The sequence below is a fragment of the Magnolia sinica genome, chromosome 6 (genome assembly GCF_029962835.1).
Source record: "Magnolia sinica isolate HGM2019 chromosome 6, MsV1, whole genome shotgun sequence".
Lineage (NCBI taxonomy): Eukaryota > Viridiplantae > Streptophyta > Magnoliopsida > Magnoliales > Magnoliaceae > Magnolia > Magnolia sinica.
The window spans coordinates 80,373,473-80,445,561 of record NC_080578.1 but is presented as its reverse complement, the minus strand read 5'-3'; the positions used below and the strand labels follow the sequence as shown (position 1 = coordinate 80,445,561).

Genomic DNA, 72,089 nt, shown 5'->3' with positions numbered 1-72,089 from the left:
TTAGGCATCACATAGGGGGACTGATTTAATGTTTGGAATTGAATTGTATATGATGTACTTTTGAAATTTTGTAGTACCCAGTTTACTTGTATACAGATATTACTTATCTTGTCTCTGATGTTCCTCTTTTGTGAAGAATGAATGGTGAGATTTATCCTTTATATTACCCTGCCGGATGCTAAGCTTGGGACTTAGTGTGTGGGCATTAGGTACCAATGCCGGAGTTTGGCTTGTTGCGCGCCAGATCTGGTAGATATAGCAGTAGTATAAGACTATCGGGTCTGGGGCATGACATGAACCACCTTGTGTGCTGTGATGTTTATTTTCTATTTAAACCAATTTATTGTATAAGCACACTTGGATGGTGAAAATACACCAAAAATTGATGTAATCCAAAGCTCTTGGCCCCACCATGAGTTGGACATTCAATTGGATGGAGTGGATTTCCTAGGTGGGCCCTACCTCACCCTTGAAACACAAGAGAAGGAGAGGGGCAGTGGTACTATCCCTGGATGCAACAATGTCCAGAGACACTCTCAGCACCATTTATCTTCCAAAGCCACCACGTGGGCTTCCCTCGTGGGCCCCATCATGATGTATATATATCATCCACACCATCCATCCATCTACTGGATCATTTTAGCCATGGAGCCCAAGAGTCAAGTCGATCCAACCATTGGGTGGACCACACCACAGCCCACGGTGGGGGTGGGAGCACCCCTCACGTTAACCATGCAGATGTGGGGTGGTGGCATCTTAGCCGTGGACCCCACCTTAATGTATTTATTTAATCCACACCGTCCACCACCTTCTCCATATCATTTTAGGTTATGAGCCGAAAACAAGATCGATCCAACTCCCGAGTGGACCACACTAAGGGAAACAAAGTCCCACTTTTGGAACTTTTCAAGGCCTACTTTTATGTGTGTATATGATGGAACCTACCCAACATTCCTTTGGTTCACAGAGAGCTTTTCGACATAATGGATGGAATGGATTATCCATTGTTGACCCTGCTTATCAGGAAAAAAAAAAGATAAAAGGAAAAAAAAAAAGGAGGTGTCACTGGATGTTATTGCCTAGTGACACGAGGGCAAAAGCCTCCTTGGGTTGCCCCCACACGTGGATCCCACCATGATGTATGTGTTTGATCCGCACCGTCCACCATCTCCTCTAGATAATTTTAGGCCATGTGCCAAAATTTGAGGCGGATCAAAGTCTCAAGTGGGTGATACTAAGGAGAATAATGCCCATCTGTTGAAACCTTCTAGGGCCCGCTTCGAAGTCCTTGATCATCCAAATAACCCAAACCAGAGTCTATTGGACTCCACTCGATCTGGCTAAGATGGTGAATGGAGTAGATCATCCACTTGCCCACCTTAATATTGTATGTAAAACATAAAACAAATATAATAATAATAATAAAATTTATAAATGCCATGCACGTGGGCGGTAATCCGTTCTTGGCCAATTTTGGGTCTCACAAGTGGGACCCCATTTTGATGTTTATATTGAATCTGCACCGTCCACCGACTTATCAAGATCATTTTACGCCATGGGCCGAAAGATGAGACAGATTCGAGTCTCAAGTGGGTTGCAATGAGGGAAACAAACCATTACTATTGAAATCTTCCAATGATCAATGTGGAGTCCCTGTTCGTCCAAATCAACCCAAATCAGAGCCCATTGACCCGCTCGAGATGGACTATGCGGTGAATGGATTAGAACATCCACGTGGGGCCCACACTGATAGTGTATTAAAAAAGAAAAAAAAAGAAGGTAAGATAACTGCCAACACCCAGTGATAACAGCCAACACCCAAACCCATAGGCAGGCAGGAAGTGGGGCCCACACATGGGACCCTACATGATGTATGTATCCTATCCACTCCATTCATCCATCTTATCAGATCATGTTAGGCCATGGGCCCAAAACTCAGGCTGATCCAGATCTTAGGTGGGCCGCGCCACAAGAAAATGTGGGGGTAGAAACCTCTTGGACATGGGATTTCTTGGTTTTGAGATCCCTTGGACTTAGGAATCCCTAGATCCGGGATCCCTTAACTCTTTGGTTATATTTTGCATCTTGGATTTAAATTAGTAGGTGTGTGAATGTTGAAACTATGGTTATATTAAATCCATTTAAGCATATACTTTGCCTGAATTGATGAAATCCCAAGACTCAAATGGGTCATGAGCATAGGATCACATCCTAGTGACTAACTGATGATATGTATTCGTTGATTTACATTAGCCATGATTGGACGGTGCAGATCATCCTACTAGAGTTATTATAGTGATGCCATTGATAATCTAATTATTTTGGGACATCGTTAGTGGGTCGTGTGCCTAAATGGATTGCTAGCATAGTGACACACGTGTTGTACACGTGGGTGTCCATCCGGGTCACTCTTAATGGACCTCACCTTGTTATATATATTTTATTCATGCCTTGCTGATTGCTTACCTCCAAGTGCAGAGGTTCATAAGTAATATCCTGTGAATACAGGGTCGATCCCACAGGGAGATGAATTGCGAAAAGGAGAAAATCAAATGCAAAACAAACTAAGTAATAAAAACTAAACTGATGATTTGATTTTGAAATTTTTTTTTCAATGGATGTAATTCAACTGAATTAAAATAACACCTAAGCTTTAAAGTTCCACACATAGGTTAATGTTCCAAAATCATGATGACTTGGATAACACAACTAGGATCTGAGTACTATGGTCAGCCTAATCGGAAAATAAAACAGTTTAAATATTTTAATAAATAATATAAAAGATTAGAAAATTATGGATTTGCATCATTGATATATATTCTCAAGTAACAGTGATTTTAAGAATTCAATATCAATGAGATAATAAAAATCAAAAATATATAATAGGTTGAGAACCTCTCCTATCTTGGAAATCTGATTGATTTAGGGTAAGCCTATCCATCAATGTAGATCTCATATGATGGAAACATATGGATCTCACAAGAGAATCAAAAATAAAACCTAAATAATAGATAACATACATATACCATTCTTCTCATCATTAAAACAGTCAATCATCATAACTTAAAGAATTATTAAACCCATGTGCTTCCCTTCAAGCTTGGGCTAGAAGGAAACTAGAAAAACATAACTAAAATAGAAAAAGAAAGCAACAAGAAAGAAATAAATGTAAATAAAAAAGATATAAAAGCAAAAAAAAATTATAAAACTTAAATAAAATTGAAAACCCTGTAAAAACCCTAAATCTTACTCTTGAATGCTTTTAATGATGCTTAGGAATACCCTAAGAAGCTCTATTTATAAGTGAGGAACTCCAATTTTCGTACAAAGTTGGAAAACTCTAGAAATCGCCTCAAATTTATGCAGTTTTTCAAAATAGACTTCTCGTTGCACAGTTTGTTTAAAATAGATTTTCCTCTGCGTAGTTTCCTAAAATAGACTTTAGAGCTACAGAATATATTTTTTTAGGACAATTTCAGGATTCTTCACTTCAAATCTTCGATTCTTTTCATTCCTCACTTGGTTTTCTTGGATATTTGGCATATGAATTCTTCAATCTTGGTCTCCTAAGATCCATCATTTGCCTTAGTGATTCTTGAGCATCAAATCCATGCCTTTTAGCACCCTTTTTCAATCCAAGCTCTTAAATTCACCTTGCAACACATACATGAATAAAATAGAACATTAAGTTGATTCACATGTTTATAAAACCAAGATGTAAATGGGGAAAATTATACAATATTTGAGTCTCAACACACCTCCAACCAACATTTTGCTAGTCCTGAGCAAAATAAGCGAAGAAAAATAAAAATAAGAATAAAAACTAATTTTTGAAACAAAATTAAAACAAAAAAAATTCTAACTACACCACTTTCGTAGGTAATCTCAATTGCATTTAGCATATACAACAAGCCTTTAAACCCCTATGTTTCCCTTACTGGATGAGTTATAGTCTCGTGAGGGTTTCCAGAAATATTACTCACAAACATTGAAAACATGAAAAATAGTTCAACACTTAGAAATTTTTACAATTATACCTTCATTCATCATATGAATTTCAAAACAAAACAATACTTACCCTAAGTCTGAAGTTAGTTAGAATCTTAATTTCTTAATCCATTATATCCTTAAGTTCAGAGACCTAATCAAAATTTAGAATAGTTATGATCCAATATACTTAGGTGCTACGTGACACTAGTCTAACTTTGAGAAATATGCATGTTCTCTAGCCTAACTCCTTTCAATCATTCCAAGAATATGAAATCTCTAGTTATCTCATTTTCTTTATGTCATTTCTTCTTTTATCATCATATCCTCATTATTATAAACCACCCTTAGATGAAGATTCCCATCGGGTTTGCTTCATAACTTAAGGTATCATACTTGTAATGGTAACAATAATGAATACTTAGGTATCCTTACTCCGGTTACTGATACGATTGTTATGGTCATTGCATTTATGCTCTATAATAAAATTTTCTTTTTTAATCACTTTATTTTCCTTCAATATTCTCTGTTTTAAGCATATATCAATGGTATTAATTCATTCAACCTTGTTTGAATCAAAATTTGTTATTCTAGATCACATATCATATTCCTCACTTAGTTAGCTAGGGTGTATTGTGAATTTAGTACATCAAATTGCAACTCACTTTAAACTAGTGATTAGATAATTGAACTCAAGTCTATAATTTTTAGTTATGAGAATTCTGACTACTATCAACCTAGACTAAGTATTAACTTTGCCTTTGGAATTCGCATAATATCATGTTCACATTCCTATATATAAATATATTATTTTGAAAATGTTGAAAAAAATTCCCCATAAACCTTTAAAAAAAAAACTGAAAGCTAAAAAAAAAAACCTTACATGGATGACTATCCACGCCTCCAACCTAAAATCTACATTGTCCTCAATGTAATGATAATGTAATGTAGAGAACAATAAAAATAAATGAAAGGGTGGATAGTACCTACTATGAAGAACTTACCTGCTATTGTGATACAAAAAAAAATTGAATATGATACAAATCCTACATAAATGCTCCATCAAACTAAGAGCATAAATTTGAATATTTTGACTCATGAAGAGGGACGGACTCCTCTCCCAAAAGAAAGTTTTCTATATAAGACTTCAATCTCTGATCATTAACCTTACACATTGTCATTACGTGGATTCTCAATTTTAACAGCCCTATAAGTTTAAAAATTCTTCACAATGAAGGGGTCTGTCCATCTTGATCTTAACTTTTCCGGAAAAAACTGGAGACGAGAATTATACAATAGGACCTTTTGCTGATGTTCAAAATTCTTCCTCATGATATTTTTGTCATGAAAAGCTTTAGCTTCTCTTTGTAAATTTTAAAATTTTCATAGGAGTCCCTCCTCAGCTCTTCTAATTCAGTCAACTTTAATTTTCTTTGTTCACTTGCTTAGTCCATATCAAAGTTTAATTTCTTTATTGCCCAATAGGCTCTATGTTCCAATTCCACATGCAAGCGGCAGGCCTTCCCATACACTAATCTGTATGAGGACATTCCAATGGAGGTCGGATAAGTAGTCCTATAAGCCCATAAAGCATCAGATAGTTTGAGGGACCAATCCTTCTTATCTAGCCTTATAGTTTTCTTTAAAATGTGTTCGATTTCCCGATTAGAAATCTCAGTTTGCCCACTTGTTTGTGGGTGGTATGGGGTGCTCACTTTATGCTTGATGCCATATTTCTTCATTAAAGCCTCAAATATCATATTGCAAAAGTGACACCCGCCATCACTAATGATGGCCTTGGAGTTCCAAATCTAGAAAAAATATTTTTCTTGAGGAATCGTATGATCACTTTGTTGTCATTGGTCCTACTCGAAATTGCCTCAATCCACTTGGAAACATAGTCCACACCAACCAATATATAAAGAAATCCAAAAGACGATAGAAATGGGTTCACAAAATAAATACCCCAACAATCAAATATCTCCAATGGTAAAATTAGGGATAAAGGCATCATGTTGCGCCGAGACACTCTTCCCAACCTTTGACATCTATCACAAGCAACACAAAAAGCATGAGTCTCTTTAAACATGGTAGGTCAGTAAAAACCGTACTGCAGGATTTTTACAGTTGTTTTCTTAGCAGAAAAATGGCCACCACATGCTTCCATGTGGTAAAAAGAAATAACACTCTGAACTACATCCTCTGAGACACAACGTCTAAAAATCTGATCAGTCCCATATTTATATAAATACGAGTAATCCTAGAAGAAGTTCCTAACCTCAGTTTCAAAATACTTCCTATCTTGTGACTTCCAATGATATGGCATTTTTCCCGTTACAAGATAGTTCACTATATCTATATACCAAGGTAATTTGGAGATCGCAAATAATTGTTTATCAGGGAAAGTGTCCTGGATATGCATCTCCTTAGTGGAATCATTTAACACCAATCTGGAAAAGTAATCGACCACTACGTTTTCTATTCCTTTCTTATCTTTTATCTCTAAGTCAAATTCTTAAAGTAGGACGATCCATCTCAAAAGTCTCGGCTTTGCATCCTTATTAGATAACAAATATTTCAAAGCCGAGTGGTCCGTGAAAATAACCACTTTGAATCCAAGCAAATAGGACCTAAACTTATGCAAAGTAAAAACTACTGCAAGTAACTCTTTTTCAGTTGTTGAGTAGTTCACTTGAGTCGAGTTTAGAGTTCTAATCACATAGTGAATAACATAGGGCAGTTTATCTTTTTTTAGGCCCAAAACAACCCCTATGGCATAATCACTTGCATTGCACATTAGTTTAAAAGGAAGTGTTCAATCTGGTGGACTCATGATAGGTACAGTGGTAAGGAATGATTTAATTTTATTAAAGGCACTTACACACTCATCTGTCTACTTAAATGGAACATCCTTTTGAAGAAGATTAGTCAAGGGTCTGGTAATGGCACTAAAGTCCTTGATGAATCTTCTATAAAAACCAATGTGCCCTAAAAGTGATTTAATATCTCTAACAGTTCGTAGGATAAGCAGATTAGCAATAATGTCAAGTTTTGAGTGATCTACCTCGATTTCATTTTTGGAGATAAAATGGCCCAAAAAAATTCCTTTTTGAACCATAAAATGACATTTCTCCCAATTTAAGATAAGGTGTTTTTCTTCGCACCTAGACAAGACAAGAGATGAATTGTTGAGGCATTCCTCAAAACTACTCCTAAATACAAAGAAGTCATCCATGAAAACCTCAAGAAACTTCCCAACCATATTTGAAAAAATACTTAACATACACTGTTGGAAAGTTGTTAGGGAGTTACACAATCCAAATGGCATCTGTTTGAAAGCAAACATGTCAATTGGACAAGTGAACGTGGTTTTCTCTTGGTCTTCCAGGGCTATCTCTATTTGGTTATATCCGGAATATTCATCAAGAAAACTATAGAAGGAATGACCTGCTACCCTTTTTAAAACTTGATCAATGAATGGTAGAGGGAAATGGTCCTTCTTTGTAACCTGGTTCAATTTTCTATAGTCAATGCAAACACGCCAACCTGTGGTGACACATGCTGGTATGAGTTCATTATTAGAATTTTGCACAATAGTTATTCTAGATTTCTTTGGGACTACTTGAGTTGGACTCACCCAAACACTATCGAATATTGGGTAGATGATTCCCACATCCAATAATTTGATCACCTTATTTTTTACAACTTCCATCATATTTGGATTGAGATACCTTTAAAGTTGTCTAATTGGTTTGGCATCCTCATCGATGTGGATCTGATGGGTGCATATGGAAGGGCTTATACTCTTGATGTCAAAAATGGTCCAGCCTAAGGCTCTTTTGTGGTCCCTTAGAACATTCAACAATTTAATCTCTTAATCCTTGTCTAAAAATGAAGAGATCACCACAGGATAAGTTTTATTTTTACCTTAGTATACATAGTTAAGCTCATTTGGTAGTGGTTTTAAATCAAACTTTAGAATATTGGTTGGTGATGACAGAAGTCGTGAGTCCTTAATAGATAGGATTTAAGTCCGCGATATCCATTATTACATACCAATGTCCTGGGTGGTAGTGCTCTCCTTATCATCACAAATTTCAGCAAACACTTTTTCTAAATCAGAATTTTTGAAGTCCCCAATGACTTGAATCAATTCCTCAGTCAGACTAGGTTCCAATTCCTCTTTTTCTATCAAGCAGTCCATGAAATTCAGCTCATGGATCTCATTATTATCAATGGGCTGCTTACATAAATTAAAAATATTTAGCTCTAGAGTCATGTTACGAAAAGACAAGTTCATCATTCCATTCCTGCAATTTATGATTGCATTTGAAGTTGTTAGGAATGGGCGGCCTAAGATGATGGGAACTTGAGCGCTAGCATTTACACATGGTTCAGTGTCTAGTATAATAAAATCCATGACGAAGTAGAATTTCTCCACTTGGACTAGCACGTCCTCTAAAATTCCCTTGGTACCTTAATATGGCGGTCAGCAAGTTGGAGTGTAATCGTGGTTGGTTTAAGCTCGCCTAACCTCATTTGTTTGTAAATCAAATAAGGTATTAAGTTGACACTTGCATCCAAATCTAGCAAAGCATGCTCAATTTGAAAATTCCCAATAATACAAGGAATAGTGGGACTTCCCGGGTCTTTGTATTTGGGTACAGCCATTTGTTGAATGATAGCACTGACTTTCTCAGTAAGGAAAGCCTTTTTGTGCACATTTAATTTCCTCTTTATAGTGCACAAGTCCTTGAGATATGTAGCATATGATGGAATTTGTCTAATGACATCAAGTAGAGGAATATTGATAGTAACTTTTTGGAGCACATCCAACACCTCTTGATATTTCATGGGGACAGTTGGATTTCGAAGTCTAGATGGGAACGGAACTGGAGGCTCATATGACTTAGTCTCTTTATCCTTTTGTTGTTGCGGCTCTTGAACCATAGTCGGTTCATCATTCTCTTGAGATAGTGGCTCATCATCCAGTATTTCTACCTATTGCATTATCTTGTTATTAACCTCTTTTCTACTTCTCAAGGTAATGATGGCCTTAACTATTCATAATGTAGCTCACTTAGATTTGAGTCTCCAAAAAAATGTGTGTTTCTAGGGTTGGCACAGGTTGAGAAGGAATGGTGCCTTTTTCCCTAGCATTTAGTTGCCTCTCAATCTTGGCCACGACCGTCTTTAATTCCTGATTTGATTGGATTAGAGACTGATTTATTTGAGCTTGAGAGTTCATAAATGCGGTCAATGCATCCTCCACAAATGATTGCTTTGGTGGGGGCACATATGGTGCATTGTTAAGTGCCCTAAAGAAGTTTTGTAGAGGCATTTAAGGTACATTGGGTGAGAATGCTATCTTATCTAACTCGTAGATTTGTCAAATTTTGTAGTGCCAAAACCTCTTGAAATCTATATCTTATGTAGCTCAACTTTATGTCATACTTACCTACATTCAAGTATAAGAACAAGAGTCTCTACATTAAGAACTTCAAGTACAAGAATAAGAGATTCAAGTACACCATCAAGTGATAGATCAAGTTTTCAAGTTTCAACTATATCAAGACAATGTGCTTTACTTAAAGAATTCAAGCTCAAGTAATCTTCTTAAGTTAGAACTCAAAGTTACGAGGTCACTACTTCAAGCTCATCTTCGAATATACAATGACAAGCTTCAAGTACTTCAAGATAGACTATCGAACGAAGCGAACGATGTTTCAATGTTCAATTTTTACCTATAAGGTATGAATGACCCTAGATTGACTGTAGGTTAGGTCATATTGATTACATTTTTATTTTGGGTCATGATATAATTTTATAAACTTTTTCTTGACTAGTCCAAGCAGATGTTCGACAGTCCAAGAATTTTCTTGACCAGTCCAAGGTTTGTTATGTAATTTTCAGATTTTCTATTGGATTAGACTGTTCGACCAGTCGCGTGAACAGTGCTCGACCAGTCGAGTAGGCTCGACTTAAAGTCCAGCAACCTTTCAAGGTTCCACTCAACTAGTAGAGTGCATGGCTCGACCGGTCGTGCAGGCCACTCGACTAGTAGAGTGGATGGCTCGACCGGTCGTGCAGGCCACTCGACCAGTTGAGCCAGCCACTCGACTAGTCATGGATCTATCTTATCATATCGCACCTAAAATTTTGTATTCTTGTTGGTCCTTCGACCAGTCAAGCTGACCTCTAGGCCAGTCGAGTGAACAGTTTTTTCTCCCATAAATAGATCACAAATTTCAGAGTTTGATAAGTCATTCAAGTAAAATCAAGACATTACTCTAAGAGATAAGTTTATGATATTCTTAAGCTATTTAGTCCTCATTTAATATTCTCTTTTAATTAGCTTTTTGTATTTAATTTTGAGTTCTCTATTCCAATCTTATTTGAAGAAGGGATTTAAGTTTTTCCCCTTTCTTGGAATCAAAATCAAATCAAGCTAGCCCAAAGTGTTTTAATTTGAAAATAATTTACAACCCTTTCATACGTGAGTGTGGACATTGAACATCAATATGCAAATAAATATATTTACATTTTTGTGTAAATCTCTTTTTGGTTTTTAAGGTTGTACCAGGAAAATCTCTATTTGGTTTGTCTAAGGTGATCTAGAAAATCTCAGTGTGGGATTTTTGAATTATGTAAGCCCACTTAAACGACACAATTGTGAAGGTTTTAGGTGAACTTTGAAAAACTTATTTCATAGTGAAAACCAATATCCCGAGGGAGAGGATATTGGGAGTAGAGTAGTTGTGTGGCTGTTTTTCTAAACAGTTGATGTATACACAAGCGAACCACTATAATATCTGGTGTAGTGGTGGTTGGTTGAATGTGGCTTTGTGTGAATGTTGTAAATTCTTTTTAAGCCTTTATAGAGAATGTTGTAATCTCTTTTATACAGTTGTGGGAATGTTGTAATAGCTTAGTTTACTTTCTTTGCTATTTTTATTCTTCTCTATATTGGTTTGGGATTTTGATACACAGACCATTCTAGAAATCAGGTTGTCCTACCATAAGCCATTGGTTTTTTAGTGTAAGGTTGTTCTTAGAACAACATCTATATCAACCTCTCAATACTTGTACATTTGAGGTTACTATTCATTTATGCTTTGTGGTATTGTTAAGTGCTATCTTTATTTATTTCTTTTTAATTCTGCATTTAAAATTTTAATTTTTCTTATTCCTATTAATCCTCCCCCCCCCCCCCCCCCCCCCTCCCCTCTCTAGGATTCTTAGCTCGGCCTTTTCATTGGGCACATTAATTTATGGTCCATTCCTCCAACTAAGATTAGGATGGTTATGTCAATTTGGATTATACGTGTTTCCCATTGGTTGTATAACTGACCTTTAGTTTTATAGCATTTGCTTGCTTATGCTCATGCGTGATATTTTATACAACTAAGATTATTAGACAATCCTTTGTGTCATGGTCTGCACCACCAAAAATGCTACAAAAATTACCTAAGGAAGTGTTTGCTTTAACCATATCAACCTTCCTAACTTTCAATGCTTCGACCTTTCTAGCCATTGCAGCGAATTTTGCATTAAGGTCGTCTTCCTCTCTTAGGACATACATCCTCGCTTTCTCTCTAGGAATGGGTCTAGTTTGGTCGAGTTTAGCAGAGACATCCCATGTCTGCATATTCTCTAATAATATATCTAGAAAATCCCAAGCCTCATTATGATCCTTGTCAAGAAAGGTTCCACCACATATCATCTCTATGAACTGACGGGTATCCATGGTGAGCCCCTTTCGGAACGCATCAATCACGTGTCATGGTTCATAACCATGATGTGGACAAGTAAGTAGAAGGTCTTTGAAGCGCTTCCAAGCTTGGAAAAATAGTTCATTCCCCTTTTGGGAGAACAACATGATTTTCTATTTAAGTGCATTTGTTTTGTGCTCGGAAATTTTTTTTTCTCAAAAACTCTCTACTTAAGGCTTACCATGTAATGATGGTATTAGGACTTAGAGAGTTGAGCCATGCTTTGGCCCGATCCTTTAAAGAAAATGAGAATAACCTAAGCTTAAGTACATTCATATTGCCATTGTTTGCTTGTAATGTTGCAATTACTTCCTTAAAGTCCTTGAGGTACAAGTAAGGGCTTTTAGAATCCAAGCCATGAAATTTAGGAATCAATTGAATCACACCTGGTTTAAAATCAATGTTACCTGTGTAAGTAGGGAACACTATGCAAGATGGTAAAGTTGATCTCTAAGGGTGTAGATGTTCACATAAAGTCCATGGTTGGTTTAACACATTCCTATGAACTTCATTTCCATCCTCAAGAGGAGGATTAGGTTGATTTTCTCTGTTTTGATTTATAGTTGGATCTGGCAGATTTGGATTTAGATTATCAAATGGGTCTACCATGGAATCCAAGTTATGTTGAGTACCTCTTCTAAGTGAATGATCAAGGCCTGGAAGTAGTCCGCCTTAGGAAGAGAGTCGATTGTTTTGATCCATATTCCAACGGGACAAAAACTATCCATACCACATAACAAATACCACTAATTCAAATAGTAAGTATGATATTTAAATAAAAATAAAAACTTAACCAACAACCTAGGCAACAGGGCCGACCATGAGGATTTAGTTCACAAAGAAAAATAAATCAACAACCTAGGCGGCAGGGCCGAACATAAGGGTTCAGTCCACAAAGCAAAAAAAATCAACAACCCAGGTGACAGGACCTACCATGAGGGTTCAATCCATAAAAAAATAAATAAATAAATAAATAAATCAACAAAAGTAAAACTAATGCAGAAATTAAACTATGTTAATGTAGAAAATAGATTCAGCGGATGATCTTTGTGATCAAACAGCAACTATAGGACAACCATAGCACTTGGGTGACAAAATCCCAAGCAGGGCTACCTTATGTCACAGTTAGTGCTTGAAAGACCCAACTAAATTTACTTTCAAAGAAAAAAATCTACAGAAAATTTGAAAGGTTTAGAAGAGAACTTACCTTTGAAAAGAACTTACCTTAGCTATTTTGCACAGATCTGATCTATCAAGTTGGGTCTAATCTTTAGAACCTAGTGGAGAATGAGTTCATCTTCAACATTGAGGTTGGAATCCTTATTAGAGTGGTAAAGCTTCAAAAGATGAATCAAATCTCTTGAAAAATGAGGCTTAGGGTGTGAGATATTATTGGGGATCTACCTTAGCTTTAATTGCACCAAAAACCCTCTCGAATACCCAAAGACTGAATCTTCTATATAAATGAATTGGGTTCCAATGGTCATAAAAATGAGCAGAAGTGACTAGTCTTTAGTCACACCGAATAAAGGTTCGGTGGCATCGAATTAGACAGGAAAGTCGTTGGACAAACTTGGGCACTTTCGATCCAATCAAATGTGGTCTTTGGTCGCACCCAATGTGGTCTTCAGTCGCACCAAACATGGTCTTCGGTTAGAATGAATGTGGGCTCAATGGGACCGAAGGTTGATAAAATTGTACAAATTTTCTTGTAACTCGGGACATTTAAAGACAATCTAAGGATGATTAATTAAGGTTCATATGCTTAAGGGATAATTAATAAAAGGTTTACCTATTATGGTTAGGACATCTAGAGGTTTAGGTTGTTTGAGTAAAGGGTTAGGGTCACCGAGGCATCTCATATACCTGTTCTTTGTTCCTTAATGCTCCACCTCCACTTGTGTCTTCGATCATTAGCTTCTAAGGGCTCAACCAATTATATGACGCATGAACTCAAGTGATTGACAAATAAGGTGTATAAATTAGTGCACTAACACATGAGTCTACTACATTATAATTCATTAGGTTGAGAGTTATCTCAAGCTAAAGTCACCTGGGTTGTCCGTTTACCAATCGATTTTTTAATTCTAACATTATGGTCTTAATAGACTTTTTTATGACTTGAGGTACAGTTGCGCTAACTGGAATATACGTAGTTACTCATTCCAAGACAATCAGACCATATTCCACTTATGATTTCGAAGAAAACCAATAATTTGAAGAAGACAAACTAATTATTAATGTAGTGTCAATACCTATAAGGGAGTATGGTGGATTTTCAAGTGCCTCAAATATTGTGTATTTGTATTTTTTGAAATTTTTGAAGTTTTTTTAAAAGGTCCCCACTTGTAGAATATCTTTCCATGGTATTTTTATTATAATTTTTTTGGAAAATTTCTCTAGACTATATATTTTGAAAAGATCAATCCGATTTCACGCGGAGGCATGGTTAACTAGTTTTTATATAACCTTTCTTTTTTTATTTTTTGAATAAGCCTGACTTGTCCTTCCATCTCCACTAGGGATTTCAATGGTCACAATCGAAGTTGGTTCTTATTAAAGAATTTTTTTTTTTTTTTATAAATGATCCAGTCCATCGTCTCACGATTTGACAGCTGTGATTAAGACATGTTTTTTATTGAGTAGGTGCACTACACAGTGTCATCCATCTTTTGATGCACTTTTATTGGCATAGTGATCATAAGAGCCATGGGATATTGCTTTGTTTGAAAAGAGATTGAATTCTTAGTAGAGAGAGAGAGAGAGAACCTCAATAAAATGTGAACAGGTGAGCTATTGATGTCTCAAAGGGGGGTGAATAGGACAATGCCAAATAATCAAAATAAAAGCGGAATATATAAAGAATATAAAATCTCAATCGCCTAAGTATTGAAACCTTGATTCTAAATAATTTGTATAGGACAACCTTCACTTAAAATATTAAGCAAGACAACCTTATTTCACGAATGTCTTTAAAATTAATCTTTCAAACCAGTAAGAGAAGATACAACATTCACCACAAAGAATGAAATAGAAATAGCATTCACCACCAAAAAGGAATAAAGCATTCATCATAAGGCATAAGGAGTTATAATAGTTCGGTACTTAAAACCACCACACCTACTCCACTATCAAAATTACTACCCTTGTAATTTTGACTTTCATTATTTCAATGTTTTCACAGGTTCACCTTAGCAACCTTATGCAGTTCCTTGTGATTTTGACAGGCTATCACAAACAAAAACCCATTTTGTAATTTTCACAAGATGTCACAAATCAACTCACTGAGATTTTTACAAGTTATCTCAAAAAAACCTAAATAAAACAAAATAATAGAGTACTTATCTTCAAATGTAGATTTGAAAATGGAGTAGAAGCTTGTAGCAGAGATCTTCTTTCTTGTATGTAGATGAGGCAGTATTTGTTCAATAGAAAGATTATAGGGTTCTAAAGTATTTTAGAAATTAAAAACTCAAATGCTACTGATTCAATTATTTTAAATCTCAAAAGGAGTATAGACTACTCTTTAAAATGAGATTGAAATAATCTTGAGAAAGGGAATTGAATTATCTTAAAAGGAATTTATAAATACCACATAATATGTTTGATGAGAACCTGAGCTGCTCTCTCACTTGCAGAGGTTTTAGAGTGATTTTTCGTTTTAGTTTAGAATGAGAGAAGGCCTCTATTTATAGCCAAAGGGTTTGGAAATTCGGCTAGCCTAAGAATAGGTTCGGTTGGCCGCCGGATTAGTTCTAACAGCTATCGAATTACGCAAGATAAGATTTATCCAAAATTTGGCTAGCCGAATTCTCGCGAAATATAAAAGATTGTATTGTTGGAATTTAACACGAACTTCACTTGAGCTGGCCAAATGTTAAGTATAGGCTAGCTAAATCAAAAGTTAGGATGACCAAATTTTCAACAGATTTTGATTTTTAGCCTAAACTTGAAGTTAGGTTAGCTGAGGAAGTTAGGCTGACCGAACTCTAGAGTAAATACACTATAGATAACTCAAAATGAATGGATTTTTTAAAGCACCTAACCTAAGGTCTTTTTAGGGTTATATCACCTATTGTTTAGCAAATACAGAGTTCAACTAGTCTTGAAATCGACCGATGTCTTCTTGAGATGATAAGCCGATCTTGAGCTGATCTTTAGACGTGTAGAGTAGTTGCAATCTAGTCGTTCTTGCGATCTGACCAATATCACTTTTGTCTTACAAAATTTGAAAACATTATGTGTGCTAAACATATAATCACTTACAAAATGATATAAAAATTAGCATAATGGGAGTGAGACTTACATGAACAATGGACTGAGGTTGTTGTCTGATCAGGCATTTTGAAGAAGCGCCCCATGGCTTAAATGATGAAACTTATAAAGATGGACATTTTTTTTGGGTATTTGTTTATTTTACATGCTTATGTGCCCATTTTGTTCTTTAAAAAAAAAAAACCAAATATGTTTATCTACGAAAGAAGTGAAATAAAGTCATTTTGTGGGAGCTTATCTATACGATTCGTGGTTTAGATTCGATGCTTGGGCTTATATGGATTTGACATTTGAACTCAATCGTGTGTCACATGATGATTTTTCCAAGTTGACTCTTAGGGAGTTACGATATTCTTAAAAAGTGTTTAAGGGAAATTCCATCCTAAGTGTGAGTGGGGTTGAAGGATCTTGAAACATTGTGATTGTCATATCTGTCTAATAGGGTTGTATGCCTATTTGGATTTATGATTTTCTTTTTTTTTTTTCTTCTTTTTTTTCTTTTAATTTTCTAACCATAATTACCCGTAACGCCTTTTTGGATCTTCACCATGTTCGACCCGCCCGTCATTTTTACGCGTGGTGCTCTTTCGAGTTTCATCACATCCCAAGTATTTGATCTTACATATCCCTTGGTAGTAGTGCCTTTTGCCCTTAGGGCCCTTTCAAGTTTTCACCAATTTCTCTTTTGCCTCCTCTATTTTCACTCGAGGCACCCTTCTAAGTTTTCACCTTACTTGTTTTGCTTTGGACGCACCTTCTATCTTAGAGTTTCGGTCAATAATTGAATTTCCTTATTACGGGCCAAAGGGTATCTTTTCGAGTAGTGCGAGTCTGTAAACAACATGACCCGAGGCTTTAGACCGCTCTGAGAAGCTTTTATGGTTGGGAGAAAGGCTTGCCCCCTGAGGGCTAATTTTTTTCCTTTTTTCCATCTTGTTTTTCTTTTCTTTTTGACTACATGCCCTTGTTATGCTCAGAGCTGGTGCTATTTTCCTCTTCTTCTTTTTTCCTTTTCTCCTTAGGGCTTTTTTTTCCATCTTGTTTTTCTTTTCTTTTTGACTACATGCCCTTATTATGCTCAAAGCTTGTGCTATTTTCCTCCTCTCTTTTTCTTTTCTTTTTTTTTCCTTTTTCTCCTTGGGTCTTTTTTTCTTCTTTTTTTTTTTTTTTTTTTTTTGTTGGGGAGGGGGAGGGATGAGATTTCTCATACTGGCTATCCATGATAAATTTTAACGTTATCAGCATTGATTGACTCAGGAAAGTCTTTATCCCTCATGGAGGTGAGGTGAAGAGTGACTCCTCAAAAGGATTCTTGGATAACTAGTGGGCCATCCTAGGAACTTGCCCCTAGTATCAAGCAAGTGAGTGGAATGGGTATTTTTATTACCATGTCCCCTATTCTGAAATTTTTTGTTTGCACCCACTTGTTGTATGCTCTTATGATTATCTTTTGGTAGCTCTGAGATGACACAGTGCCCGCATGTGCTTTTTGCCAGCCAAGTGTAGTTGATCATATTAAGCTTGTAACACTACTCCTTTAATTTCACTCTCCATCAGTATGCATTGTGATTGAATCTCCCCTTTGACTGATAGGACTATCTTCATGACATGGCACCCATTGCGGTGTGCACGAATGTTTAATAGGCCCAAAGTGTTAAGGAAGCATTTCTGACCAGTTGCAGTAGGTCTTGACCATCTTCTTGAGAATGCAGATGAGTGTTTTGTTAGTGGCCCCATCCTCACTATTCATTTGTGAGTGGTAGGGGCTTGACCGATGTCATCTAAATTTGAATTGCTTGAGGAAATTCCTTTTTGGTTGACGAAGGGCTAGCCATTATTTATGACGATGACTCGTGGGATTCCACAATTGATGTTGTCCTTCAAAAATCTCACCACTTCGATGTTGCTATGGTAGCGTAAGATGCTACTTTCACCCATTTCGTGAAGTAATTGATTGTCACAAGGATGTACTTATGACGTTGGATGCTTTTAGGCTCACTTCTCCAATGATGTTGACACCCCCACATTTAGAATTGTCAAGGTGTTGTTAGGTTATGAAGTTCAGAAGTGATTACATGGATCCAACCCTCATGCTATTGGCATTCGAAGCATTTCCTGACATGCTGGCAGCAATCTGACTCTATAGACATCTAGTAGTATCCATGTCATATGATCCTCTTTACCATCATGTGTTTATTCATTTGCGAACAACAAACTCCATTGTAGACTTCATACGTGATTTCACTAATTCTGTTTCATCAATGCATCGTAGCACGACCTAGTAAAGAGATTTGCTTATACAAAATGTCATGCAAGGATTATGATTTAGGCTATAAGACATTAAATGATGTGAAAACCTGTGCATCTTCAAGGTACATTTGATCTTTCACGTATTGTTTGACGTTGGCTAAGGGTGGTTGTTTATGTGACAATCTGGCGTTTTCAATTTATAAGTGGGACACTATGTCTTGGTCGAGTCTAGGCATCTTTTCATGGGGAAAGGTGAGTTCCACAATCATTGTTTCAAGAACTTGATCACCCTTTGCCTATTTATCGAGGATATAATTTTTTCAATGTGCACTTCCCTACGAATTTCAGATGCCTCGTTTCATGATCTCGATGTCGTCAAGAATGACGTGAACTTTTGAATCAAACTTTTTGATGAGATCCTCTAGTTCAGTAGTTGGATCACCATTTCTAGCATCCTTAACCTCTTCTAATCCAATGAATTCAAAGTCTAATTCTAGATTGAAATTGTAAAAGTTGACTTTGATTTATACGGCTCAACAGACAAGCTTAGCAACTTATTACTTAGATTTATTATAAAAAAATTCTTGATTTTTAGGATTTTGGATTTTTTTTAATGCTTGAATCTTTTTTTTTATCATTATTTATTATTTATTTTTTATGTTTGGATTTTGAGCATTTCCTATTTTTTACTATTTTGAAAATTTTTTAATGTTTTTTGGTTTCGAGCATTTCTTGATTTTTTTATTTTTTTTTTGGAGTTTTAAAATTTTCCGAATGTTTTAGATTTTATGCATTCATTGATTTTTTGGAGTTTTGAAAATTTTTTGATGTTTATATTTTATATATTTTCTTATGTTTTTTGGTTTTCAATATTTTAATTTTTAAGAATTTTTTACTTTTATGGGCCTTGAACAGATGGCACTACGAACTAAGGGCTACCTTTATTGAAACAAGCATCCTTAGAGAATTAGCTGGCCGATTTTACCGTCATGGGGACTGCGAACCGATTATTGCCCTACGCTCTTCCACCCTAAGAGGCAGGGGTAAAGAATGTAGTAGGCAGATATTCACCATTAAGCCTATGCATCATGGTGAATCTTAGGTTGGGTTCCAAGTTGGTGTTGAATGTGTTGGATTCTTGGTCATCCTCAAGGCATTAGAATTCTTCGGGTTATTGCAACTTGGGTCGGAATTGAACCGTGGTCCAATCAAGGAAGGGTAATTTTTACCCCTTGTTTAGGTCCTTGTTGAGTAATTGTGTTAGGGTCAGCCCACCCATTTAGTTATCCATGGCGGAGTCTAGCCCATCATCGAGATGAATGAACCTTGTAGTGATGAATCTGATTGGTGTACATATAAAGGGATCCTCCTTCTCTCCACAGCCTCATTCTTTTCTAAGACGTTGCCATGTTTGCCTCTCATCTCAAGTAGGATAATATCCTAGTCCTGTCATTCCTGGATTTTCTCAAACATCAACAACTCGGGCCGAGTCTTGGTATTCAAGCTGATAATAGGAGCTTTGGTGCTCAACAAGAGGAATACATACTTTGATCCGATATGAGACATGATCGGTATATAGCCCATAGTTTCAAATTCAAAACTGTGGTATGGAATGTCCTTTTCAGAGTGCAATATGTTTATGACTAGGATCTCTAGCTTGACAGGATAGGTTACTTTTGTAGGGAAGATTGTTCACTCCCCAAGTATAGGGTTGTGATGTAGTAATAAACTCGGTAAGACCGAGGTCGAATCCACAGGGACTGAAACTTGTAGGTTTCCTAGAACTAGGTAGAAATAGAACTAGCCTAAGATGCAGTCTAAATCAAATATAAATTGATGAATAATGGTGAGAGATTAATGTAAAACTTTAAGGAATTTAAAGGAAGGAAACTAGGGATTCAGAGGATCCACTTGTAGGGATCAGGGAGATCTTATGCCTGCATCAAGAATTATGAAATTTAAACTGAACGTTACTTGATCTGGTTTTCAAAAGATGATAGGTATATGAATTAGAATGGATTCCATCATCAATCCATGCCCGGGAGGCAAAGCAAATAACAGAATTAAACTAATTACCAACCAATCAACAATGCATGAAAGTTAAGGAAAGGTATCATCATCCGACCATGCCCAGGAGGCGATGGTGAACAACAGGGCTTCCTGACGTCATATACATTAAAAGGGAAAAAGAGATATTCAAGGCCATTACAGATCTATTGTAATTTCAGTCACAACAGACCATTAAAGACAAGAAACATTCCTTTAATTAAACTAAAAGCAACATCAGTTCAGTTTAAACCAAAAAAAGGCATAAGTAAAAACTCCCATCAAGCTACAAGCTTCACCTCTTAGCCCCAACTAAGAGGTTTAGCCTAGCATGATCATGCTAGAACCACAGAAAAAAAATCAAAGGAAAGAAATAAATAAAAGGAAAAGAAAAAAAGGAAAAAACACCGGATCTCTCTCTCTTGCAATCGTCCAGCCACCTTCCTCCAAAAATTTCCCCTCAAAATCTCCTTTCTTCTCTCTTTATAGGTGCCAGGGGCAGTGCAGGAGAGGCCTGGCTGGATTGCGAAATCATTCGCGGCAGATTCCTCATGGAACTCTGTTTCTGCGCCAGGAAACGCTTAGCCTGATTGCGTTTGGACTCAGTTTGAGAGGAGTCTTCCCCTCTTTGAAATCTGCCAGCATGGTGAGTGTAAGCACCCATTGTATGATCAAATAGACAGTTTGGATCGCTGATCCGTTCACGGATGGAGGCCCGCAACTTCCGGCTTTCCCGGACGCGCGTAAGGCTTACGCGGACGCGCTGACGTGTTCAGTGGGACCCGTGGCGATGTTTCTGATGAAATCCACCCCGTCCATCAGATTCCTCTCGATTTTTCGATCAGAATGGGCTGGTTTTTGTCGAGTTTTGGCGTGGTCCACAGATGTTTTTCTTCCACCGTTCATCTTACGTTTGGACAGCTGAAATCATCTCTCCATTGTCTTCTGGAGTTCCGCCTCCTACGCGATGGTTACGCCTATACTCTGGAGCGAATGAACAATCCGGATTTAACATTTGAAGAGCGAGTGGGGCCCACTGTTGAAAAACGGACGGACAACGTCCGTCCGCTGTTACTGCGGAAGAAGGAGACGGGTCAGCGTCGGGTTGACCAGACCGACCGGTCCGGTGCAGCTCACGTGCGTGTGCACTATATGCACATCCAACTCATGTGGAGTCCATGATGATGGATCCAGGAAATCCGCTCCATTCATCCGTCTTGTCTCCTCAGATAATGGGTTGAGACCAAATTTTAAGCATATCCAGATCTCAGGTGGGCCCAAAATCAATGGTTTATGGGCTGATTTGAGCGTTGGGCCACTTCCAGAGGGATTCAATGGCTGAAATTTGACGTGTACGGTTATTTTTGGGTCCTCGAGCCATGAATAGAGTTTTGAGCCGAACAGATGATGGAAACCCAGTGATCTTGCATTATGGCTGACTTTCAGGTCGCTTGAGCTTCAGTTTCTTGATTTCTGCGGATCCCTGGCGTGTAATTCCGTCGATCTTGGTCCTCTAAAGTCCGTCCCTTGCCTTTAGTGTCATTGGAGCATTAAATCCATGCTTTAAGCTCTCTTTTCAGTCCACGCTTGTAAATACACTCTGCATCGCAAACATGATTAAAGCGGGTCGTTAAATGGTATCATGTTCGTAAATCCAAGAAATAACTGGGGTCTAATATGCAATATTTGACCCTCAACACAACCCCCAACCAGCATTTTGCTAGTCCCGAGCAAAGCATGCGAAAAGTAAGTTGAGAATTACAGAACAATTTCTATAAACTCGAGTGATTTTTGTAGAATAATCCAGATATGAGAATTCCCAGATTTATGAATGTTGGATATTACTTTCTCCTAGACTCAAGCGCATGGTAAACTTCATAATCAAGTTCAAAGTATTATTCCATTAATTAGGAAAATTCTAATCATTGAGATCTTTGAGCATACAGTGTAATCTCAGCTTATCATCATTAAAATTCACTTCTCTATTTCAGGATATCATTGGTAACCAATAAAAAGATTCATGATAACCAAAACTTGCCTCACAGATCATCTTTTTCATTCCTTCAGCTTTTGATTTTTCCATTAAAAGTGACACCAAGAAGGGGAATCAAATCCTCACTTACAGGGAGCAAACCTATGATGAAGACTGTATACTCAAATTTTTCACATATCATTCATAGGGAATTAAATCCTCACCTATAGGGAGCAAACCTATGGTGTAGACCATTCGCCCAACCCTTTCAATTTCTCAGGTTGGTTCCTTTCAAGCTTAGTGAGTACCAAGTAAATCCTTCAATATCAAACTGAAACCTTAATGTGAAAGCGAGATGTGACATGTGAGATCATAACTCAATCAATGTTTACAACTTCTAATTTTGGATTAACAATTCAAACTTAACTATGAAATCCGACAGATACTGAATCCAAGCGTCTTAAATTATCAACATCACGTATCTTGAAATTCCAAGTGCCCTAGATGGCCGTGAAAATCCCTTCGAATTCACAAGAAAGTCCAGAAAAATTAAAAAAATTTCACAATTTTTACTCAAGACTAAGAAAATGCTGATTTAGGAAATCTAATCTCCCACCCCCAACCTAAAATCTACATTGTCCTCAATGTAAAAGAAATAAGCATGCAATGCACATGGGACAACAAAAATATAAGAGGAGTGATGGAAAGATAGTACCTGGACGAAAGAATCAAAAGGCTTTCCAAAGATATCTACGTAAGATCGGGTCAGCACAAGAGAGAAACCAACAGAAGTAAAATAAAAATAACAAAAATAAAATCCTACCTACACCACTTTCGCAGGTACTCTCGATTGCATTTAGGGTATGCAACAAGCCTTTAAACCCCTAGGTTGCCCCTAGTGGACGAGTTGTAGTCTCGTGAGGGTTTGCAGCAATGTTACCCACAAACATTAAACTAACTAACTAGGAAAATGAAATGGAATGAGAAGTTAGATTGGCTCCCATGAGCGCTAAGTTTACTGTCTATCCTAAAATAGCATAAAAGAAACTACTTTAGTCCTAAGAAAGCAAGGAAAAACTACTGAGTCAAGCCGCAAGGTTCCTCTTTCGGCCAATATCTTGATAAGTTTCTCAGTAAGTTCCTCAACAGGATCATTCAAAGGCCATTTTTGTAATAGGCTTGGACGCCTTGGAGAATGACCTTCCAGAGAAACTTATGTACCTCATAAGAAATTTTCCGTTGAAGTGCTTGAGGTATCCATAGCATATACGATTCACCTGTGTCAGAAAAAGTTACAAAGTTAGTATCCCATGGTGAATCAGAGACTACAGGTAGATCAAATTGAGAAAAATTTTCAGGAAGTGGTGTAGTCTCAACACATTCCGAAGTAGCAAACTTCAGTTCAATTTTCAGCTCCTCCTCCCCTAATGGTAAACATTCAGGATCTGTGGAAGAAGGGGCTTCAGAGTAAGGGTTCTCTCGGTCAGTGATGACTACCGAGATGTTGTCTTGCAAGGCATTCACTATGTCTCTTATCATGGGATCATTTGAATCTGGAAAGTGTGCCAAACAATCATCCAAGAAGTTGAGAAATTCAGTTGAGTGTGACTTATGTTCCACATTAAAGCTCGTGATGATCTGCCCAAGGAATCCATTGTCTTTAAAGGTAAACGGAGGTGTGCTCTCTTGCTCCAGCCCTACACAGATAGATTGAAAATCAATAGGAGAAGCATCGATGTGATCATTTTGTTCATTGAAACTACTCAATCGAGGCGTTGAATTGTAAAACGTGTACAGCTCAGATGATGGTCTCAACTTAGTGGTTTCAATTTCCAAGGTCGTAGCGAGCAACTCGTCCTTCTCCTGAATCACATCACCATTTAATTTAGAGAAGTAGTCCAAACATGTTTCACAAGAGTTAAAAGGGTCGATTGTAAGGGGCTCATCCTCAACCTTAAAATCAGATATGTCAGGTGAGGGGAGTGGCTCTTTATGACCGACCACTTCGTGTATGTCTTGATCATTAACCTGGACTAAACTTGAGATTGATTCTAGGGGATTCTGGGCTGTATATTCATGATCATTATCCCAATATGCATCATCGTCTAATTCCGTGTAGTCCACACTTGGGATGGGGTTGCTCTCCTCACATTCTACACCTAAGTTCGGTTGAGGTTTGAAAAAACTAACCTCTACCTCATCGTTGAGATCCTGTGTGTCATGTGAGGAAAGTGTGTCATCATCACTGTATTTGAAAGATACCCACGTATCTTGACCATTCCTTTGAACAGTCATCGAGATCAACTCATCGAGAAATTGAACCGTATGCTTATTAATGGAATCCAACTCCTCATTTGTAATTTCAGAGTTCTTCAAAAGCAAGTTATGATCACTTTTCTCGCATTATATTTCTGGAATGAATTGTGGCTGAGATAACCGAGCCTCCTCGATCTTATCAAGGCACGAATTAAGCGCTTCCAACGATTTTCTCATTTCCGTGAGATAGGCTAGGCTACGCTGAGCTGAATCCTCTTGGATTGTTTCTGGTTGGATATCAATGGTAGGGTATCCAAGAGGATAATCATTATAACATATAGTTGGTTCATCTCCCAAATTTTGATGTTTCCCCTGGTAATAGTCATACTCAACAAAGATTTGTTAAGGGTTAGCTAGAATGGTGGGCACTTTGTCTTTGAAAACATATTTGATTATTTGGTAAAGAGTCGAAAGTATGGCCCCAACTTTGTGAAGGTAAGATCAACTAAGAAGGAGATTGAACAAAGCTAAGATGTCCATGACTTAAAATGCAATGGTTGATTTGTTTGGACCAGTCTGGATTTCAATACTAATTTCTCCCTTGACTTGCCTTTAGGAATTATCAAATGCTCTCATATCCATATTGCTTGGCCTATACATGGATGGTTCCACCCCCAAGTACTTAGTAGTCCATAGATGGCATGCATTCAATTTTAAACCATTATTAATTAACATGAGTGAGACTTTATAGTCTTTATACTGAACGGTTATGTTCAATGAACGCCCATGGTTGTGCCCTTCAAGTGGGAGCTCCTTGTCTCAAAAGGTAATGGCTCGTGGTGCTAGGAGTTACCCGATCTTTTACGCAATCATTTTGAGTATATTTTCATGAAAGATGTGCATCATTTAGATGCTTAACAAACATTTCAGGATGCATCTATGATGTTCAGAGGAGTTCCCAAATAAAATTTATGAAGGAATCATTCTAAGTTGGGTCACTACATCATGGGTTTCTCTAGCTTCGGAGGCAAGTCCTATCAAAGGTCCCTTGGGATCACCCTTAGGGATGTCTCGCTAGAGGCCACACCCATTGGGGTTCACATTGCCCACCTCGACACGTTTTGAATAGTGCCAAGGAATTGCTTTGTTATCGAAGGCAAGAAGCATGCATCCTTGAAGAACCATCAAGTGGTAGGGGCTTAACAATGAATCAGAGTAACTAATTAACTGAGCTTTCATTGCATACTGAGGGACCTAAGGAGGGAGTTAAGACTCTGAGCCTAGAATACAATTGACTGGGTGGTCAGGCATCTTGACTTCGCCAAGGTATATGTGAGGTAAAAAATTTAGTTCGGGTGCCCTTTCGTAGAGGATGAGGGGTTGGCTAGACTACTATGAATTGTAGTTGAGAGCTGGACTGAATGCCAACTGGGGGGAACTTCCATTGGGGATCATGGGTGGCTTGGTCCACAACTGTTTGGAGACTAGATTCGGATTGTAAATTGGTTCGAGCGCCATTCCCTAGAGGACCAGCGACTGATTGTCCCGCGAGTAGTTAGAATTGGAGAATAGTGGTATGCTGGCTCAGGGGCCTTCTCTAGAGGACCAAAGGTGCATTGGTCCATGATTAACTGGGAGCTGGAGTGTATGTTGGTTCTGGGGCCCTCCCTTGGAGGACCAAAACTAGAGGGGGCACTAAGCATGATGGTGCCTCTTATAAGACAAGCGGTGTGAATTCCCCATAGGAGTTGATGGCATGGTTGTATTAGGTTGGATGGGAAAGAGATTCCTACTTGGTGAGATTGACAAGAGGGCTGCCCAATGCCTTGAGACTTACTTGATGTTGTGGAAGGGGATTTTAGAGTATATTATTAGTAGTTATGTTAGAGGTCGCAATTGAAATTTTCTTTTGGTCAATGAAATTTTGAATTACATCTTTCAATGTGAAACAATGATCCTTGGTATGACTCCTAGATTGACGGAACATGCAATACTCATTCTCATTATAGTTTGACTACAGAGGGTTTGGCGGGGGCCTAGGCTATAGTGGGGCAAGGAGTTGTCCCTAGACTAGCATATTAGTACACCACTATAGGGTTGAACTAATGATGTGAAGAGCCCAGGTTCGCAAGCCATACCCGTTTGCCGATTTTAAGAGGAGTATTGTGGATTCCACTTTGTTGTTGTTTTACATACTGGAGAGAGAATGATGCGCCTTAAGTGGAGGTAACAAGATTGTTCACTTTGATTGGATAGTGGGGGGGCACATTTTTGTTCATGGTCCTGTACCCTTGGCTTTCCTTAAAGTTAGAGGGTTTTTTTTTTTTTTTTTTTAAATAAAATAAAATTTATACAAATGAGTGGCTTGGTGATGCTAAGGGGAGATAATCCCTGCCCCATATTCAAGCTCTACTTGTCCTCGACATGAATGAGTTGTGTGAAATTAGCATATTGGTACAAGATCAAGTATCTAAAGATTCTTGAGTTCGCCAAGTGAACGATCATGGAGATTTTCTCTACATCATCAATTGGTGGTTTCATCTATGTGGCCATGGCACGCCGTCGTCCAATGTAAGCTGGCAAGGACTTGTCATTCTTTTGTCTTAAGGTAGAAAAATCTGCTCTTCTTAGTGTTACATTTAGATTGTATGCGAAACAATCCATAAATGCTTGGGCAAGTTGTTCTCAAATCCTGATCCAATGGTAATCAAGTGATGTGTACTAATCTAGTGCGTCACCTTTTAAAGATTTTTGAAATAAATGGATTAATGCTCCATCATCGCTTGCCATGGCATCAAGCTCTCCACATAATGCTTTGAGGTGGACTAGGGGCCATCCCATATCGTCTTATTATTTGAACTTTGGTATCTCAAAGTTTTGAGACACCCTGGCATCCGAGAAGGGATAAATATCCTTAAATTTGGTGGACAAAAGATCCATCCCATGTTGCTTTTAGAGTTCGTTTCTCATGGCTCCAAGTTGTTCCTTAAAGTGTTCTCGGAGTTGATCAATTTCAAAGGGCTTTGTTGCCCCTTGTGATGTATTTGAATAGTTTCCTCCTCAGAGTGATCACCCTTATCACTACCCCTATGACTCCCATTAGGAGGAGACTAGATTTAGTTGTTGTTCCCATTAAGGGAGTTTCCTGTATTGGATTTGGGAAGGTAGATTGCGAATGACAAGAAATTTCGGTTATGGGAGAGTATGTGCTAGGATTTGAAACTGACTCCCGTTAGCGAGAGTAAGTGCTAGGATTTGAACCTAGCTCCCATTAAGGGTATTTGTCAAAATTTGACTCCGGTTCCCGTATGGGGAGTAGAGCTGTACACAAATCGAGTTAGCTCGGTTAGCTCGCTTGACTCGACTCGAAAAAGCTTGATTTGGAACTGAGTTCGAGCCAAGTCAAGCTGTTTTTTTGAGCTTAAAAAAATTTTGAGCTGAGTTCGAGCTTGGGCGAGCTCGACTTGACTTGGATCGAACCCCAACTCGAATCGAACTTGGATCGAACTAGTTTGGTGACTCGGTTATTTTGATATTGATGTTGCTCAGCAAGTGTTTAATGAAATGACTCAACGAAGTGTTGGCTGGTGGCGAGGAAGGTATGGATATGAAATAAATACCCTTGTATCTTGATTTTTTATGTTGCTTACTGAGTGTTTGATGAAATACTTGTAAACCGATGGTGCTGCTTTACATTCCGTGAGAAATTGAAGGTGCGCTCCATGTGTTTGAGAAAATGCCGTAGAGGCTCGGTCTTGGCTCGAACTAGCCCGAGTTGTTGACTGAACTGAGCCAAGCTGGCCAATAAGGCTCGAGGACCGAGTTGAGCTGAGTTTGAGCTAGGGTCAGCTAATGGCCGAGCCGAGTCAAGCTGTGCCAAGCTCGACTCAGTTCAACTCGTGTACACCTCTAATGGGGAGTTAACTGGAATTGATCATTACATTAACTAATCGATTGGGGTACTCAATGGTTGCATTGGCATACTTTGGGCAAAGGATGAGCTCCTCTATCCTTTTCAGGTTGACCTCTTATGGGGAGAGTTACAAGTTTTGTGATATGGGACCCCAAGGAGATGGAGAATTGAGAAATTCACTTTTAGTGGGCCTGGTGGTCTGGAATTGGGGTGATGATGATGCTATGCTTGGTGGAAGCATATTTTAGAAGGTGGTGACCGGTAAATGATTTTTGGGCCCAATGGTTATAGATGGACCTTTTGCCTTTTATTGGCTGGACCATGCTTGACCCTTCTTTATTTTCTTTTTTCTTGTATTTATATTTTGTTCATGTAATAGCAAAAAGGAAAAGAAAATTATAGAAAGTACAAGGAAAATATAGATGATTCCACCCCTGAATTCTTAGTAGTCCATAGTTGACATACATTCAAGCTTTGACCATTATTAATTAGCAAGAGTGGGGTTTTGTAATCTTCATAACAAATGGTTATGTTTAATGAACACTCATGTCCTTTGGGTGGGAGCTCCTTGCTTGAGAAGGAAATTGCTCATGGTGGCATGATCATTTCAAGTGGTGTCTCTCGAGAGCTATCTGCATCGTTTAAATACCCATACATCATGGTAGCCCCTCGGAGACCCAACCTGTGCTGAGCTTGGGTCAAGTTGCATAGTACCTGATCCCACTGTTTCCTGTAGCGTTGTCTACCTGAGATTTGGATATACTTCATTTTGGGAATTGTACCATAAAATGAGCCGTCAAAATGTAAGGTACACACATCACGGTAGGCCTACAGTCAGGATCCACCCCCTCTATCCGCTGAAGCCATGCCCTTCACACCACGATGCGGATTGGGTACTACCCCACCTGTCTTGAGCTCAACACAAGCTAGGCTTCCAAGGGCCCACAACTTTGTATTTATTTATCAACATCATTCATTTACTTTTCTATATTATTTTCTTGTTACCTGTTTGATTTTCCAGCTCAAGTGTAATTATCAGGGAAATAGGTGATAATTATTTACTTAGGTAATTCCCACGCCTTTCGGATGCAGATGTGACAACTTACTTTTTTAATACTTTAATAGAGAAATTTACAACATTAATGTAGGGCCATCGTGATGTATGTTATTTATCCACACTGCTCATTTGTTATGCCAGCCGAATTTATGGCATGACGAAAAAAAGAGGCAGATTCAAAGGTCAGGTGGACCACACCATAGGAAACAATGGGAATCAAATGCCTACCATTAAAATCTTCTTCGGACTCTTAAAAGTTTTCAATCTAGTTGAAATTTGTGTTTTCCCCTTATCCACGCCTGTGTGACCTTATAAATGGGTTAGATAATTAAAAAAACCTTAATGTGGGCCAGTGAAGAAAATAACTTTTAATGGTGGACGAATTAAGGCCACTGTTTCCTTTAGTGTGGGCCATTTGAGTATTGGATCTGTCTCATTTTTCAGTTCACGTTCAAAAATGTTCTAATAAAATAGATGGACGGTGTGGATATATTATATATATTATAGTGGGGCCCACATATTTAAGTCAATACTTTTGTTTCTGGAATTACTCCTGTATTTGGAGCTGGAATTACTCCTGTATTTTCAAACATAGCGAAAAAGTAATAATTCCTTGTTCACCGAGATTTACATGTATCATGGAAAATTAAACTGGCCCTCGGATTCAAAATGAGGTGGATCCAAATCTCGAGTGGACCACAAAATGGAGTTAAAACATTCATCGTTCGAAACTTTTTCGGGAGGTGCAGAAGTCTTGGATTGATAGTTTTGTTTCTCTTCAACCAGGTCTACGTGAGCTCATGAACTGGTTACGCGGCAAATATTGATCATGGTGGGCCCTGAAAAGGCTGGAACCGTGTATGTTATTACCACCGCTGCTTCCTGTGGTGTGGTATACTCGATCTTTAGACGTGACTGACTTTTTTGACGTTCATACTAAAATGATATGGAAAAATAGATGGACGGTGTGGATCAACACATAAAACACAGCGGCCCCTCAGAATCCCAGCCTGGATGGACGGTGTGGATCAACAAGTAATCCAGTCCTGCACGCTAGTGCCACGCTGTCACTGACCGAAGAGCGATTCCGTTAAAACGTGACGGGCCCTCTCTCCCATCCCCAAACTCTCTCTCAAATCCATAATTCTGCATTTTGGGCGTTTTTACCTCGATAAGGGTTTCTCTGGTTTCTCGTTTATTAAGCCAGAGAAAACCTCTCTCTCTCAAATCCACATCATTCTGGATTTTGTGCGTTTTTGCGTAAATTAGGGTTTCTATCGATCTTCTCCCGACCAGGTCAGATTCCTCTGCACCTCTTCCCTTTCATTTTCCGATCCGATTCAATGATCATTCCTTTTTCTTAAAGATTTTTTTCCTGGATTTATGTTGGATTTGTGCTTTTCTTTCTTCAATCTGATGAGATTTGATCTTTTCTCTGCAGATTGACGATTTTTTGCTGATCGATCTGGTAAAATGGGAGCCTTCATATCAAGATTCTGGTTCATGCTCTTCCCGGCGAAGGAGTATAAAATCTTGGTTGTTGGATTGGATAACGCTGGAAAGACAACAACGCTCTACAAACTGCACCTTGGGGAGGTTGTCGTCACCAATCCGACGGTTGGGAGCAACGTCGAGGAGCTTGTCTATAAGAACATTAGGTTTGAGGTGAGGTTGTTCGATCCATGGATTAATTTTCGCTCATCAACTGTTTTGCAATTGCTGATTTCGTAATCTTGTTTGGTGATGAATTAGATGTGTTGGTTTTGGCTGTGGATGTATGATTCAAGAAATCGGGTTATATTGGTTGCATTTCATGTCTGACCTGATTCACCTGAAACATTCTGGATTTTGTTTTTATTTGATGGGAAAAGGTGTTGTGGAAACAATCACATTCGTAGTTAATGCAAATAGGGTTGAGGGAATCGAAATATAAGAAGATAATGGAAGAAGGAGAGAGAAATGACAGGATTTCACTATGGTGGATGGGTACAAGGCACCCTCCAACCTCACTCTCTAGACAAGAGCCCTCTCAAACACAGAATGAAATGCCAAAAGTCCTTTACTTTCTTTACAGCCTCTCTTTGGTAGAGACCCAACCAAAGCAATATGAAATTACTTACCCCTACTTACCCAACTGAACCATAAAAAAGCAGGATACATGAAAATAAAACAAAATAAAACTAGCCCAAATGATAAGAGATCATGGCCATTCATTGACAACATTCCCCTGGGGTTGGAGAGAAACTCGCCCTTGAGTTTGCTTCATTGACATTTTGTGAAATTCAAAAAGGTCTGTCACGCTAGATGTAGGTGAGATATCTAAGCCTTCCTGTAGCTCAATCCGATATCTGTTGTCATTGATTTTCATCAACACTTGACACAGACCAACTTTCTTTGGCTTCAACTTGTTATTGGTGTTGGTCGAAAATTGTTTCTTGCGCAAGTACACCATAACTAATTGCCTTCTGCAAACACCTTGGAATGCCTGCATATTGGCATCCTCTTTGTATTGTTTATAGTTCTCTTCCAACCTTTTTTGCGCTTGTTCGTGGATGTCATGCATGTGCATCACCATGTCCTCCATTTCCTTGCTTGACCCCAAAATTGGTGAAGGGGCTAAGTCTAGCACATGATTGGGGGTCCTTTCATAAAGAACAACCTTGAAAGGGCTTTTCTCGATAGAACAATTTTTTGAGCTATTGAATGCAAACTCTGCTTGTGCCAAAACCAGGTCCTATTGTCTTGGTTTGTCCCCAACAATGCTTCTCAACAAGTTTCTAAGCCTTCTATTTACCACCTTGGTTTGTCCATTCGTTTGGGGATGATATGCACTATTATATTCTAATGTAGTGCTTATCCTCTTCCACAAGCGCCTCCAAAAATGACTTAGAAATTTTAAGCCTCAGTCCGAACTTCGGTATGCCATGCAAGCGAACAATCTCTTTGAAGAACAAGTTAGAAACATATGTCGCATCCATTGTCTACTTGCAGGCAATAAAATGAGCCATCTTTGAGAAATGATCCACTACAACAAAGATAAAATCCATACCTTGTTGGGTTATAGGAAGCCTCCAACATATAGCCAATTCCAATATTGACTCAAGGAGACAGGAATTGGCAATGATGTGTATAGTTCCATGTTTTGTGTGTGTCCCTTGGAAGCTTGGCATATTCTATATCACTCCACATACCGAGCCATGTCCTTTCGTATCTTTAGCCAAAAATATTTTCCCACCACTAGGCCATCGTTTTGTCACACCCAAAGTGATCGCTAAACCACCTTTATGAAGCTCCACAATAATAGCTTGTCGAAGTGAATAGTTTGAAACACATATTAGACCTCCTTGAAGAGGAACCCATCAAGCAACACAACCATCACATGCCCCATTTCTACAATTTCATAATTGGGCCAATATAAGCATCATCTCCGTATAGATCTGTAAGGCACTCGAATTCAAAGACCTTGGAAGCCAAAGTGCCAAGGAGCATCACCCTTTGACTTAGTGCATTGGCTGCTTTGTTTTGATATCCTGCTTTTTGTTGAATTACAAAAGTGAACTCTTGGAGGTAGGAGACCCATTTGCCATGCCTTCGGTTCAACTTGCTTTGGCTGTCGATATGCTTCAAAGCTTCATGATTAGAGAATAGAATGAATTCATTTTGGACCAAATAGAGCCTCCAATGCTTCAATGCTTGTATAATGGTATTAAATTCTACATCATATGTGTAGTACTGTTGCCTCACATCATTCAACTTTTTACTAAAAAAGGCAATAGGATGGCTCTCTTGGCTCAACATCGCCCTAATTCCTACATGCGAAGCGCCACAATCAACTTCAAACACCTTATCAAAATCCGACAATGCAAGCACCGGCGCTTCCGAGATCTTTTCTTTCACTAATTTGAATCTCTCATCCGCCTCCTTAGTCCATTGAAAGGATCCTTTCTTCAAGCAATCGGTGATCGCCGAATCAAAGAACCAAAACTCCAGATGAACCTTCTATAGAATGTTCCAACCCATGAAAACTTTGGATCTCGCTAATATTGTTAGGGACCGACCAATTTGCAATGGCCTCCACCTTGCTTTCATCAACCCTGATTCCCTACAAAGTATTATAGCCCAAAAAGATAAGGTATTGGTTAAGAAACTACACTTCTTCATAGTCAGTCAAAGCTTCCCCCTCTATAAGGTTCTCATAACCTCGCATAGGTGCTTCAAGTGCTCTTCTTCATTAACGCTATAAATGAGGATATCATTGAAGTAAACCACCACAAACTTCCCAATGAATGGACGGAGAACTCGGTTCATTGTTCTCATAAACGTGCTTGAAGCATTCGAAAAACCAAATGGCATAACTAACCACTCATACAAGCCTTCTCTTGTTTTAAATGTTGTTTTACATTCATCCCCCGGTCCTATCCGTATTTGATGGTAACCACTTCTCAAAGCAATTTTAGTGAAGACTTGTGCATTGACCAACATATACAACACATCATCTAACCACTTGATACAAAAGCGGTACTTGATTGCTATTTTGTCAATAGTTTGGCTATCTATATACATAGGCCAGGAATCATCCTTCTTAGGAGTTAACAATGCCAGTACGACATAAGGGCTCATGCTTTCTTTGACTAGCCCCTTTAACAATCTCATTACTTGACTATGCAATTCTTCATGTTCTTTTGGGCTCATACATTAGTGAGCTTGATTCGGTAAGCTTGAACCTGAAATGAGATCAATGTGGTGTTGTATGTCTTTCATAGGAGCTAGCCCACCTAGTAACTTATCCCGCACAGTATCCGCAAATTCGCTCATTAAGGGTTCCAATTTCTTGGGAATTGGAGTGATCTTTATCTTTTCTTTAAACATTGACATGTAAAAAAGATTGCTTTTCGCACTTTCATTGATAAACTCACCAAATGAGAGAAAATTGCTACCTTTCTCCCTAGAAGAGTTTGATGGAAGGTATCTTTCGTTGGGCCAAGAATCACTTTCACTCGATCCTTCCAAAATGTTCAATTGTTCTTTTCACCATCATGTTTGGATTTCCTATCATATTGCCATGGCCTTTCCAATAACAAATGGCATGCATCCATGGGTACCATGTCGCACCATATTTCATCCTTGTATGTTTTTCCAATAGTAAGAGAAACGAGACATTGGTTAGAAATGCTTACATCATTGCCTCTTTTGAACTATGATATCTTGTAAGGCTTGGGATGCTCCTCCACCTTCAAGTGAGCCCACCATCTCCTTGGAGATCAAAATTTCAACACTCCTAGTATCTATGATGACATTGCATACCTTCTCACCACATGTTCACCATGTACATAAGATACTAGTCTGTAACCAATTGTCTTCGGGTGCTCGAGGAGCGGCCAAAACTTTGTAAATAACAATACTTTCACCTTCATCCGGTTCAATCATTTCATCAAACACTTCATGGGCATCTTCGTCATAAATTGGCTTGTCATCAACAAATTCCATGCGGTTTTCATTCATAACCTTCTTTAATAAAAGCAGCTAAATTCTTGGCTTGACGCTCGGGGCATTCATGCCACATATGTTTGTGTTCCTCATGTTTGAAGCAATTAAACAACCAATCCAAATTTTGAGTAGGTGGACTTGAAGTGGCATTAGCATTATCACCGGCTTTCTTTATTGTAGAATTAGGCCCCCCTAATGCAAGCTTTGAGTCTGTCCTACTGCCACGACCCATTGGAGTATTTCCATGAAAACTTGGCTTGCCTCTCTCCTATGGTTCATGTGAGTTGGCCTTGATTCCATGGTTATTGTTACATCCTTTGATTTGGATTTCTTGGGCTTCGACTTCCTTGTTCGACTCATCATGCGGAGCACGATTGAAGAAAGGGTTTTCGAAAGCACCACTATCATTGTGTTACTAATGAAGGTCACGACGATTCAATCATTGAGTTAGTCGCTCGACTTGCCTTCTCAATGCCTCGGTTTCTTCATCTCTTTACGTATTTCGTTCCAGAATACGTTTACCTGTTCGTCCACGTTTTGCCACCATAGGGATTCACCGAAATCATAGGTTCAGTAGAGGCTTTGATACCAAATAATGCAAACAGGGTTGAGGGAATATAAATATAAGAAGATAATGGAAGAAGGAGAGAGTAATGGCAAGATTTTAATGTGGTAGATGGGTCTAGGCTCCCCTCCAAACTCTCTCTCTAGGCGAGCCCTCTCAAACACAAAAGTAAAAGCCAAAAGTCCCTTGCTTTCTCTACAACCTCTCGTTTAGAGACCCAACAAAAATAATATGAAATTACTTAGTTACTCCTACTTACCCAACAAGACCATTAGAAAGCAGGATACATAAAAATAAAATAAAATAAAACTAGCCCAAAAGAAAAAAGATCATGGCCATCAATTTGCATCAGTAGGTGTTTATTGGGATTATGCACATTAGTTGAAGTTTTGAAAGATGTGAAGACTCATCCACAGTTGAATGACTTAGCTGGTAAGTCTTCTTTTGTTGTTGGATTAAATTTGGAATCTCAAAGCTAATTCTTGGATTAGTGTTGATTAGAGAGAGTTTTTTTATTTTTTTATTTTTATTTTTATTATTTTTTTATTTTTTTTAAATTGCAAATTTATTAAAAGGCCAAAAGGTCGAAGAAAATAGAAAAACAGAAAACAACAGGAAAATAGAAAGACAACAGAAACAAACCAAATAAAAGAGAACAAAACAAAAACAAAAGAAGAGAAAAGCCTAGAACTATACAACTAAACTGGGCAAGAGGCCTAAAAGAAAGCTATACAATTCAATCGGGCCATAGGCCTAAGGAACAACTAGCCCCAAGGCCAAATAGACATGAGTAGGGGAAAGCTCAGCCAGTAGCGAAGGAAGAAGCCGCAAACCAATCCACAATGTCTCTAAAGATCAGGGCAATGATCTGAGCAGCAAGGGAAGAGCAATTCTGGAAGCAACGACAGTTCCTCTCTTGCCAAATGGCCTAGAAAACTGCAAGAATGGAGTGTCCAAATGACTTTGTGACTGGATTCCTGATAAACACCTCCATGCCAGGCATGAGTAGGGGAAAGCTTAGCCGCTGGCAAAGGAAGAAGCCGCAAACCAACCCACAATGTCTCTAAAGATCAGGGCAATGGTCTGAGCAGCAGGGGAAGAACAATTTTGGAAGCACCAACAGTTCCCCTCTCACCAAATGGCCTAGAAAACGGCCTAGAAAACTGCAAGAATAGAGTGTCCAAATGACTCTTCGACTGGATTTCTGATAAACACCTCCATGCCAGGCATGAGTAGGGGAAAGCTCAGCCGCTGGCAAAGGAAGAAGCCGCAAACCAATCCACAATGTCTCTAAAGATCTGGGCAATGGTCTGAGCAGCAAGGGAAGAGTAATTCTGGAAGCACCAACAGTTCCTCTCTGGCCAAATGGCCTAGAAAACTGTAAGAATGGAGTGCCCAAGTGTCTCTGTGACTGGATTTCTGATAAACACCTCCATGCTAGGCAAACAGAACATCTCGAACCAAGCTTGGCATCACCCAAGAGGTGCACGAGCTGCAAAGAGGATGGCAGACCTGACCTCACACGCAAAGGGGCAGAGCACAAACAGATGATCAATCGATTCAGTTGCTGATAAGCAAAATAAACAAACATTGGGGAGAATCATCCCTTGACGCTAGAGTTTGTCGACAATGAGAATCCTTTCTATAGCGAAGAGCCAAGCAAATGCAGACACCTTTGGAGGGGCTCCATAACCCCAAAGAAAGGAGGGGGGAAGGCTTCACAGGGCGTAGGGAACTTGCAGCTAAGGGGGACCAAATAGAGAAGGAACCGGAACTCTTTGAAGACTAAACAGGAGAATCGGCTTCATTAGGGGCAGGCCACAACTTGGGCAGAAGCTCCAAAAGACCCAAAAGCTCGCTAAGCTCATCGTCATAGAGGGATCTCTTGCAAGGGGGGCAGTAGGCCCCATACCCAACATTAGAAAACAAGAAGCAGAAGATGCATTAATGTTTGAAGCAATAGATGCTAGGGCAAGGAAGAGAGAGGCAAGAGGTCTATTTGAGGCCCAGTGATTCATCCAAAATCTGATTTGGAGGCCATTTCTAAAGACTAAAAGAAAGATCTTCCAGGAAGTGGGGCTTGAGGGATGAAATGGCCTTCCACATAGTAGACGCGCTGTACAGGGCGGAGTTCTCAGAGGACCACCCTTCATCCTCCAGGCCATACTTACTGGCCAAAAGCTGCCTCCACTAGCAGCCTTGATCAGAAGCAAAATGCCAGAGTCACTTAACAACGAGGTCCAAATTAAAGACAAACAGATCACGGATACTGGCACCACCTTTAGAAATAGGCTTACAAACATTTGATCAATTAAGAAGGTTGAACTTGAAACTTTCTGAATTTCCTTTCCACAAAAAGCCCTTATGAGTTTATCAATATGCTGAATAATAGATTTAGGGCATACGAAAAGGGCAGGGAAGGAGGTGGTCTGGTTGGATAGAGCAGCTTTAATCAAAGTGAGATGACCTCCTAGAGATAGGGATCTACCTTTCCAAGAGGTCAACTTACGCTTGACATGATCAAGCACCATAGATCAGGGAATTTTAGTTGTATTAGTATTGTTAAGATTCTTAGTGGTGGATTATTAGAGGATGGAGGACTCCATCTCATCTCTTATACAAGTGAAGGTCCATGCTTGAAATCTAGAAAATGGTGTATGGACATGTGTTGGTTTCTTGGGGCTATTTTTTTTTTTTTAACAAATCAAAACTTAGGTTTCTCAATTTCCAGCCGGTTTCTCTCTAGATGCTGAAGGATATTGACTGGATCGGGCTGAGACACTCGCGGGCCTTCCATTATTGGGGTAATCACATATCTGTTTATAAGATTCTCCTTGTAACCTGTGTTTCTGACTTCTTTTCAGCGGCCATGTATGTCGTCATCGTGACCTGAACAGCCTGCATGAAAAGGTGACATAACTGATATTATGATAATATTGTTTCACGTATGACTTATTTTTATTTGTGGTTTGAATAATTCATTCTTTATTTTGGAAATTGTTTGGATTTAGTTGTTAAGCTAGTTCCATCATTATCGTTTGTTAGGGTTAAGTGCAGTTAATTTTTGGATTAGGTTTAGCAAGATTTTGTTATAAGATTGTAGAGGTAATATGGTCCATGCACGAATAAGAAATACGATCGGAGTTTTGGAGTTTAATCCCCTGAAAGAGATCAAAACACTCAATTTGGCCAAGTTTAAGTCAATAGGTATTTGCGTCATTTTATTCTTTCTGGTTTTGGTAGTGAACCAGCAACGACCTAGAGACTATGGGAGAGAGTCGATCATCATGGACCAATGATATTCTAGAATATGTAGCAAAGGTATTCAATGATGGTGATGGTGGCTTTAATGACCACCGCCGTTACCCTCATAATATGGGACATAACTGCCATTACGGCCTTTTTTTCTTTTTTCTTTTTGAAAAAAAAAACCTGTTTTGATCGTGTAATGGGCCAATTTTTTTTTTTTCCCGTAACGGCCATTACAATCCCATAACACATAACGGCTATGACCATTACCGTTATGTAATGGCTATGACCATTACCACTACGTAACGGCTGTTGCATAACCGTTTTTGAATACCTTTTATGTAGCAGCCTAAGTAATTGAGTAAGGATGTAATGGACTAGGGGGAATCGTCAGATTCTGCAGCCAAAGATCAACAATTGATTGAACAACCCCCAGGCACACTTTTAAGACTAATCACCTTAAAGAGATTAAAACACCCAATGAGGCCAGGGTCATGTCAATTGGTATGCGAGATCTCTTCCTCTTTCTATTTTTTTGGTAGTGAAGAAGAGCGGTGATAGAAGTAGAGATCAAGAGTCTATGGGAGAGAGTTGCTCACCGTGAGCCAATCAATAATGATATGATATTCCAGTATTTGGAGCAGCTAAGTAATTGACTAAGGACGTAATGAAGTAGCAAGAATCGCCAGATCGTACCATCGAAGATCAACTGTCAGTTGTACATCTCCCCTATCACACAATTCGGACATGAGGATCGGGATGTTGAGGAGAATTGATTTGTTGGAGGCACGATGATCTAGGCCATTGTAATTAGAATAACATTTCCAAAATTTGATGAAGACCCTGCTCAATTTGTCAATTGCGCAGAGTGATCCAAAAACTTCAATTCGATTCTTGATGATCAAATGGTTGTTCTCATTTCCATGCGTCTACTAGGTAATGCAGTTTCATGGTACGCAATACCATTGGAGACGTAAAGTTTAGACAAGCCTTAAGTATGCGTTTTGGTCCACCTGACAATAGGTTCTCGCTTACTGAGGTGTTGCTATGACTTATGAGAGCTTGATCCAAGTCAATGGATGTTACCTTGGGATAGAGAATGTGCTTGGGTAGTGGTTTCCGAATTTCAACCCTTGAGAGCAAGGTTGTTTCAAAGAGTGTACTATCCTGTCGGCTCGAACATGCACGTGTAAATTCACACACGATTTTGTGGTTTGAGTCTCTACAGTACACCCCCCCATCTTATTCTTTCCCTTTTTCTTACCATTATTAGTATTATTCTTATTCTTATACTTGGTTGAGTTAGGTTCCCTTTTACTTAGTTGTTAAGCTAGAGGCATTGCTAACTGTTCTGTCAGGGTTAGTGGTTAGAGGTTGGTTATCATGATTTTATTTTTTATTGTAGATGTCATGTGGCCTATTGATTAATAAGTAAAATAATTAAAGCTTTGAAGCTTGGGAAGTTGCCCTCTATTTTGGAGGGGTTCACGACGCATCTTCCTCTTGGAACATATCTTTTTGCCATGTTTCAGAAGAGACAAATGTGGTTTCAGATGCTTCGGCTAGCAGTTGATTGATTACAAGGTTACTAGTCATTGAGGATGCATTGCCTCTTGCTTAGTTTCATAATTTTTTATTAAAATTTCGTTATTAGGTTAAATATGAAGCAAATCATGCTTAGGAACCTTTTTTTTTTCCTCCCCACATGCATATGTGGGTTTAGCAGTTCTTGTACAAGTATTCCATTCATTAGACATTCATTGTATTTATTTTTATGATTATATAAGAAAGAAAAGTTACACTTATCCTAGTATTTTTAGTTTACCAAACTAGGTAAATTATTTAACCTTTAAAACATGCTAAATTCAAAAGAACTGTAATATATCCAAAATAATATATGCAAACATTTTACAATAAGATTCTACCACACTTAAAAAGAAGGAAGGAAATTGTTAGGACTTGAGAAAATAATGAACCCAGCACATAGGATGTGGTTAAACTGTATGCTATTGCTCCCAGGTATCTGTCAGTACCTAGTGCTAGTAAATTGTGTTGTATCTGTAATTGATGGAAAAATTGTACCATGTTGGTATCGATAATCTTAGCATATAGAAATATCCTTTTCTTCATCATCATCATCAGAAATATCTTTGAACTCTAGATGAATACTGCTAGACTGGTGACAAGTCTAGTTCACTACTTCACGACATGATGAAAATGTCATAATTTCGTCACAGTCAATGTAACCTGGACATGGGTATGTGCGGGCATACACTTGTGTTGGACATTCTCTCTGTCTCTCTAAATTGGAAAGGCACATCTCCTATTATGCATGGACACTTCAAAAAATGCAACTTACGTGTGTTTTATGCGCGTCAAACACTAAAGTGCCTGGTATAAGGTTCTTGCACCATTTCCATCCGTATCCTTACTACATGCATATCATGGACAAAACGGTTATTAGCATTGAATATGGAAACAAGGCTGTCAGAAATGGGGCCCTATAAACACTTGCTACTGGCTTACCCGTACATGCATAATGACATCGAGAAATGTATTTCTTATGCAACTTTTGCCATGAATGAATAAGTGATAGAAAGATGTAGTTTTGTAACTATAAATGCACGTTGGAACTTCTGAACAGTGCACATATAGACATTTCATGATCATCATAGTGTTTTCCAAGCTATTTGGGTCAGGTCAATGTTCAAAATATCGTTGTCGTTACATGCGTTGGAGACTTGGGATACATAATGTCGTATTGATGTCTGAGGGAAATATTACTATTGGAGAAAAGGTTTAAAATGAAACTTCAGGAGATGTTAAATTACATGATTTCATACTTTGGACTCAAATTTTACATAAAGCAACCATGCCCGATGCATTTCCATTGTATAGTGGCTGAAACCTTGCACTTTCAGACAAATATTTAATTAATAATTATGATTTTAATTCACTAATTTTTAAGAAATAATGCAATAATTAAGAACATATAGTGCACTAATTTAAAACACTCCCTAGGAAGAGATCCCCCAAAAAATTTCTAAAAAAAATGCTTCGTTTTTAAATTTTATTCTATGGAACCAAATCCTATTCCGATTATGGACAATGGAATGCGTGCCATTCTCAATCTGTCAACTGACTTTGAACGTAATATCTATAATTGGATTACCAATAGGCCTTCCAAATTTGCCAAGATTTTCTCCACACTTCCTACCCAGACTGCCTAGTTGGAAACGTAGGAAACCAACACCACCACGTTCCCCATATTTCATGAAATCACCTCTCTCATCAATATGGTTGAAGGATCCTCTCCACACCTCCACAGCCACTTAATAAGGCCTAATTTTTCTCTCTTTAATCGCCCCTACTCCTAAACCACCTCCTCACATCACCTCTCACATGCAAGTCTGGTTTTGTTGCTCTTTAGAAGGTGCCATTCTGAAACCTTGTCTACCATCAAAATCCAATGAACTTTGCAACTCTATATGGATTTGAAGTTACCTGCTACACATTTACAATAGGAGAAGAAATGAATAATCCACTTAAAATTTGTGAGAGCATGAGAAAAGGATCCCTGTTGAGAACACTATATGAAGGTCCCATCTACGCAGTCTTTTATCAACACCTTTTCATGGGATATATACCTCATTTAATGTTTTCAATAACTCAAAAAAACAAACAAACTATGTACTCATCTTTAGTTTTCTATTAAATTCTAAGTTCTGACATACCATACCCGTCTTATACAACTTCCCAACTAATCTGTACTATATATAATGAGAGGAGAAGACAGGTTCACAGAGCAAAAGTCTTTAGGCAGTAAGTTTTACGGATTGCTAAACTTATGCGTTATGTGAGGACGTGGAAAGATTTTAAACTAAATACAAGTGATTTTGGTAATTTGGAGGTGAATCTGTGCTTGCTGCGAAGCATACCTGTTTTTTGGATGTATCTTTGAATCTTTGATGCTCTGGGAGAGAGTGGTGGTTGATACAAAGATATATGTTAACTTGGCATACAAGTCACTCAAATTGTTATCCACGATTTGATGGACTCTAATCCAAAACATTTACTGATTCGATTATTTAAATGCCTCCAATTGGTGGACATTTAAGGATGGTTCAATGGAAAATATACTATTGTCTGAATTTACCAAACATCTGTCTACTAATCAGACATTAGGATTTCTCAGACAATGATTTTTGGATTATGACCCATTTACAGCAATTTATTATTATTATTTTTTCAATTTGGATGGTTAAACTAAGTAATAACTGCCTTTTTACAATTGCTCCTCCACCCTCTTTACCATATCTTGCAAATCGCTTCTTATCTCCATGTACACTGCATGTGCTGTACCTACTAGTACTCCTTAACATGAGTAGTCCTCTTGGGAACATGGCATCCAAACCTAATACTGTCTCTGCATGCTCAATATCATTTTTCAACTCGTTTACAACTTGGGTACAACTGGCTGCAGGACTCTGCTATGAGTTTCCACTCCTACCAACCCTAACACCCAACCTCTCCACTACCATGTCTCCTGCCCCTAGTTGTAGGATCCTTCTAAGTAGGTGCCTCTCCAGCTTCAAATCCCTGCTTCGGAATCTCGCATCTGCTACCGCTTCCTACATATTTGTACTTGCTTACATTTTGAAAGAGATGCTTCGCATCTGAATTTGTTGCTGCTTTGCTTTGCACACCACTTGCTTTTTGAAAAGCACTTTGATATGTTCTCATAAATTCCCAATGCCAATGCTTCCTTCCCCCTTCAATTGCAAATTCTACCCACTCTATAAGATGTTCTTGCCATGAACTCTCTTTAGGGTGTTTTCTATCTTATTTCGCCACAACATGGTCGGTTGAAGAGAGACACGATGTAGATAAGGCCAAAAACAATCCTTGGGTAATCCTTTCCATGCAAAGATAAATATTGTATTTTTCAAGCAGGCCAAACTTTTCTCTGTTGTTTATGTGAAGGAGAAGGAATCCCATGCAAGTACTCCTAGGAAAACACAAGTATTTTCTTTTCTAAGCTACCAATCTTTTCTCAATCGTTTGGCTAACTGGGTATCAAATGAATGAGATGGAATCCCACTTTTGATGGAATACATGAATATGTGATTAGTTAATGACATTCAGAATTTCAAAGTATTCAACCCTAACCTTAGTAAAACACCGTCCCACTGGAATTTGGCCTGGCAGGCCTGGGGTTTGTCTGGCTTAGTTTTTCACTGGTCAGGCTGGTCCATCGGACCCATCCTCTTTCCAAATTTTAATTTTCTTGGACCAGGCCCTGTCCGTTGCCAGACTTATCTGGAATTCTCCACCTAAACTCCAGCTATCAGAAGTTTTCCCTAATTTTCTCTCATGCCTGACACTGCTTCTTAACATCTCAATAAACATTCAATTAAGATTCGACACTTCTCTCGCCAAAGCACCACAATGATTATGTATCATCGGCAAACTGGAGAACTGGAATTAACAGTCCTCCCTAGGTCTAATTTTTATGACTCATTCAGTCAGTCCCAACTACATTAATGGCATACGTGTATTGAGGTTTCAGTTACATATATGTCATCCATACATGAGAATGTCAGAATGTTAGGATTTATGAGAAAAAAAACTTGTGCCAGAAGTTTGATACTGGCTGCTAACCTGAAGCAATGTTACCTAAAATCCAAGATCCCCCACGTTTTCCATTCTGAATCAATCATGTTTCTGAAGTCCCCACATTTTTGCCACCTGACACTGCTTAACATCTCAATTTACATAACATGGAACTAAGATTTGATACTTTTCTCACCGAAGTACCACCACAATGATTATGTACTATCAGCAAATGGAGAAGTGGAATTGACAGTCCTCCCTAGATCTAATTCTTGTTACTATTCAGTCAGTCCCAACATTAATGGCATACATGTATTGAGGTTTCAATTACATATATGTCATCCATATGCATGAGAAAATGTCAGAAGGTCAGGATTTATGGGAAAACTGTTATGCTGAAATCCCCCACATTTTCCGTTCTGGGTCGACCAATCTGGATTATGGGTCATTTGTGATTCAGATCGCTATTTTTAGCGACCCAAAATTATCGCTATGTTCTTACTATTGATTAAGTTTATGAAAATTTATATATACAATATAGAGATTTATACTTTTATATATTTGGTTATAATGTGACGCTGAGCATGTGGGGTATGTAATAATAGCATCCATCATTTCATATATAAATTGCAATATGAGTTCATATATAAAACTCTATTGCGCATGCAATGTGTTGGAGTGCACACATGATCCTAACCCTAGTGCACCATGTATTGAAGTAGTATACTGCGTACCCCTTCCCATGATATGTATCAAAGCGACTTGCAATCCAGGTAACCTTGTCCTGAAGCAACCCTCCTTTCTTTGGGCTTGGTACTGGCAACGAGAGCGCAAAACTTCCGCCGAGGGAGTTAGATGATGATGATGATGATGATATGTTATCCATAATATATGAATATGGATTAATTTATATAACAAATATTGTTATCACAGATGATGATGATATGTTATCCATAATATATGAATGTGGATTAATTTATATAACAAATACCGTTATCACACATCATTATATGTTACAGAAAGTTGTACTAGAACTACCATAAATTGAAGAAAAATGATACTAAGATTCCAATTGCATGCACCATTTCTCTGATTTTCTACTTTTGCCATTTATTGGGAAAACATGGAACCACTAACAGTATATTGAAAAAAGAAAAGAATTTTGTGTGAAAATTTTATTCAAAGATAGAAGGTGACGTGTGTGTACTGAAGATGGATTTTGTTGTGTAACAATTTCCATGTGACAAATTGGGACACGTGGGATGCTTGAAGATGGATGGTGGCGCATGCTGCACATGGCATGTTGCACATGTGGCCATCCATATTTAAGCACTCCACATGCACCACACATATCAACATGCCACATGCGCTACTTGTGGAGTGCTTAAATATGGATGGTGGCACAATCACATGGTACATTTGCACCGTGGGGTGCTTGAAAATGAGGGTGGCACGTATTGCACATATGGCACATTGGGGTGTCTGACATGTTGACATATTTGAAGATGGGTGGCTGCACATTGGCACATGTATGGTGCTTTAAAATGGATTTTGGCACATTGGCACATGTTGGGCACTTGAATGGACATTTGCATGAGGGGCACTTGAAGGTGGTTGGTGGCACATGCATATGTCGCATATATCGGCGCATGTCACACTTGCGAAGCTCGTAAAGATAGATGGTGGCCGTGTGGCACATGTTGCTCAACTGCACATGTAGGGCATTTGAAGATGTTGCAATGGCACAGTGAAAGATTGGCAATGGTACATGTTGCACATGTGTGACACTTTAAGATGGACGGTGGCACATGCTGTAAATGCGGCACATTGGCACATGTGGGGCACTTAAAGACGGATGGTTGTACATGTGGTGCGGTGACACATGTGACTACCAAGTGGGCATTTTATAAAGAAAGGGGTCTTTTGCTCTCATTTCTCTCAACTTCTTGGAAATGACATTTCTTATGCCTAGGCAAGGAAATAAAAAATGGGCATTTTCAGGAAATAAGAGGGAAATGGAAATGGTGTTTTCAAGAAATAAAAAAACAATGGAAATACCATTTTCATGAAAATGACATTTTCTCAATTTATATTTTAATGAATCCAAATAGGCCCTTAAATGGGTTGGCCCTAAGTTTAGGTTAGACAAACTTTTGGAAGAAAACAGCCCTTCTAAGGTTTTCACGCATTCCAGCCTAATTTTTAAGTCCATCAATGCCGTTGATCAGTTTAACCACAACAGATAAATGGGCTGGTGATGTAGGGTGGATAGATTTAAAATTGTAGCAAAAGAATAATTGATAGGAACGAATTCACATGCCTTTCCCACTATTTTAAGAAAAGTTTTGATTTTCAGGGTTTTCTCCCTTTGCAAGAGAGCTCCTCTAGAAAAAAAAAACTTTCTTTATTGCATATACCAAGTGATGCATCATCTACAAACCATGTGTATGTATGTATATACAATGTTCGAAGTATCGGTATCACTACAAGTTTTGCAGGCCAGGGATACGGAAACAATATCGATATCGTTGATAATATCGCTAATAACCAGAAATGTGGGGAAACATTGTAAATACGGTGGAATTTTCAGCGAAACTTCAGGGGATGTTAAAATGTACATATTCGCATATTTAGAAAAAAAAAATAAATTGCAAAAAGAATGCATATATAACAAGTTTCCATTTAATGGGGCCTTAAAAGCATGTGCTGTTATAAGAAATCAGTCCGAGCCTTAAAAGCATGTGCTGTTATAAGAAATCAGTCCAATCATCCCATCCGACCTATTTAACTACCCAACCTTCCATTCAAACATCCATTAATATTGCAAAATATCAACGACACATGATATTTACCAAGATATTATCAATATTATCAATGACAAATTCAACACTAAATACAACCATGCGCCCATGAAAAAAAAATTTGAATTTTATTTTTAATAAACAAAATTTTGATGATATTAATACGTTGGCGATATTATTAAAATAATGTTGATACACTTATGATACAAGCATTACCTAGAATTTACATAGTCGAAAATATTGGTGATACATTGGCGATATTGATGCATTGGCATTACAAGAGACACTTGGAATTTACATAGTGAAAATATTGGCGATTAGATTAGTGATATTGATACGTTGGCGATACTTAGCGATACATTGCTAATACCTGAAATTTCTGATACTACCAACGTTATCGGTATCGCTAAGTAGGAGATAAAGATAATATCGGAGATAATTTGAACACCCTGTATATATGTGCATTGTGTGTGTATGTGTGTATTCTATGAGGTCGACCTCATGGGAGCTTCCCATGAGGTCAAGCTTTGTGGCCTCACTAATGTGTGTTTGACATCCACACTGTGTATTTGGTGTCTCTAGGTTATGGGATGTCCAAAAAACTAGCTGGGTCCAGAACTCAGTTGAGCCACACCATATGAAATCATGCCTAAAACATCTAAAAGCATTTGGTGTGGTCCATTTGAGTTTTGGCATGGCCTAAACTTTGGTGTGACCCCTCATCAAAGTGGGATATACACAATGGATGGTTGGATGTCTGAACCATATCTCAGTGGGCCCTAAAAACAATCAGGAAGGTTTCAGTGGGTGGGTCTCTCAATTGTTGTCTGTGGTGTGGCCCACCTAAGTCATGGATTACCCTGATGTTTAGGCCCATGGCTCACCATGGAAGGGTGCATCTGATTGTTGATGGTGTGGATGTTTGATAGACATCATGGTGGGTCCCACTGTGCTTGACATACTAGGAGCTCCAATGAGGTTGACCTCATTGTACCTTTGCTCTCACTTCTAGTTGCATCAGTAACTTGGACACTCCAATCAGTTGATCTGAACTGTCCATTCAGTACAGAACATTTTTTATGGGTTGCTATGCAAAAATCATTCTGGTAAGATGATCCAATCTATCCTTGATTTGGCCTTGTTTTTCTATAGCAGTCCGTTTTCCAAGCTATGGATGGGATGGTTGTGATTGCATAACACAAGGGATTCTTTGGAATTATAAGCAATCCATGACGGTCCTTAGCAAACAGATGGATCACATTTTTGGCTGGACCTATTTTTGCCCAATAGATCTTGACCCTCCATGTTAAAGGACATTGATCAAATGGTTAATATTTGTCAGATCGCTGTGATGTTTGCATGGCAGCCCATGAAATGTGTGTTGGACCTGATGAACAGTCTAGATCAATGGATTGGACTGGCTAAGTGTCCCAATGCAACTAGGAGTGGTGCTTTGAAAGCATTGGAGCATGCCAATCTCTCTCTCTCTCTCTCTCTCTCTCTCTCTCTCTCTCTCTCTCTCTCACACACACACACACACACACACACACACACGCATGTGCGCATCTATATGATTCTGTGTTTGTGCGCATGTTGGGCCTCTATATGTGTTCGCACAGGTGTGCATGTGCGCCCACACACACATGTTCAATGTACTTACGCACATGCACATGCACTAACACACAAAACTCTGTTAAATCCCAAATTGTAAATATACCTAAAAAAAGAAAAATAATATTGAAGCAGGTCCTAAGTAAATGTAATAACTACACACACGAACGCGCGCGTGCGCACGCGTACATAACAATGTATATAACTATATTATAGCAGGTCCATCTTAAATGCAATAACTATATACATAATAAAACCATATATAACACAAATATCGTCGTCATAATCATCTAAACCTTATCACAACTAATTGGGGTGGCTGCATGAATCCTTTTTTGCCATTCCACTCCATCAAGGACCATATCCTTAGTTAAACCATAGGTCATCAAATCTTTTCTTACCACCTCCACCCATGGCCTTTTCAGTTTTCCCTTGCCATTTTACAGCCTTAAACAAACTGCTATAATTCTTGGCCTTTGGAAGACATGACGAAATCATCTAAGTCTAGATTTCCATATCTTATTACCCATTGGGGTTAGTCCTAAGTTCCTCTGAATGTGTTCATTTCCAATTCTATCCTTCCTCATCTTACCACACATCTATCTCAACATCCTCATTACAAAGACACTCATTCTATAAACGTGTTGTTTGTTAATTGCCCATCATTTTGTCCCATAAAGCATGGTTGGTCTTATATTTGTCTTGGCACAGTGTGCTGTAATGGCTGTTACGGGGCTGTAGCGGTCATTACATAATGGCACCGGTGGCATCCGTTACGCATTACGGGATCATAACGGCTGTTATGGAAAAATTGACCAGTAATGGCCCCATATAGGCTCTCTAAAAAAAAGAAAAAGAAAAAGGAAGAAGAATAAACCCATAACGGCTATTACAACTCATATCAACGGTAATCGCGGTTTATGGCCATCACTACCGTTATCGAATACCTTAGTCTTGTATAATCTCCCTTCAGTTTGATTGATATACGGGGATCGCGTTAACTTCAGAGGAACATTCCATTTCATCCATACAGCTCTAATTCGATGATCAACATCTTTTTCAATCTCTCCTTTGTCATGAATTATCAATCTAGGATATTGGAAGTGGTAATTTTGGGGCACTTATTGGCCATTAATATTAACTAATTTCTCGTTTTCACTTCCGTTGTTACTAAAATTGCATTTCATATGTTCTGTTCTTGTCCTAATAATTTTAAAACCTTTAGATTCTGACGCATCTGTCTACATATCCTACCTTGTTATGCCAATTGGGACTATGCCATCTGCAAACAATATGCACCAAAGGACCTCTGCGTATAATTTCCTAGCTAATACGTCCATAGAAAAATATACAACTCAACACTGACCCTTGATGTAGGCCTACTGTAATTGGAAAGTCTCTCAACTAGTGATCCTCACATTAATTATTGCTCCCTCGTACATGTTCTTATCCAGGCCACTATATCCTCTTGAGAATCCTTTCTTTCCAAACACCCCAACAAATTTTCTTTCTAGGAACCCTATCATATTCTTTCTTTAAGTTAAAGAAGTCCACTTAAAGATCCTCTCTCCTCTCCCTTAACTTCTCGATCAGCGATCTAAGTAAGAAAATAACCTTCACGGTTGACCTCCCTTACATAAATCTGAACTGATTTTCTGATACATTTGTCCCATGCCCTAATCTTTACTCAATCACTCTCCCTAACTTCCATAAAATGACTCATTAGTTTAATCCCATGATAGTTAGTACAACTTCTGTGATTTTTCGTCCACGTTCATAAAATGACTCCCAAACTTTAATAAAATGACTCATAAATCCGAACTCGTTTATTGTAATTAATCTATGTAGTAGACTATTAGATAGTGCTTAATTGTAATCAACCTATGTAATAGTCTATTACATTGCGCCTTTGGGAGTTTTATGCTCTCCTTGCTGGCCCCAGCCCAGATAAACGAGGGTTGCATCAGGTTGGCAGCTGGTCTCAAATTTATGCCAAAACTTCCAACTGAACAATAGGACATTCCAAACCTTGATATTATTGAGTGGCAAAAAAGAATTCATGTAGCCTACCCCAGTTTGTTGGGATAATGCTATGATTTGTTAGTGCAGCTCTGTATGCATCCAGCCTCTATTTTTTGGTCTGTCATTTTCTGTGTCAAGTTTGTGTGACATCCAGCCTGTCCAACAGGTTGACCCCACCATACCAAACAACTGCAAATAAGTTCAATCCACCCACCACGTGGGTGACATCTGTATTTTTTTTAATCCATATTAGTGGTCTCAGCATGTGGCCACACTTGATGAGCGGATCAGGATAATTTTTGCACTTTGGTGATCCTCATGGTGGGATCAACCTATTGGATGGGTTGGATGTCGCACATGCTTGACAGGTTGGAACTTATCTGCTAGTTGGACGGTAAATCCTAGCTATAGACATACCTAAAAGAAATCAAATAATACTGCATTGTTACTGTAATAACCAGGGAAGAGGTACCATTTAATCTCATTCATCATGAGAGCTAGCTTCAATGGGGCCAAGTGTTCCGGATGCCCAATTGAGCAAGTCTTATTCAATCATTAAGGGCCCAACAAAGTGCTTTGAAATAAATTTCCTTGGTGCTTTTGATATAAAAAAGCTCCACTTCATTCATATCAGTAGGGGTGTACATCGAGTCGAACCGAGTTGAGCTGGCCTCAGCTCGACTTGGCTCGGCCACTAGCTGACCTCAGCTCGAACTCGGCTTGGCTCGGTCCTCGAGCCTGACTGGCCAGCTTGGCTCGGTTCGGTCAGCAGCTTGGGCCAGTTCGAGCTGAGTTCGAGCCAAGATCAAGCCGAGTTCGCCATTGCAGCATTTTCACAAACACCTTGACTGCACCTTCAAAATTTCGCTGTATTTGAGATAGCAGTAACGGTTTTACAAGTATTTTATCAAACACCTTCTAAGCAGCATAAAAATCAAGAAAAAAAAGGGTGTTGGTTTCATATACATACCTTCCTTGCCACCAGCCATGCTTCTTTGAGTCCTTTCATCAAACACTTGGTGAGCAACATCAATATCAAATTAACCGAGTCACCGAACTGGTTTGATCTGAGTTCGATTTGAGCTGGGTTCAATCCGAGTTGAGTCGAGCTGGGGCCAGCTCGAACTCATTTTCGAGCTCAAAAAATCAGCTCGACTCGGCTCGAACTCAGCTTCGAACTGAGTCGAATTGAGCTTTTTCGAGTCAAGTCGAGCGAGCTAACCGAGCTAGCTCGGTTCGCGTACACCTCTACATATCAGTGATACTGTCTGGGACATGAAAAAGTCAATCTAACTGCTCGGGCTCATCTCTTATCAACCCACCGATCATAGATGCCTCTCAGGGTTGCCGTTAAACTTTCCATCGACATTAAGTGTCCGCCATCTCTGCACAGACGGGACCAGACATTGTTTCTTCTCTAAGTGTTACTATAGGCATAAACAATCACTCTTCAATTTCGAAGGATGTCCGAGATGTTCATCCTCAAAATTATCTGGTGAGGAGCCTCAAACATCAAGAAGAAACTTCATTTTCTTTGTTCCATGACTAGATGGAAGTGAGGATATTGTTCATCTGGTGAGGAGCCTCAAACATCAAGAAGAAACTTCATTTTCTTTGTTCCATGACTAGATGGAAGTGAGGATATTGTTGAAGAGTATCTTGTTTTTGTCCATATAAATGCCTATGTAACTGCTGAGGGAAGCATGCTCCAAATGAATTTAATCAAGTCCTAGATGGGCCTGTCACCTTTTAACCAACTTTCATACTTGATTCTCCCCATGATTGTTGTGTTATTGTAGTGTGACTGTAGCGACTACTATGGCATGTACCACAGGGGTGGCTAACAGTGAAGTGTGAACTGACAGTGGGGTGCACTAACAAAAAAAAAAAGTAAAAAAAAGTCGAGCCTTCTAAAACCCTAAATGGTCAAAATTAGCCCCATCTGTGCCTTGAACAAGTTTTTACTACATATTAGGTCTACCATATGGACCAATAATCATCCATATGCTCATGTCCTAATTTGGGCCACATCATCCATTTTTGTGAGATCCAAGGCATTGACAGCCCTAGACTGGAGGGAATCTCATATACCAATAAACAAAATTTGAGATGCGCAAATTCAAGTTGGTTGCATTTTGTTTTATTTATTTTTATTTTTTTTGTCATTTTCCCCAAGTTAACTATTCCATCAGGAAATTGCAGCGGGTAGGTCTTTGCCATGTCTATTAAACTTGAGGTGGGTCTTGCAAAATCATCAAAGCATGGATGATAAGCTTGAGGTCGGAAAATATGATACTCTAGGTGTTTCTATGCAAAACCATCAAACCATGGATGCTAAACTTGAGTTGGTTAGGTCTTTGTACTTGTCCATAAAACTTGAGGTGGGTCTTGCCGTCTTGGGAAAATATGATACTCCAGGTGGTTCTATGTAAAATCATCAAACCATGGGTGCCAATATACAAAGTCCTCATAACTTTTTGAGACTAGTCTCAAGAGATTTCATGTAGTTTTTAAGATGGAACTTTCATTCCTCTGGTTCTAGCTGTCAAACTGCTAAGCCTTGAGGTAACATTGCATGAATTGATGATTCTCTCTCTCTCTCTCTCTCTCTCTCTCTCTCTCTCTCTCTCTCTCATTAGCCGGCCCAATTAGTTGGGATGGGGATGATGGTACATGAATCGACAGATTCCCTGATTGTGTATTTAATGAATGCTTCAGGTTGTTATTTATTTTCCTTTTCTGTCTTCTTTCCTCAATCCTCATGGACTATGATTCTTCAAAAATTTAGTGCAGCCAATGTTCATGAGTTGATGCAATCCTAATCTTTACTTTACAGCAACCAATTTATCTGGTTCACTTAGATGTGGTCTTTATTCCCCTCAATTGTGATATCTGAGAATTTTTCTTTTGAGATTTATCTAATCACCAAATTCGGCCTTTCGTCAAAGCTGACAATTAATGTCATTATGTTAGTTTGCCATTAAGAATGTGCTCATTCACAAAGGATTTATGGTATGTTTCGGATGCTAACAATGAAAATCATCCACCTCATCTGGTCGGATGGTTGAAACTGTCTGAACCGAATGTTTTCAAGGAATGTAACAGTTGGATTCCATTTTGACCGGGGACATATCCACTTTGGTTGAGTCCGGTTGGACCGGACAGTGCATCTGGTTTTAAAAACACTTTTGTTTGTTTGTTTGTTTGTTTTTTTTTTTTTTTTGGAGATGATGGCACCAACCCCTTGAACCTTTGACTTAAGAGATTAAGAAACCATAACATGGACCAGCCTTGCAAAGATGGGGAGTATTATCTTTATTACCAGTTTTAAGCTTAATTACGTTGATTTTTTTCCTTTTACAATTGAAGTCTCAATCAAGGTTGTTTTACATTTTCCTCTAGAACGAAGCAGCTACAATGTCATTTTTGAGATGCTTATTATCATAGATATTTCTTGTTCCTTGTTCCTTGGTGAGGGTGAAGCTCGACTTGTCTGCTAATTCTCCTCCACTACCAAGCAAAAGCTGCTGGATTTGTGTCTTTGTGGCATATTATCCAGAAGGCTGCCTGCTAATCCCCCCTAGGAGCTGTGTTCTAATGTATGTCATCCCTCTCTAGGGACCTTGAGTCCATTGAGAAGGCCTCCATCTAAACATCCTATAACGGTCAATAGATAGCTCCACCATTGCGATGCCCAAGAGCCGTTCTTTGATAGAAAGAAACCACTATGATGTCCATTGGAAGCAGGGACACTACCTATGGCAGCTGAATAAGCTGCTATCTTCTTCTCTACAACTTCAAAGAGATGGTGATCATTGTGCTCCCTACAACTAACGTCGACTCCTGAGCATCGGTCCCTGAGCATGCATCTGGAAGACCGTCTCAAGCACATATCATCTCCAATTTCCAGTCACCACCAACTGCCACAAGAAAGAATCTTTCATGACCTCCAGACAACTCTTTCCAAGGCTGGTGAAGGAAGGACTCCATCAGTTTAAGCTTCTTGGGCCCATCACTCCATGCCTTTCCCCACAGCCCTGGTCACTGAGCAGTAGCAGTCTTGGATCTATTACTGTTAAATGCTCCAAAGGCCATAGATTGTTTCCCTTTGAAAGAAGATTCCACATCCACTAGCCAGTTTTTGATATTTTGTATGAAATGAGGAAACTAGTGTTGGTGGGTGAGTCCCTTAAAACTTTTGAATGCAAACTGCATCAAATGGACACCACCATTAGCCCCACCAGCCTAGTGGTAATGGCTTGTACAGTTCCTTCAATCCAACAATGGAAGGCTGTGGTATTCCATTCTCATTGGTAGTTGTGACCAACAAAAGTGAGAAAGCACATATTGTGACTCATCTGCAGCAGCACATTTGGCTTCCCGAGGAGATTTGGATGTTTGTTTCATGCACCTTTTCAACTGAAAAAGGTACCCCACATGCCCAATGGGAAGAATGAAATGCTCCCCACCCCCCCCCCCCCCCCTGCTGCAATGTTATGAGATACGGATGATTGCAATATGTTTATTATTTTATTCTCGCATATTCAGTGTTCTGGTTTGATTCGATCTAGTTTGTCTAATGCTGGTTGGCTCATTGTGCTCTTTTATTTTTATTATTATTATTATTATTTTTAATTTTTTAATTTCTTAAAATTTTTTTTTTTTCATAAGAAAAAGCTTGATATAGCATAAGTCTATCCAATCAGCTGCAAACATCGTTTTTTCCATGTTGATAAAATCTGCACCTTATTTGCATACTAACTTATTCTCATCATTAGGTTTGGGACTTGGGCGGGCAAGAACGATTGAGAACCTCATGGGCGACATACTATCGGGGGACACACGCCGTAATTGTGGTGATAGACAGCACTGACCGGGCCAGGATCCACATAATGAAAGATGAACTGTTCAGGTTACTCCAACACGAAGATCTCGAGCGCTCGGTTGTCCTAGTCTTTGCGAACAAGCAGGATCTGAAGGACGCCATGTCACCAGCCGAGATCACAGATGCCCTTTCACTCCACAGCATCAAGAATCATGACTGGCACATCCAAGCCTGCTGTGCCATCACCGGTGATGGACTGTATGATGGCTTGGGATGGATAGCCCAACGAGTCACTGGGAAGGCAACTAGTTAATCAAGGCCTATTCAGTTGTGCCTTGTCCCAACGGAAATCATGTTTGAGAGTGAAAACAGAAACTTTCTTGTATGTATTTGTCTACATGGGTTTTCCCTGATGAACAGAATTGATATGTATTACACTTGGCGTTTTTTTTCAATTGGAATGATGCAATGGAGCATTAGTTCTACATTTTCTCATCAATATCCTAAGTTTGTAATATCCCCCTCAGAGCTTTTTGAAACAAACAGCTGATAAGTTGAATCAGAGAAACCAACATCTCGCAGCTGCTATTGGACTCTTGGTGCCCTTCAACCCATGGGTCCCATGACGGGTTTCTTGGGCCATTTGTTCTGTGGTGGCAACGGAGAGAAGACTGTATAGGCATATTTCTAAGAAAAAGTAGCGTGCAGGCTGTGAACTCGCAGTAGAAAAGCGTGAATGGATTATTGCAGTGGGAGTAGCTGGTCTCGTCTAGTATCTGTGTAGGCAGCAATCTGGTGACTCCAAATTGAAATTCAGTACATTAAACATGAATTGAATGCAGTTGCGGTAAATCTCAAAGTCCATGTTATAAGATGCATGTATATAACTCAAATTAAACTGTTTTATAAAACAATAATTACACTGAAATGATGCCCCAAACTGGTAGATTATTGGATATCCAACGCATGTTCAACATAAATATGATTCCACAAGCAATTTCCATAAATCAGAGATTACAATCATCCATTTAGTTTATTATTATTAACTATTACTATATATTAACCTTTTCAAAGTAGCCCTCATGCCTGGGATATCAGAAAGTAACCACTCCATTTTACATGACTTGGCCCTACAACTTGGTCGCCATACACGAATGCATGAGGGACCCACTTCACATTGGGGCTTACCTGATGCATGGATCGGAGTTCTAGATATGCTAGGTTGGTACATGTCCACATGTACTGGTGCCCATGGGCATGACTAACCTGAGAATCACAACAGCAGATGACAGAGGGAGAAATTGGTCCCTTAAAATTTCAAGTGTTTCCTTCTGCGGTAACTCGGAGCTTGGTCTTTCATGTCTCATGTTCAGTTAGAGGCCGAAACCACAATGGTTAGAATTGATGATGTTTTGTCATTATTCATCTTTCTAATTTGGTATGGAGATGCGCGGTTAGATGCATGGGTGTCACGTGAACTCTCCTGTGGATCTAGAGAAATTGGTGATACAATTTTGTCATATTATTTCCCATTAATTTATAGAGGAGAAATAAAGAATATAAGTAAATATGAAAGAAAGAAATAACATGATGGTTTACAGGACCACATATGTATCCATTGACACTCCTCGAGTTGGAGCATGAACATCATACATTCTAGCTTGAATAGAATATCATTCGGTGAGACCCGGCTGCACCTTTTGTGAAAATATTTGCCAACTAATCCATAGATACAATATGAATTTTACGAATAATGCCACTTTCTAGCTTTTCACAAATAAAAAGTCAGTCCACCTCAATGTGCTTGTTGTTTTATAAACAATTAGATTAGATGCAATGTAAATTGCAACTTATCGCCGAAGAAGGAAACAACAAAAGAGACTAATGCCAAGATCACCAAGAAAGGAGTGCAACCAGAGCACTTTACTAGTACCATGTCCCATAGCATGATATTAGTCTTTTGTTGAGACTTGGATAACAACTTACTGTTTCTTATTCCTCTAAGGATAATATTATCTCCTGCAAATGTACAAAATGTTATTGTAAAATATTGATCACCAAAAGAGTCAACCCAATCAGTATCATAATAAGCTCGGATATCAAGGTGTCCATGATCAACATAAATGATACTCTTACTTGGGGCAACCTTTATGTATTGAAGAATATGATGGACCACATCTAAATGATGGACACATGAATTCTGTATAAATTGACTAATTACACTCACAATGTACACAACTTCTGAGCATGTCATGGAGAGATAAATGAGTTTGCTCACCAATTATCGATACCGCTTGGGGTTAGACACATGGGAGGATTCTTAGGTGGACAAGCGATTATTCACCTCAATTGGTGTTTCAGCAGGACAGGACCTAAGCATTCCTATAGCAGCCAAAAGATTGAAGACATACTTCCTTTGAAAGATAAATATGTCACGTGTAGATTATGTAACTTCTATTCCAAGAAAGTATCGAAGATGCCCTAAATCCTTAATATTGAATTGTGAGGTAAGAAATTATTAGGCATTAGATATTTCTGTTGCCAAATCCCCTATTAGAATGATATCATTAATATACACTGCCAGAACTATGATATTATTAGCGTTTTTCTTTACAAACACAGAGTAATCAGACATACATCGTTGTGATCTGATTTGAATGGTAGCTATGCTGAAATGTTCAAACTAGGCATTGAGAGACTATTTAAGCTCGTAAAGTGCTTTCTCGAGACGACATACTCATACTTTTTCTTGAGTGCTAAGTGGACAAAAACTTGGTGGCAAGCACATATAAATCTCTTCACATAGATTACCATTGAGGCATGCATTTTTTACATCTAATTGAAGAAGTGATCAATGACGATGTGTTGTGATGGAGAGAATAACCCAGGTTGAATTTAAATTAGCTTTAGGGGAGACAGTATTGTGATAGTTAACTCCCGATCTCTGGGTGAATCCTCTAACAATATGATGAACCTATACCAAACAACTGACTTATAAAGATTATGTTTCAAGGTATAAACCGATTCGCATCCAATATGTTTTCCTTTTGGAAGTGCAAATAAGGCCCATATGCCTTATTTCTTAAGCAAGTGCATTTCACCAAACATTACTGCTTTCTATTGAGAATCCTTTAAAGTATCTGCAACTGTAAATGGGATAAAAATAGAAGAGATAGTTGAAAGAAATGTATGAAAATAAGTGAAGGAATCAATAGAGACATAATTACTGATTGAATGAGTGATGCTAGAATTTGATCAGTAATGTGTAAGAGCATTAACAATATACTTATTCTTACGGACCACAAGAGGAACATTAGGTGGGCTAAGAACTTTAAGATCTATAGTCAAGACATTTGAAGGTGGTGGCCTAATTGTTACAAAGGGAACTTCATGTTCAATATTGACAATGGCATCCCCCACAGGAAGAGGAGTATGAATTGAAGATAATGGCAATACATATTTTTTGAAATGGAAAACATTCTTAAGGAAACTAACATATTTTGAGATAAGTTGTTGTTTAGTGACTGGACAATAACACTTGTGTCTTTTAGTACTTAAATATTCATTGAATTGAACATGGCATAAGTTTATTATGGAAATGACCAATTGTATAATCAAAACAGATGTATTCAAACACACGAAGAGGTAGACTGAATATTACATTATTAGGCTTTAATACTTGAGAAGGATAATTGTTGGCTAAAGATTGAGATAGCATCGGATTAATCATATACGCGATAGTTAAAACTACTTCATCCCAATAGACATTCAGAACCTCAATTTCAATCTTATAGCTTTAATTACCTCTAATAAGTGTCAAAATTTTCTAACAATTTCATTTTGTTGAGGGGTATATACACATGAGGTTTGAGTCTTGATGCTCCAATTAGTGAAAAATGTTTGTAATTCATGATAAGTGTACACTTTGGCATTGTCAAATTGAAAATTTTAATAGTTTTCTCGATTTGAGTTTTCAAATAGTTAATACATGCTTGTATTATAGAAGCAACTTCATTTCTACTTAATTTTCAAAAGATAAAGTAATGCAAAATTTAAAAAATTATTAATGAATGATATTGATTAATGAAATCCAAATATAGACATGACTAGCGTGAAACCTTAAATATCTGATTTTTTTAAATTAAAAGGTTGAGTGGTGGCTATAATAGTGGGTACGATGGTGAGTCAAGTTTTGACATTAGAGGATAGAGATCCAGCATGAGCCACGAGTTTATACAGACGACAATGCTACAGCTCGATGTTTGAGATTTTAGGGCTTGTGGATCTGTACTTGGAGGTGTTGGACCGTCTATAATGGTTAACACTTTTAGACAAAAATAGGGATGATGTATGGCAATGGGGATAGACAATTACGAGGGTGATTCATGACAATGGAGATGGAAGACCTTAGTGGTTGGATTATGTTTGGGTTGTTGGAGGTGGTCCATGAGCTTGATGATAGAAATCTAATAGGGGTTATGGGTTTGATGTTGACAATGAGTTGCTGGGGGACCATGAAAAGAGCTAGGGTCTAAAATTGAGGGTTGCAACGATCAAACTAATGCAATTTGTATAAAAATGAGCTAAGGCGAAAATACCCATACCAATAAAATCCATCTGAGTCAATAACCTAGATTAGACGACTTTAATAACATATAGATTCAGAGAATTTGAGAATAAAATTTCCTCTCATTGTCTCTATTAATTTATAGAGAAGATAATTATACAAATACAATGCATATATAGGCAAATAAGAAATATAAGCAAATGATACCTCGTTTCAACACTAAGGTCTTGGTATCAATTCCCTGGTGGGGGTGGTTAACAGTGAAGTGTGAACTGACAGTGGGTGTACTAACAAGCTAACAAAAAAAAAGCTAATATGGAAGAAAGAAATCATATGGTCACTCACAAGATCACATATACAATAATAAAAAAATGTCATACAGTATTTATATTATTTAGGGCTCGTTTGGACACCTCCTAGAGGATGCTTGATGCCTAAATGTCCTTTTGAGCCAAACCTTAGTTCATGTTACGCATTTATAAGTACTTTCACAAACCTCACTTGATTGCCCATATGTTAAAATAAGTACGCTAAGAAGCCTACCTGTTGAAAACAAATTGGATTGATTTTTGAGAGGTTGGTTGATTTTGTTGATACAAAAAGTTGCAAGAAGACTCCTTTTTGCAAAAAAAAAAAAATGTAAAAATTCCCTTTTGGGAGTTGCATCCAAATGAGCTCTTAAGGAAGCATGATTTGAAATTAGGAATTAGAACTCCTAAGGGTTGATGAATGATGCATTGATCAAGATTTGAATGAGTCATGATGCAAATATTAGAGTTGTCCATAATCATTAGAACTGATCTAATCTAATAAAAGCCTGCTAGTGTAGCCGATTTACAGACAAGAGCAAACTGACAAATAGCATTAGCCTACAACTCACCTTCCTCTGTCAGATTATTAGGATAAAATGGCTAAAAAAAATTGATATACAAGTATAAGTCATCTGATAAACCCAAGCTTAAAGTAAGACAAGATTGCACTAACCCAAAAAAAGGCTCACTACATGGGATGATTATATTGGAATACAAATATAGTATCTTTATGTCTCTTGGAAACCATGCTTGAATGTAAAAAAATGAATTTTCTACCTCCACTAGCCACGATAATGGAGGTTGAAAAGTTTACACATCAAGTAATAGAACCCACTAGGATATAGAAATACTTTTCCATCTCTAGGACGTGAAAATAATTTTTCTATGCACAAAAAACTTGTTCACACTATATACGCCGCTCAAAATTTCCTCTCCAAATCAAAACCAACTTATCGACAACTCTTAAAACCGTTTTCCTTTCCATTATGTCTTATCTTATAGTTTTAGTTATTTATATCTTTTATTATTATTATTATTGGTCCATAGGATTACAAACTATTCTGATTAGTAAGTCTTTCCATATCTTAAGAGAAGTTTACAAAGGAAAATAGTTTTATTATTTGTTAATAAATAGACTTTTATAGATAGTCTTAAGCATAAGTTCTGAACAAAAAAAAATTAAAATTTTTTTTTTCTTAGTTTGCGTGAATGTGAGAGAGGAGCCTTTGATCTTTCTATGAGTCCTTCACTAAGGGCATATGTCAACCATTGATTTATCTCTAATTGGTGCCTTTTGCTAGCCATCGTTTTTTGTAGGGTGGGTGTTGTTGGTCCTCGCAAAGTGGTTGACATTAGCTTGTACCAGAATAAATTTCATTGCTTAGATAATTCTTTTTATTATATATATATATATATATATATATATATATATATATTATATATATATATATATATTTGCAATCAACATGCCTTTTAAAACTGCGAAGGGTAGAGGGAGAGAGGACACTAGCCCCATAGATGAAGACTGGTTGTTAAATAAAAGGATGAGGTGATTGTTTGATAGGTCCAGGAGATTGCTAGAGTACAAAGTCAAGTGAAAAAATTGACATTGTGTAATGTGTAACTTTCAAGCCCATCACATGATGACATGTCTTAGGAATCCAAAGAAACTGGACTCTCCCTCGAATTATGGTTTTGTCAGCGGATGTCTATAAGAGAGATGGGAGTATTAACTCCCTTTCATTACTATGCTTTATGTTAGAACCATAAATTGGGGCTATCCTAGCCGACTATTATCTGAATTATCGTATGGATTATGGGATTAAGGTTAAAGTTATTGAAATTCTATGGTGAACAAAGTGTTAAAAGTTTGAGGAGTATTATGACAACAAGTTTGAGGAGTATTATATTGCTAATGAAATCAAGAGAGAGAAAACAACTCCAAAAATGATATAACAGAATGGAATAGCTAAGCGCATGAACAAAACTATTCTGAAGCATGCAAGGAGATTGCATGAAGGTACTAAGCAATTTGAGGCTAGATTAATAGTGAAAGAATTTCAACAGAAAGTAGGTATCAACTACACTAAAATCTTTTCTCATGTTGTTAAGATTTCTACTATTAGATTAGTTCTAAGCATTGTAGCTGTAGAGGAATTACATTTAGAGAAGTTAGATATAAAAATAACTTTTTTCATAGTGATCTTGAAGAAGACATTTATATGCGTCAGTTATAGGGATATATTGCACATAACAAGGAGAACATGGTATATAAACTCAAGAAGATTTATATGGTTTGAAATAAGCCTTAAAATAATGTTACAAGTGTTCACAACCCCAAGTGTAGGGTCGCGATATAGTAATAATCTCGGTGAGACTGAGGTCGAATCCACAGGGACTAATTTCGTGTGTATTTTGAAAGCGACTAGAAGTAGAACTAGAAGAAGATGTAAAACTAAATCTGAAAGTGTAGAGAGAGTAATTGTGAGGGATTTAATTAGAAACTGAAGAATTTAAAGGTAGGAACTAGGATTTCCAAGGATCCACTTGTAGCAATCAGGGAGATATTGTGCTTGATTCAAGGACATAACCAGAATCAGAGTCCTATCCTATCCAGTTGGAAGATATCTCAATAAAATCAAATTTGAACTTCCTTTAACCTAATTCTCAATGGATGAGAGTTGTGAGAATTGGAAGTGATTTCATTACCTAGCCATGCCTAGGAGACGATGGCTCACAATAGGATATACCAATTCACAACCAACATGGGAGAATTGTGAAGATTAGAAGGGATTTCATCACCCAACCATGTCCAATGGATGATGGTGAACAACAAGATTTCCTAATTTCATAATTTCAAAGCATGAAAAGAACATACTCAATGCTATTGCAGATCTACTGTAATTTGAGTTACAATAAACCATTGAAAACTGAAAGTATTTCTTAAATATCAAATTAGAATCAAAGATAATTCAAAATAAACATGAATTAAAGCAATAGAAAACATTCCATCAGGCTACAAGCTTCACCTCTTAGCCCTAGCTAAGAGGTTTAGCTAATCATAGGCATGATTGGATCTAAAAATCCTAAAAAAAATCATGAAAAATTAAGGAAGAGAAAAGAAAAACGCTTGGTGACGGCTCTCTGCCCTTGTGCTTCGCTCCTCCAAATCCTAGATTGATTTGATAGATGCTCAGGGATGCCCTGGGGACTCTTATTTATAGTTGTCCAGAAACTACTTCAAATTTACGCACTCCACGTAACTTTGCATAACTTCGAGCGATTCGTTCGATGACATCGAGCTGCCTTCGATGTCATTGAATGTGTCTTTTATATGTGCTTTTTACGCACTTTTGTAACTTCATCCGGGCTTTGTAACCTTCCATGTCATCGATCCTACCTTCGATGTCATGCATCGAAGAGGCCTTCGATGTCATCGAGCAGGTCTTTGATATCATCGAGGAGTGCTTTTAATAATCGAAAATTGTGCCCAATATGTCCAACGAGTTTTGCCGAAATTTCACAGAAAATTCAATGTCATTGAAGAGGCCTTCGATGTCATCAAACAAGGCTTCGAGTCATCGAAAAACTTCTTCAATTTGTCCAGCGACCAACTCAATTTTCCTTCATAAATTCGATGTCATCGACCTATTTTCAATGTCATCGAATGTATCTTCGATGTCATCGAACGATGTTCGATAACACAGTTAATGTGTATTTCGCACTTGTTCTTTCGGATTCGTTCCTTCTCCACTTGGTTTTTTTAAATCTTGGGACCTTAAAATCTTCAATCTTTTTCTCATAAGATCCATTCTTTGCCTTGGTGATCTTTGAGTGTCAAATCCATATTTTTAACATTTTTTCTAATCCAAGCTCTTAAATTCACCCTACAACACAAACATGAGTAAAATAGGACATTAAGCATAATCATATTCATAAAATCACGATATAAATGGGGTTTAATATGTAATATTTGACCCTCAACAGCAGAAAGTTTTATAATTTTATGTCTACTAATGGATTTAAGAGATGCAATGCTAATCACTATTGTTATTTCAAAAAACTTAAAAATTCGTATCTCATACTTCTTTTGTATGTGGACGATATGCATGTTGTAGGGTCAAGCATGCATGAGATTTCAAATCTCAAGGAATAATTGTCTAAAGAGTTCGGAATAAACGATTTAGGTGCTGCAAAACAAATTATTGATATAAAAATCAGCAGAGACAAAAAAAACATAAAGTTAAAAATTGTCATAGGTTAAATATGTTGCAAAAGTACTCAAGCAATTTAATATGAAAGGTGCTAAAGGCATGTTTAGTCCTTGTGAGTAAATAGTATTGAATTGTATTAGATGGGATTAACATCATTATGTGCAATGATTGCATGTTTGGAAATACCATGGTATTTTGGCCATCCAATCCCATGTTTGGGATAAAATTCTTACACTAGGAAAAACATTGGATTAAGCAAAATCTTGTTTGGTGAACCATAAAATTGTTATCAATAAACCAAATTCACATCGGATGTCATTCACTTGTACACATATGTAACCAAAATGTCATGTGTAAAGGGTGTATATAGATGGATGTTACAGATAAACACATGCATCAATGTGGGGCCCGCATGTATAGTAGATTTCAAAATTCACAGAAATCCCGCATGGGACCAAGTGCAATTCCATCCCACCTAATCCCAAACTATAACACCCTGTACTTTGAGTACTCGGGTGTTACCATTAAATCGTAGGAAATATTTAGGCATGTAGGAATACAGGATATCATCATCAGATGATTCACAAAGAGACCACCTTTGTGAACCACGAACAACCCTAGAAAAAAAAAAAAATTCATAGGTTACAACTCTCATCGAGTCAGGTCTAAGATCACTCTAAGAGTCCATTGAAATTCAAGACAAATACTACTTACCAACCACTTTATAAAATAAGAAAAATATAAAACAAACCAGTAATCCGATATCTACACCATAGTGAGCACATCTACCTAGCAAGGTCACAATCCAACCATTTAACTTGAACAATGCATTTCACATTTGTATCAGAACATGTCAAGAAATTATATGGACAATCAAATCATACTCAAAACAAATCTGAAATTGTAACAACCCATACCCTAATCTTAACTTAAAACCCAATAACTATTCTCTTTAAACATTAAACGATTAGATCAGCCCACCTAAAAACATAAATCCACCATCAAAAGTGTTTAACCAGACCCTTTAAGAGAATCAATGGTTCAGATTTCTCGAGGGATCGTGTGGGTCCCATTTTTGAACCACCACATGTGCACAGACCCATGTACACACGATGTACATGGAACCAAAGTCTGGGTCAAATGTAGTCTGACCCGATAAAACTCATGAAAACAGGGATTCTTCCCGTTTTTCCCGCTGCTTTTGAATTCAAACGAACTCACCATTCGTCCTCATGAAACGACCAGCCATCAAGCATCAGATAGATGATCCAAGCCGTTAACTCTGTGTTTCAGGCCCCACTGACCATTATTACGTTCGATGATGCGGTTTCTGAGCACGATGGTGACCGCAAGACAGCGACAATCACGCCATTACACCACGTTGCTGCTGACGGTGGATAAAATCCACCTCTTTCGGATGCGCTGGGAAATCCAACCGTTGAGAACCATCGGAAACCACCAACGCAACACGCCAAGTCCTAATCACGCCTACGGTTTCCCGAAATGGCTCCCTATACACTCGAAAACAGAAAGCATCTTTCCCACTTATAGAAAGAGTCCATCTCCACCGATCGTGGGCTTCTAGAAACGTCTCACGAGCAGATCTGGGATGTCAAACCTAGGGCTGCCTGAAGATCTCGTAGAGAACCGAGATTTTCGTGAGTGGCAGCTGTGGCGTATTGTCTCATCTAGGAAAGCGAGGTTGCGATCTTCGGTCCGCCTTTCACCATCGAATGGACCCCAAAAGCTTAATGGATCCCTTCTGGACCCTCTGAACGTCCCAGATCATTGAATCACCCGTCCAACCCAAAAACGCCATGATCAGGGACTCATCTTCCCTGATCTGGCCGATTGAGCCACGTTTTGTAAAACGGACCCATTTAAAATCCATCTAGGCAGTCGTTTTAACACCCTGCACCAGACCTAATACATTGGAAGACTCTGATGGCTGGCCGTTCTCGGCTAAACATGTGATTCCTCCGCGCTAATCTCTGTGATTAGTCCTGGATATTTCCAGAAACAGGACCGGTATAAATGGCCGTATATTAGGGCGAATCCCAAGGTAGAAAGAGAGAAGAACTAGGAAAAGAGTGATAGAGAGCGCAGCCGAGCGAGTTGCAGGCCTTGTAGCAGCTCGACTCAGCCCCTCTACCGGACGGGTCTGAGTTATTTCCGACCGTTCGTTGAGGAGAAGGAATAGAGAGAAAAGAGAGAAGATAGAAGGAAAGAAAACAGGGGAGTCTGAGAGAGGAAGCAGTAACTGGAACGAGTTTCCAGTTGCTGTCCAACTCAGCCACTCCACTCGGCTCCATTGATGACGAGTCAGATCCAGTTTCTGACCCGTTTCTTGTACTGAGTCGTAAACCATTCGTAAGGGCAAAGGTGGAAGTCGTGCCAATCAACCCCACTCCCTGTTTCAACCTTGTGGCAGGCACGTTAACGAACCGACCCAACATCCTGCTAACTCAGGCCAATATCACCTCAATCGGCAACCAGAATCAGGACTGGGAGGCGAGTTTCTGATTCCGTCGGGCTTGGAGAAACGCACGCCACATCCAGACCCTTTTTCAGCGTCCAAGCAGTGTCCCTGATCAGCTACTGCAACCGGTCTCACTCATTCGCTGAGGTACCACACCCAACTCGGTCGTCAGTCCTCACATTCACTCCCAACTCGGTCATGAGTTGGCACGACTCAGGCCTACACTTCTGGGTAAAAACCCAGATCTAGATCAGTGATGGTGGTCGGTTTGCATCCCCATAACCGCATCATCAGGGATCTCAGATCGATCTCAGTCATTGCAATGGAGTTAAACTCAACTCGCTAACGAGTTGACTTTACCCCACCGAACTGAACGACGTGTTACCTCCAGAGTTCCACGTTTGAAATCAGCCAAACGGGCCCTAGAGATAACACAATATTCCTGAGTTGAATAACCCAGAAACAGATTGCAATGGACCCTCTTATTCATTTACTTACATGCTTAAATGACCAGACTGAGTTGACTCAGTGATGACACGTAGAATGATTCATCCAGGGGTGTCTTTAACTGACTGCTTGAAAGGGGAATCCTACCTCATCAGCAACGTAGAGCAATCCCAATCCAGGTATAAACTAAAACTATGCTGTTTATATTTGAAATTCCTCTCAACTCAGTTATGAGTTGACTCACCCAAACCCCTAACTAGGTAGAAACTAAAACCCTCTTTGAATTGGTGTTAAAGATCATCCTAGGGGAGCTTGGAAAACCTCATCAAAACCAGAGAATCAGACTCTTGAATCCGTCTTGTGAGAACGTCTAGATTAGAAACAATGCTCCACCAAGGTGAGGGATATCCCACATGGCTTCATCATTTCATAGAATTTCTAAAATAGTTGTAGAAAGATATTATATAATAGTAGTTGTGTTCCTTTAGGGCGTGTTTGGGCGTTGGGATTGGAAGGGATTCAGTGGGATGGGATTCAAAAAACATAATTACACTGTTGCCATGGGATAAGAATAATTCCATGGTTTGTCGGTAATCCGGTGGTACATTGAATGGATATACTAACCATCATTCGAAGTTATTAAGAATAACACACATGTGTTATATCTAGACCGTTCATTTGTTTTGTAACCTCATTTTATTGTATGGGCCTAAAAATGAGGTAGATCCAAAACTTATATAGCCCCATTGAAGTTTTCAACGGTAAGTATTCAATTCCCGTTGCTTTCTATGGTGGGGTCACCTGAGCTTTAGATTAACCTGATTTTTTGGTTCATGCTCTAAAATAATCTCAAAAAATGAGTGGATGGTGTGGATCTAACCTACACATCATAGTGGGACCTACACAACTTGCTAACATTGAGTGAAATTGGCATCGGACCCAATGCAATTCCGTCGACAGCTTTTCCATCCTCCCCAAACATGGAGTGGAATTGGCACGGGACCAGATGCAATTCCATCCCACCTAATCCCTTCTAATCCCAGTGCCCAAACACGCCCTTAACTTTGAATTGACATGAATAAACATGTGGGAATGCTTTAAATTATGTTACTCTAATCCATCTCATAAGGGTTGTTGCACATACATTATGCCACATTTGAAATTACCTAAGTACATAATATAGTTGCATTAAATGTAAGAAATCTTGCTTCCATTATAATGATAAGCTTGCTCCATTTCTCATTATATGAGTTAGTTGTTATAATTTGATACAAATGAAGTAACTCTTTAGTCTCCATATGGATGTGATGAATATGAGTAAGTATATCAAATTCCATTACTCAAGCGCCACACAGTTGATAACTATGTAGTTGGAATTTAGCATTACGTTCTTTATGATATTTTAGCAATGACTTGATTTTGGATATAGTCCTACTAGTAATGATAAGGGGCATGATATCCCATTTCACCCTATTTTACAAACTAAAGTTATGTATGGAACGCTATCTTTCATAAGAAATGTTGAATAGACTTGTTAACAATTTTAGTATGCTTGAAATGATAGGTTTATGGGCCCTCATTTGGACCTAAAAAAATATAAATGAATCTATGATTGAAATCATGCTTGGATGGTTAATATCTTGTGATCTTTGACAACGCATATGAAAGCAACTTTGTTAATCATATGGAGTTTACATGAGTATCATGGAGCATTACATCCACGCATGACATATGAGCTTTTCTAAGTGCTTACTGTAAGCCACACTCTGTTCGATTTACTGAAAGTTTCAACACTTTAGTTAAACTCTCAGATCATGTGCATTTGTGTCACTTTGGGCGCTCTTTCTTTTCATGAGGCTTTTCCAGGATTAGACACTCCTCGGGCGTACCCCGTGTATTTTTCCAGGAGATATCCTTGGGCGCACTCACCTGCATGGTCTTTTCCAAGTGGCTAGTTCTCCTTGGGCGTATCTTTGAATATTTTTCCGGGTGACTAGTTCTCCTTGGGCGACCCTTTATTTTGACAGCTGGATGTGCATCCCCAGATCTGTGACTTAGGCATACATTCATACATTTATACATTCATTTATAATTTCATGATTAGTCTCATTGTAATTTGAATACGTTGATTTAAACTATTTTGGAACGACATGATATGCATGAATCCTTACGGAAAATTCCCACTGAGTTTTCACTCACCCAATAGTGCGGTTGTACCAAATAGATGCAGGACTGATGATAGGTGAAGACCCTTATGACAGGATTCTAGAGACGACTGAGTAGGATTTCGGTAAGGAGGACCTTTATGCCGATGTGGTTGAGCCATTGGAGCTCAATTTATATCTTAAGATTTACTTGCTTTCATATGTCAAACTTTGTGTTCTGCTTGAATTATAATAATAATTTCCTACTATGGGATTTCATTTTGGCTTCCATTTACATGTATTAAACTTCCTCGTTATTACTCTTGATATCCCTGGCTTATGTAATGATTTCTTTACTTCATGCTTTGAAATTTACTATTAATTGGATGTATGATGGTCCATTTTATAACGTAATACTCGGGTTCTCAATGAAGAGCGACTATTCTCGGGTTTTGGGAACCAGGGTATTACACAAACTTTCCCATCTTCCCCAAACGCCCAATAAAATTTGCACGGGACCAAGTGCAATTCCATCTCACCTATTCTCATCTAATACCACGCGCCAACCACCCCCTAAGCCAGTTAGCATTCCTTTGGTAAGCCATTTTAGACTTTTAAAGGAACATGATACAACAATGCATAAAGAACTTGACTACATCGCTAAGGTTCCATATGCCTCGGCCATTTTCAGCGTAATGTATGCCATAGTCTGCATAAGATCGAATATTGTTCATGCAGTGATAGTTGTTAGTAGGTTTATGAACAACCTAGTGAAGGAGCATTGAAAAGTCGTCAAATGGATTCTTAGATACTTGAAAGGTACTATTGATACAACGTTATGTTATGGAGGGTTAGAAATAAGTTTGTATAGATTCGTTGATTCGAATCTAGTAAGAGATATTAATAGTAGAAAAAGCACTACAGGGTAGGTGTTGACTTTAAGTAGTGCAATAATAAGTTTGGTCTCACTGTTATAGAAAATTGTTACTATATCGACGACAAAAGTAGAGTATGCTATTGCTATGCAACAGATGCTTATAAGAAAATTGTATGGTTATAAGGTCTCATGAAAGAGTTGGGTAAGAAGTAAGAAAATTGTAAGTTGTGCAATGACAGTTAGAGTACAATTCATCTAGTAAAGAACTTAGCATTTCATTTAAGAACTAAGCATATAAGCATCAAATATTATTTCATACGATCTCTTTTGAAGGATGGACAATTAAATTTGGAGAAGATTCATACAAGTCAAAACTCTGTAGATATGTTAACTAAGATGGTTAATATAGAGAAATTAAAGCCATATTTAGTTTGTATTCGTCTTTATGCTTAAAGAGAAGTGAAGATTTACATCAAGTTCTCTATGAAGGTATGGCTTTTGCAAATACAGCATTAATAGGAGTTGCCTATGATCAATATCTAAGTGAGAGATTGTTAGGATCTATTGAGCCTGATTGTCATTGGTGTATTGTTCATTCATCTAGCATTTTCGCGGGTCAAGCTGCGCGCTAAGCTCGCTAGGATGCCATAGGGGGCAGCATTCCCTTGGTTAGGGGTCCAGGGGTGAGTCCTCAGTCTAGAGGGCAATTCCATAATTTCACATGAATTTTTTATATGTAAATCCTAGTTCACTTGGGATAATATATATTTTGTTGCGAGAGAGAGAGAGAGAGAGTCGTCATTACATTGAAAGTTGCTTATTTATTTTTGCCTTTGAGTATAGTGGATTAGCGTAAATCCATAGACGTACTGAAATGGAACCACATAAATCTCTATATTTTGGTTTACCTTTTTATTGTTTTCTTTTAATTTCGATATTGTTGTGCGTGTGGTCAATGAGGGATCTCTTCTTCCAGCAGAAAGAGGGTTGAAGCCTTTAATCTTTCTCTGCTTGCTCCCTAGTTGGGCCATCTCTTAGCCCTAGTGTGTCTTCACTTGGTGCCCTTTACTAGCCATCATTCTTTGCTATGTGTGTTGCTGGTTCTTGCCTACCAGGTTAGAATCAAGTCAACATTGTAACTTGAGCGAAGACATCAATTTAAGCAGATTTCATTTAAAAAGGTAATAAAAAATAAAAAAATAAAAAAATAAAAAATAAGGAAACCTTGTTTCATTATTTTAAGCTAAAGTAAATAAGAAGATAGTACTTAACCTCAGACATGCTAAAATATTAATAACGAAGCCATGTAGAGTTGTTAATTGTGATGTAATTATTGGAATATGTTTTCT

At 38.3% G+C, this 72,089-nt stretch overlaps 1 protein-coding gene across 1 annotated transcript; it reads left to right on the top strand.

The window, feature by feature from the left end:
• The first annotated feature begins 30,635 nt into the window (after positions 1 to 30,635).
• On the top strand, positions 30,636 to 56,186 carry LOC131248918 (uncharacterized). The gene is made up of 3 exons (XM_058249437.1): positions 30,636 to 30,824; positions 30,970 to 31,193; positions 55,655 to 56,186. The coding sequence occupies exons 2-3, from the start codon at positions 31,002 to 31,004 to the stop codon at positions 56,012 to 56,014; spliced, it is 552 nt and encodes a 183-aa protein (XP_058105420.1). The 5' UTR covers positions 30,636 to 30,824; positions 30,970 to 31,001; the 3' UTR covers positions 56,015 to 56,186.
• Positions 56,187 to 72,089: the final 15,903 nt, after the last annotated feature.

Excerpts from the sequence above, each read along its gene's own strand:
- LOC131248918 (XM_058249437.1), top strand. The coding sequence starts at position 31,002 with ATGGGAGCCTTCATATCAAGATTCTGGTTCATGCTCTTCCCGGCGAAG. Across the intron at positions 31,194-55,654 it reads ATAAGAACATTAGGTTTGAG|GTTTGGGACTTGGGCGGGCA; the intron begins GTGAGGTTGTTC and ends TCTCATCATTAG.